The following is a 70507-nucleotide window of genomic DNA, read 5'->3' on the forward strand; positions in this document are numbered from 1 at the left end:
ACATTTTTTGAAAACTTATATAATATTTTAAAGCGTTTGAAAACTATGTAATATATAGTTTTGGAAATTTTTTTTAAGTATAATATATAGTTTTCTAAACATATTTTTGAAATATATATATTATATAGTTATATCATATTTTATTTTATTTTATTTTATTTTATTAATTTAATTTAATTTCATATATTTTTTTTTCTTTTCAGGTCCAAAAACGGGTCCAGAAACGGGTCCAAATCCAGTCAGACGGGCCTGATCCAGCCCAGAGGTCAAATTAGGGTTTCAGTCACAGCACGCACACAACAGGGGACCGTTGGATCAACAAAGAGATCAACGTTCAACATAGCAAGGGAATTAGGGTTTGTTTAACCCACAAAGAGCTATCAGCAGCGGCCGATCTTGGACCGTTGGATCTGACCCAATCCAACGGTCAAGATCAAATCAAGGTTACCAGAAGCCTGAACGCCACCACACACCGGTCACCGAGATTTCCACCGAGGGGATCGGGACTGACCCATCCCGAAATCCCCCAACCAACCACGATCCCGAGATCGTCGGGACTCCCAACGGCCGGTGGGGGTTATAAAAACCCACGACCAACACAGTACAGAGGAGGCTAACGGTGGAGGAACACACAGAACCCACGACAGTACTCACGGGGGAGACAGAAACGAGCATCTAGAACTCACAAGACAGAGAGAACCACAGAGAATCACCGAGGGATCAACAGAAACCCATCGCAAAGAGGGTACGAATAGTATACCGAGAACACATCATCGGAGAGAACACAGTGAATAGATAACCATCACAGTGAGCCAACCACAACGAACCGAAAGCCAACGAGAACAGAAACAACAAACCAAACGGCCAGAAGCCGAAACACAAACAATCCAAAAACATAGCCAACACAAACAACAACCATAGCCAAAACCAAAAAAAAACCATAGTATACCACAATAGACAAGCAAAGCAAAGCAAAGCACGAGAACAAATACACCGGGAGCCGAAGAGTCATCGTTGGTGAGGTAAAAACCGAAACTAAAAAACGTAGATCTACTTTTTTGGGGTCGTTTTATGGGATTTGGTTTATGGATTAGTGTTGAGGAGGTAGAGGAGGTTATTTGGAGAGGTTTGGGTTTTTCGGCCGTCGACGGTGGCGGCCGGCGCGGTAGGTGGCCACCGGAGTGGTGGTCGAATTTTGGCCGTTTTCTGGGAGAGTTGAGAGCATTCTCTCGGCTGAGGGAGAAGCCATTTGAGAAAAATGTGAAAGTGAAATGAAATAAGGTGTTTAGCTTATTTATATACCAAGGACTATTCCGCAAATACAAGATTATTAAATTCCTTCTGCAGTCCCTGATACTTTGAGTCGTAGTTCATTTTGGTCACCATCTGTAAATTTGCCTCCATATTCCTAATTTAATCAATTTGTCCATGTTTATATTTTTTATATTTGTGAATTGGTCCCCTAACTTTTTATTTGCTCTTTTGCAGCTCATTTTCTAATCCATTAAACTCAATTTGTTCCAATTTGGTCCTAATTTTTTTTACTTTTAAATAAATTTTTTTTAAACTTAACCTTTTGTTATTATTTTTTATTTGTTTTTTGTTTTAAATATTTTTCTTTCATCTCTATTATCTTTTTATCTATCTTTTATTATCATATTAACATTTTGTTTTCTTGTTTATTTTTTTTCTTATCTAACATATTTTGTTTCAGTCGTAATTTCAATCGATCAAAGGGTAAGTGATTCGGATCGAATAATTTAAATTTTAATTTAAATTCCAATTTTCGCAATTAAAGACAATCGACAAATTAATTGGTACCGAAAGGGCGATTCAAGGGTGCTAATCCTTCATTGATCGTAACCGACTCCCGAACCCGACACGTTTCTAGTACAACGCAGATCAGGTAAGATGGTGTCTGACCCACCTAAATTCGTTTTTAAAATGGTCGGTGGCGATTCCAATCCACATTTCAAGTCGAAGCCCAATTCCGGGCCCAACCGAAATACGGTTGCGACACTTGTAAAATCTAAAAATATTGAGTGTTTTACTATTTTATAAGATTTCACCTTTCAAGTCATTTAGAGGGTTGTTGTGGCGCAGTATATACCATGTTGCGGCATTACTTACCATTTTCGACTGGGAAAGCTTTGACGGGACTGCTTGCACTTCCAATGCGCCTACTAAAACCTCTGTTTTCCCTCAGAAGAACTAGGGTGGTGTTTTTGGTGGACTTCCCCCCCACCCCCACCCCCACCCCCACCCCCAGAAATGAAAGCGATATACGTACAATAGATATAACTGATCAAACTCAAAATCTTTAAAAAGAAATACTCTTTTTACTATTAAAATCAGTAGTACATCTAAAATATTTTTGAAGGTGTGCAACATATGTCAATAACACAATTTTAGAACGGGTAGTCACGAATAAAATTTCATGTGAGCACCATCAGTAAAATAGATAATTAACCAAAAAAAATTCGGATTTCAGGACGAGCACACATCCATCCTCAGATACATGTAGATCCGTCACTGACTGAGATTACTTGACGGAGATCCGTCCTGGACTAAGGTTACTTGATGGATTCGTGTAAAACATCTCATCTATATAACTATATTGATTGCGCAATTAACTCATATATTTGAAGTAGATATTGGTTTATGATGCCAGTAAGCGGCAGCCTGGCTGGCAGGTTGATATTTGGTAGGAAGAATCATTCAACAGTTTATGTTTTGAATTTATTCTCTTGTCCCTTTAAACATTTAATTATCAACAATGGAAACCTCAATTAACATGTTGATTTTTCTTGTCTGGTGAATTCTGTAAGGAGAGAAGAAAAAAGAAAGTTACTCTGTGTGTGTATATATATCAACATTCCATGCAACAGCTCTTTGACAGAAACTACTTACTGTGCTTGTTTATTTTCTGCTGGTGATTGAATATCATGAATCGGATCACTATTTGTTTACCCTTTTTAACAGTTCCATAGTTGATCGACTTTTAATGTATGAGCTTGACATAAGATTTTATGTTAAGAATACGGTTTTAAAAGGTGAAATTGTAAAATTTTAAGATCAAAAATAGATTATTAATAATTTTTTTTTTTAAATATCTAAAATTAAAAAAAAAATTATATGTGACGGTTCTAACTAACCCCTCGGTCTATTCCTTCTTATGATATTAGTCCAGTTTAGGGTGTTAAAATTTAATATTTAATTATTAATAATGCCAATAGACAAACAATAAGGACGAACCCTAAAGAAAGCTAAGCATGCAAATCTATGACAAAAAGGCTAACAAAACCGAGTGCACACGCCCGATTTGGAAAACAACATCATGTGATTTATGGTTGGGGTTTTTGTCCTCTTTGAATCTAGTAATAACTTTAACATATCTATTAATAGGCTTCATGGTGGAACATTTGTTGCTCTCCACCTTGATTAATCAATGTGGGTCAAGCCTAGAAATGGATTGATTTGAAAACCCATGAATACCCAGAGGTCTAATTCCGGTTTTAGCCCCGCTACCATGTTAAAATTTGAATTTTGATCCCTCTATTATAGTGTCTTTTTTATTTGTATAATATCATTAATCAGTTTAAATTGATATCACTATCAATTGTTATAGTTGAAGTGCTCACTATCAATTGTTATAGTTGAAGTGATCATATGATATGCTTATATGAATATGTGTAAGACATCAAACCAAGGTCATGTTGTAAGATTAAGATGATAATTTAATTCGGATTCGATGAATTTTGATTCAACCTGATTCAATAGAGCTAGTTTTTTTTTTTTTTTTTTTTTAAAATTCTGGTTCGGATTGGGTTGGGTGTTTTAAAGAATAAGGCCGGTTCAAATTCGGGTTTAAGATAATAAATCTTCAAGTCGACATGAGATAATAATATATTGTTCTTCTATATTTTTAGAGATGATATACTACTCTTTTTGTATTTTTTTTAATTAAATTCTTGTTTTTTTTAATAAAGATAAGATATATATATATATATATTTGTATCGGACCAGATCAGATGGAATGCATATTTTTATTCTAAAATTCGAATAGAGTTTTAAATCAAATCGAATTCGACTGGAAGAGATATAGTTATTATATGAGATCGGGTTGATCGAAAACATATTCAACCCTTTCCGTTGTATCTCTATGTAAGATCTTACATAAACAGAGCATGATATACGATACTTCATTGTTTTTCAAAGGGAAAAAGAAGATACACAACGTACTAAGATGGTGCTTAATAACTTCATCGAACTTACCACTAAAAACATAACCTAAACTACACATAGTTGAACATAGCAACTGATATATATATATATTCAGTTTTCAATGAGAAGTAGCAGAAAGACGATTTGATCTAGGCAAAGAAGCAGAAGAGTTGATAAATTGGATACAGTCTTCAACGGCAGCGTTTCTATGAGAATCAACAACCGGAGGCTTAGGTCTTGTTGAAGAAGAAGAAGAGATAACCTTAGGAAGAGAAGGCCTGAAAATTCTGATTAAACCCTTTGCTACTTTACGACCAAAATGCTTGAGAAGCCTTACCGGCGAAAATTCAGATGTTGTGCATCTCAAGAACCCGATGTTGCTGCAATTAGCTTTCTCCACGGCCTTCTTGTTTTCCTTTTTCTGACAGGCTTTGCTCTCTTTAGTTAACATCTTTGAGAGACAAAAGGCGGATGCTAAGAGTTTGGTCAAATATAAAAAGGAGAGGAGAATGCAGAAACAGTTGAGCTCAACCAAGGTTAAAGAGATATGAAAGTTGGAATAAATTAACATCAACAACATAGTACACATAATTTATGTTGGGAACGAACTTATAAAATTTTAAAAGAGTGTGTATTTATAAAATTTTAAGGGACGAAAGTAAATTTTCAATAAAAATACAAAAAATATCTAAAATATATAGGATTTGAAATTTTCAAGAATCGATCTCCCCATCAACCCCTCAGTCCATCCCATCCCTGACTATGACCCAACATTGCCTAACTTTAAGAGAGTGAGGGGTAAATTATACAATTTTAAAGTATTAAAATATATATTTTTATTTATTACTATTTTAGAAGACCAAAGAACCTATCAATTCCTAACATTGTGCAATCATATGTCTTTAAATTATAACTCTTATTTTAAATTAGTTTTTAAATTTTTAAATATTTTAATTTCATCCTTATATTATAATATTCAATATAAATTAGTACTTAATTTTTTTGAATATTCTAATTTTATCCCTAAATTATGGCCCTCTTTCTAAATTGGACCCAAACTTTTGAATATTTCAATTTCATCCAAATATGTAGTTAGTTTCAACCATAGTTTAACCTATTTTTTTTCAAACATATATAAATACATAACGAGTTTATTAACAAGGGTATTTATAGTTTTGAGATGAAATTGGAATGTTTAAAAAGTTTAGGGACAAATTTAGAAGAATATCATAGTTTGGGGATGAAATTGAAATGTTCAAAAGTTTAAGGACTAATTTAAAATGATAATCATAGTTTTGGGATGAAATTAAAACATGTAAAAGTTGAAGAACTAATTTAAAATAAATGCCATATTTTGAAGACATCTAATGCAATTAACTCTAACTTCTCTTATAAAGGGATACCGTCTAACTTTTCTTTATTTATTTTTAATAGATCATGTATAGGATCATATCCAAACAATTATACTTGTGAAAGATCTCATGTTCGAGTCATTGTGTATGTAGAAAATCTTTGTTGACAGACTCATCTACCAAAACTAGATATGCAACCCGAGTCGATCCAGATTAATTAGGTAAAACCTCGGAACCAAAAAATAAAAAGGTAGGATAAATGCCCATATTCGCTGCACCATTAACGTCGTTGCTCATGGTCCTGCGCATTGGGCTTCCTCTACTGGTTTACCTTTTCGTTTTTCTTATAATTGCCCGGTTCGTATTGATGACATTGTGACTTCGGATGCTATTTTCGGGTAATTTATTTATGTTGTACCCTTCAAAAAAAAATACGGCTCATCGATTTCAATTCTTTTACTGTCTATGTCTATGTCTATTTATGTTGTACCCTTCAAAGCTTAATATGCAGTGCTGGTGTATTTAAATAATTGATTGTTTACGTTTATGTTTTTGATTTGCCTTTATTAAGCTTTGTTTGAATCTATGTTTGGTGGTGGTAAAGTGGAAAGCACTTGATATCGCTTAAACTAAGTCTCGAGTTTACGGTGTCTTTTTCATCTAGAGCGGTTACCGGATTTACAGATTTATTGCTCATCGATTTAGATTATTTGTTGACTTTTTTTTTTTTCTGCAACACAGCAGGTAAATTGCAGTTAAGGTGTTTCATTGCTGCATTGTGTTTATTGAGTCGTCGTCATATAATAGCACGTACCACTGCTTCATTGTTCGAGTAGAGTTATTTGAGTCAAACTTGAATTTTATAATTTAAAAAATAAAGTATTAGTTAATTTGTGTAAAAGAGTAAATAATTGTATCCATGGAATCAGGTGGAATCAGATATCATGGCCCATTTGTAGTTTATTCAATGCTAATCAAAGAAAAAAAGGTGTTGGAAAAATCTGTTATACCTTGTAAGCTTTGATGAGGGGAGGCCCGTCCCTTAGCACGGGCAAAAGGGGCGCTCGCTAAGGTCTGCTCTTATTTAAACTCAAAATTTTAAATTCACATATAATTAAAATATCATAAATTATTTATTTAATCACTCATTTAGTATTTTATTTTTGTTTTGGTTATCCAATTTTTTTTCTTTAAAATCATACTTAATGTTACATTTTTTTTCTTTTTTTATTACTATCCACCATTTTAAAAAATTAATGACAAAGTTGATGTAACATTTTTAAATTATTTTTTTACTTTTCACTTGATTATTCTTTTGTTATTTTTTTTACAAGATGAATAAGGTTACAACCTAACATGTACCCTTTTAAAAGAGGATTATACTTGTTTTGTGTGACTAATTGGGTGTTTAATAAATTTTTTTGATCTTTTCTATTTAAAATTTAATGTATTTATTAAATAGTTTATTAAATGTAATATAAAAACAATTTACAAGTAAATTTATTTAATTTTGTTTGTTCTTATAGTTCAATTTTTCTATACTTGTTATTAGGGGCCTAATTTCTATTTTCGCCCCAGGCCTGTAACACCCCAACCCGTACCCGACCCAGATACGAGTCTAAGATGTCACATTGACATTTCAAAACCTTTACTTTTACAAAATAGCTGATCAATTGGACTTATATTAAGAAAATATGATAATATATTGTTGAATTATGCTCGTTATAGCCAATTTAAGAAAATATACATTTTTATGAATAGTATTATACTGTATGAACAGTACCATGAACATTAATAAACAGTACCATGACAGTACCCGAATGTTAAAATTTTCCAGAATGCTGGAGGGGTATCGATACCCTGCTACAGGGTACCGATACCTTGCTACAGTACCTCAACAAAACATGTATAAAACTCATAAAATTTAAAACGCTCATCATTATACATTTACCATTTACATATATACATTTAAAACATTCCAAAACTTGATCAGAGTGTATCCAATACAAATCATTTTTATTACATGCTAACTAAATTCTATCTAACAAAATACATGTAATTCGATCTACATTTATGATCTTATCTTCGGTAAGGAGAACTGACCTGTCTTGTTCCTCTTTACTTCTCTTATCGCTTTTCAAACCTACGTGTGAAACAATCACACGCTAAGTCGATGACTTAGTGAGGCATATAAAATATATAATATAACCATATAACATTTCATATAAACAAAGGGAATACATATGCAAATACTATCATTAATCCCTTTTACTTACCATATACTCATCATATAACACATATATCACTACACCAAGGAATAAACATATCATCATGTAATTTCTATAACATATTTCATATTGCCAAATATTCATATCACATATAGTGTATTTATTATTATCTCTTATTAACTCATGTACACATGTCACTAATTCTTTTTATCATATAAACATATACTAAACATTTCTATACACATCATGGAACACCTATATCATTTCGCAGTAGAACACACATCGTATCATATCAATTGATTTATTTACTCTCTTTAAAGTCTATGTATTATCCTATGTATACTTTTGAGAACTTAAGGTATGTGAGTACATTGAGGTTGTGCACCACAGCTCGTATAAATGTCCCGAAGGACCTATCCAGAGGTCATACAGAACCTCGGCAACTATCCATAGGTCCCGAAGAACCTAGGTAAATTGTTCATATGTTCCTTAGAACATAGGTATATTGTCCGTATGTCTCGAAAGACATAGGTAATTTTGTTCATATGTTTCGTATAACATAGGTAAACCCTCGACTCTTGGCATGCCAACTATACCCCTAGTTCTCATATCACATAACATGGGCATTATCATTTATAACATTTTATATCACTTGTTCTTTCTCTTCTGTCACATACCACATGTATATGTAACCATATATCTCATATCATATAACATGTATCATGTAACTACCAATTTAGGGGTTAAATTTAAGAAATTATAAAGTGGTGGATTTAATTGGTATTTTTGAAAGAAACGATGGATTAAATTGTAAAATTTCAAAGATGGCAGACCATTTTAAGAAGTGTAGGAAGTTCAGTGACTAAACTCTTGGTTTACCCATTTTTATATAGGCTGAATTATAAAACCCCCGTGCGCAGGTTTTTGCAGGAGGTTTTTTCCAGTTTTTCTCTTCCGTTAACCCAACTTCCAACTCCGATCTACTCGCCGTCTGACCTCCGATCGACGAGCCAAAACCACCATCGTGTTCATTGTCAACCAAAGAACAAAACCCCTCAAACCTTTCGTCATGAATCGTCGCCGTTCGTCTTTAATTTCAGTCGGAAGTATCATCGGTAATAACTCGGTTTTAATTGGTTTTTCATCGATTCACGATGATCTGGTCATCCTTTTACGACACCTCTCGCACCATCGTGTTCCTTGCATCGTTCCGAGTCTGTCGGTGTCATCCTTGGTCTCCGTCGACGGCGGCGCGTGAGGAGGTGAAGCGGTCAAAGTTTCCGATTTGTTGAAATCGAGCTCTCCGCCGTTCAAAATTGTGAACCGAGTTTTATAAGTATCTCAAAATCGCTCAAAATAATTTTTAGAAATTTTTCCAGGAATTTAGCACTGTTAACGCACCCCTACGCGCCGCCACTGCGCGTGAGGAAGAAAACAAATGACCGGTTTGACCGGTTTTGCTCCTATTTTGACCGGTTTGACCGGTCATAACCCGACCCGACCCGTTCACCGTTGACCGACGTTGACCAAAACTTTGACTAGTTTTGACCGGGCATTAAACGACCTTTGACTTTGACCGAGTATACCTATCCTGACATTTTTCAACGTTCCAAATCCGATTCTGCTGTCCGTTTTTTGAAATTCGAACCCGAAGGCCTCGAAATTACCGGTCAAACCCGTTGACTTTGATTTTGGCCCAAAATTTCAAATTTATGAAAAGTCATATTTTTATGTTTTCGACGTCCTGAATCCGAATCCGAAGTCCGTTTCGCCAAATTCGAACCCGGTAAGCTATTTTTCACTGATTTATCATCCGATTCTATCCGTTTATCTCAATTAAGCTCCATTTCTGATATAATCTTTGTTGATATGTATTTGAGGAATTATTGGAAGTTGAATTAAAGATCAAAGGCGTTCGAATGGAATTTTTATGGTCGATCAGTATTGCACGGAAATCGAGGTAATAATGTACTACCTCTTTATGCTTTATGGAACATGTGAATATTGGTAAATGCATGATTAAGATAATGTTGGTCTCATTTGTGCAGTTAATTAGTTTCTACACTCGATATGAATGTGGTAGAAATTCGGTATCTGAATACGAATCGAATGATTAATATAAGAGATTGAAGGGTTGTTAGAATTAAATTACAAGTTCTTTGCTCAGTGATAAAGAAATCAACCTGGATCTGAAATTTATAATTTATTTCATCAAAGGTTATATGTTAAAGGTAGTTGGATGGGAAATTATGAGAATATTCCGGTAGGGTAAAATTATGAAAATACCCTTATGTTATAAAAAGACAAGATTTGACTATGTAAGTTGGATAAGAGGTTTTTAAAGACATATTGATATGATAAAACTACTGATGTGCATAAGAAATGCTAGTTTTGCTTAGAAAATATAGATAACCGATTTTTAACCCAAGAGGAGTTGAGCAAGATGCTAGAAGTCTGTTAAGGAATCTTTTCAAGATCAGAGAATGTTAGAGAAAGCAATTAATCATAGGATCTTTAAATTATAATTATTTTCATTAAGAGCTAATATCGAAATTACCTGGTTAAGAAATTACGAAAATGCCCTTGAGAGATAAAATAGTCTGAATTGACCTTGAATGAGAAAGTACTTTGAGGATTTGTACTTAACTCGATTAAGTACAAATTTAATTGTTAAGATCTTGTCTTTGTACAGAAAAATTCATGATATTCCGTTTGTAAAATCTGAGAAGACACTTGACCCGAAAATATTCGAATAATGAGTAAATACTTTAAGAGTAATTTATCAGGGGTATTCTGCTGTCAGAATTGTTCAAAAGGACTAAAGTAAATAATAAGATTGAATTAAATAATAAGACCGGATGAAGGAAAGATTGAAATACCATAGATCTATAAAATGACCAAAATACCCCTGTAATGAAAATGACTCAAGAATATCACCAAGCTCAGGAATGATTGGATATCCTTGAGCTCTGAAAAAAATGGAATGAAACTGAGCACCAGAATGACCAAAATACCCTTATGACCTAAACTTAGTAGAAGTGTTGGATTAATTAAGGAATCCAAATAAATATGGATGTGGTACTGCTCTTAAAAGTTATGGATCATATATTAAGCCGAGCAATCAATGCTAGTGTTATATGTCAGTACCTGAACGGCATAGATGTTACTTGAATGCGTGTTCGTCTTCTCAAGTGTGGTTCGATGATAATTTTGAAAGTACTCAGCTCAATTCAACTCTAGGTCGCATTCGGTAATAAGAAATGGATATTCGTTAGACAAATCAACCACGAAGACCAAATTAAATTGAACAGAAGTACAATATGTATATGATATTCAGAAACGTCTGTATTACTCTGAAAAATCCCAAAGTAACTGGAATGGACTTGAATGCTAAATGAGCTAAGTAATCTCAAGGACTGAGGATTTAAATAATTGATTTGGATGAGTCTGGGAATACTAATGAACTTATATGATGTATTGTACTTCTGGGTCATGAACTACAAATCAAGCATGTCAGCATTTCATGATATTGTGGAAGCATGAAAATGAAATAAAGACACTGGAAGATCTATTCAACAATGATTCTGAATATGATCTATAGACAAGAATTTATGGTATTAAAGAGTAAATATCCTGGAAGAACAATAAATTGACCAATCGACAAGCATTAGTTCTAGGAACTATTCATCTAAGAGTTGTTCGATAATCAAATCAAACGACATATTTTGTATAAAGGTTTCTGAACACTTTCCTGATGCATATGAATCATAGCGAAATTCTAAAGTATCAACCTTAAATAACGGATTAGATTGGTTAGCAATTGATTCCCTTCAATAGGACCTCATTTTTGGAATCTAATCAAATTACATCAGTTTCATGTTATCCATTCTGATAACTACTAAGTGTATCTGAGAAATACTTGGATATCCTAATGTGTTCCACATGTACCACATGACGATTTTATATGTTTTAAAATGTATTTCATCGAAATTATTGATTTACTGGTTTATGAACCATGGCAACATGTTATCTGTTTTCCAATTACGGGTTTTACCGAAAAATATGAATTATTCATGATTTATGACATCATGGAATCTACTGGTTTTATGAACTATGTTTACTTGAAATGTGTTATTGGGTTTCCTATTTTCATTGGAAAATATGATATTGATAAATCACATACTGAATATTTTTATGAGACAATACCCGATGTTCTGAATATAGTTTATTTTGATATCTGATTTACCACATATTTTGATATGGTTTATGGTTACGGTATTTTTGTACATGATTTCTAAATATGAAACATTTTCATATTTTAATGGATTAATTACCGTTACAGCAGGTTCTTTTGCTGTGTGCAAGTGTAAGCCTTACAGTTTCACAGGTCCCTTTGCTGTGTGCAAGGGTAAGCCTTACAGTTTCCCCAGGTCCCTTTACTGTGTGCAATGGTAAGCCTTACAGTTTCCCCAGGTCCCTTTGTTGTGTGCAATGGTAAGCCTTACAGTTTCCCCAGGCTCTTTTGCTATGTGCAAGGATAAGACCTTATCGTTTTTGCATGTTCCTCTGCTTTGTGCACAGGGTAAATATGTTTTAAACTGCTATTGTTTTAAAAAGATCGGTATCTTTCCATTGGTTTTGAGGGAACACACTAGATAACCTATTCTGATCTCCTGAACTCAGTAATTCGAAATATTTATCTAAACTGAAAGCTCATTTTCCGTTACCATAAGAATTGAAATATCAGTAGGATCTCCGATCAGCCAAAGAAATCAGTAGATGTTTGGAAACAATAAGAAAACATATATTTATATGTATCTGTACGTTCTTCAGCATCATCTGGTAGTTCTGTATTACTGAGCTTTCCGAAGCTCACTCTATTACTTAACATTGCAGGTTAAAAGAATTGTACAAGTGCAGCTATCGACATCAGTAAGGGAGTTCTTCCGGCGTTGTTTGCAAAGTACGGTACATGTGATTAGGGGGCATGTAATTGTATTTTGTTTTATATACGAGTTCGAAAATCTGTTTTATTTTTAAATTGTGACAACTGATTTTATAAGTTACATGTTCTGATAAAAAGTTTTAAATTTCCGCTATTTTTACAGTGGGTCGCTCCGGTGGCCCAAATGTGACACCCCGGATCAGATCTGGTTATACGCATCGGTCTGGGGGGTTTCATATCACATAGGTTCACATCATGTAACATATATCACATGTGCATGTAATCACATAGATCGTATAATATAACATATATCATTTCTCATGTTTTTATGTAAGCGCATATGTCATGTCTTATTCCCATATATTCATAAATACATCACATAGCACATAGAATAACATATAAACTTATACATAAATCATTTCCATGTGATTCACATGCCACCTATCTCATTGCTTATATCTCTTAAACACTTAATCACTTGTCTTAGAATTTCATATAGTCAGATATCACTTATCACATGATTTATATCTTATGATCATGTAATCATACCAAACATATTCACACATACATGTATTCACATAAATCACATGTATAAATGCACTTACTCTATGGACATATGCATGTATTCATTTTATTGCTCTTATGATCACATATAATAACATATACCTATTTTCATGTACTCATGCACATATAAGAATTCCATTAATTATATAACATTTTAGGAGTCACTTCTTACCATAGTAACTCTATCACTGGCTCATCGCAAGCCAATGTATGTTCAATAACATAAGTACAATTAATTTGCACTCACCTTAGCCTTGCTTGCTTTGAATAAATCCTAATCCTGCGATTGTTCCGGAATTCGTTTAGGCTCTGTATCTACATAAATATAATTTCCGAGATGATTATCAGAAGCCTAAACCTTATAACTTGATGTTAATAACTTAAGCTAGTTTAATGAACCCAAAATTCCATTTTTCCTTTAGGGGTATCGATACCTCCCCCTAGGGTATCGACACCCTTATAGAAATCTATAAATTTTGCTCAGAAATCACTATTCATGCACGAAAATTCACTATTCAAACCCGGAAATCATCAACTCTTCACTAAATTCTTCTATTTTAAACCCCTATCATGTTATTAAACCAAAATACCATTACATAAACCAAATTATATCCATATAAACCATCTTTAACCACACAATTCCTTTCTCCATATAGAATCAAGAATCCATACCCAAATTTTCAATATATTCTAATTTCAATTCTATCACTTCATATCTCTTAATTCCACTTATGAAAAGTCAAATTTGACTTCCACTTCTAATTATGAACTCTATTCCAAGATTTCATTCAAGAACTCAAGATCTTTAATCTTCTCTAACTCCTTTATCTTTTGATTTTAAGATAACTTATGCTTTCCTTAAGCTTATTTATCATCTAATGATCAAAACTCAAACCTTAAATCAACAAATAATCAATTAATTAGAAAACTTACCTTTGAGCTTGGAAATACGGGAGGAGGAAAAAGAAGAAGAAGAAGAAGAAGAAGAAGGGAGAAGAGTTTGTAGATAATTCCCCCCACCCCACGTGAATCATTCATATAAAAGGGGGAAATATCTTTCTTGTCAAATGACCATTTTGCGCTTTAATTCATTTGATAATTACTAACAACTTTCAAGAAATATTTTGAAATAAATCATTGATCTATTCAACTATTCTACTTTTATCACAAAATTCTGAAATTTTACAATTTAATCACTAACCCGGTATAGAAGATGTTACAAGGCCGCTAAAATTTCAGAAACGGGCCTGATGAGGGGAACATCGATGATCGAAGGGTTGTTGGCTTGGATCCCGATGATGAATTCAACAAAACGGAGTCGTTGAAACGATTATTTAACGGTGAGGGATGCCAACGAGGCATTGGTGACCAGAAAGACTTGATATACCTAACGCAGTTGAACCCTATTGATACAATCCGTTTGGTGATGTATCCATAGGCTATTTACTGAATCCTTCGGCAAGCATGTGTTCTGAGTGAGACGACCAGTTCATACATGTAAGCTTCACACGTCGTCCTCCCTCGTCAACGATCCATTGACACTAGGATGTCTAAGAATTGAAAGAGGAGGAGAATAAAAGAAGAAACGAAACTTGTCATGCTTTATAGTGGTGCACGTATAAAGCATCGTGCATGACAAAAGCAGAGTCCTATTCTAAATACATTTGTTAATTATATCTTAATCCTAAAATATTTATTTATTTATTTATTAAGATTTATTATTTGCAATTATATAGTGATGTACGTACAATGTTTTTTTTTATTCTACATATCCTAAGCTCTTCAAAAGGATGGATAATACAAGCATGTTAGAAGTCATATTATTTGGATAATACAAGCATGTTAGAAGTCATTATTTGGATATTATAACAATAATAATATCAATCGAGCTAAGATTTAATCGGTGTACAAATATATTTATTTGAATTTTATTAATTTTATATTAATAAAAATGTGAAAACATATAAGATAACGAAGTCCAGGATTTAATTTAACCATTGCTCCGAGTTTTGGAACTATGGTAATAATACATGCTTGTTGTGGGTAGAAATTGAAGGGTCTTATGACTAAAATAGACGTGCAATAATATTAACTGTCACTTCTTCTTTTACCTGTTTTCTATTTTGTCTTATCGTCCCATGAATCAAGGGAAACAAGTGAGAAGAAGAAATGGCTGAGAAATTGAAGGATCTGAGATCTCTATCCACCAAAAAGAAATTTTCTAAAAGCAATTGTAAACCCCATATCCAAAACCATTCCCTGACCTCTCTTTTACACGTTTCTGTTTTCTTTTTTCTACAAAAGAATTTGATTTTCATTATGTATGAAGTTGAATTCTTCAGTCATTTCCTTCAGTCGGTATAATGGATTATTAACACCCAATTTGGTTGTTTTTATTGTTTTGTTTTCTGAAGATTAATTAAAAAGTTTTTTTTTTTAGAAAATGAGTATTGATGCAAAGGGCGTTCAACTTTTTCTCTGGAGAATTATTAGATTTTCTGGAAGTTGTTCCTATAGATTTGTTAGAAAATTTCCAGACTTTTCTGGGTTTTTTTATATCTGTTCTTTTTTTGTACATATTTTTCCCTCACGTTTTCTTATATTATATTTACTCTTCCCCTATAATTGTCTTCTCTATCATTTATATCCGCTTTTATTTGAAAACCAAATATCCTGAATCCCAGAAGTTAAAGAAAGAAGGCAGTGGTGAAAGATTATCTGCAAATGGGAAGCTTGTAAATAAATCAAACAATCCTTTTTTACGACACCAGAAAAGTGTTCGACGAAATGCTCGAAAGGAGGTCGTAGAATGGGATGGAAAAAATAGAGAGGAAAAAGACGTGTTTTCTAGTAAAACTGATTTCTTGGAAGAAGATTCAGAGCTTATATTCGATAGGCTAGGAATTTCTAGCGTGGAACATGGAGACTGTTCCCACTATGATGGAATTGGTACTGATCGAGCACTCGGTGATCCGTATACGGTCTTTGTTAACAAGACATCGAAACCTCGTAGCGCGTGGGGTGATACTTTTCAAGGGTCATTAGGAACAGGTCCCGGAGATGGTGGGGTTGATGGTAAGCTAGTGGTAAAAAAACCGGAAGAAGCTTGTGAAGCAAGTAATAGGGCTAAGCAGGGTGATCAGAAGAATTATATGGATCTTGGGTTAACTGAGTTTGAACGAGAAAAAAGACTGCAAAATTTAATTACCAAACGTAGAACAAAAAGGTTGTTTAGAATGGCAATTGAGAAAAGCTTGATGGGCATCCATAATGCTCCTCCTGCTCAACTTGCTGCTATTCGAATTGATAAACACAACAATAGTGGGGTTTCGAGTAATCTCGATGAAGATGAATCGCCAATGCCTGGTTCGGCCCCTCCCGTATTTTTGCCTAAACGGAATTCATTTGACCTACGGTATGATCCACAAGAAGAAAAACCAAACCTTACGGCAGATACTTTTCAACAAGAATTCATGACTGCCAACCAAAAGGAAATGTTCTTCTGCAGGCACGAAAGCTTCCATCGCGGACCTTGGTTTCCATATCCAACCACTCAAAATCCAAATGATGCCGAGTTTAACCTGTATTATAGTGATGAGAAAAGGCTTGTTGAAGGAAAGTCAGGTAAGCTCAAGAGATCCTTGTTTTATATTTTCCTGTTAACTTAGACTGTAGAAATGCTTTTCTATTCATAGTTTCTTATGAAAGATTGTTTCAAAGCTTTGAGGTACATAATCAACCTATTTAATCCGTTACTCTGTGGAAACCATTTGTAAATGGAAGAAAGAATTTCCTCAATGCCCTACCTATAGTGTGTAAGAAAAAAAATACATAAGAAAAACTTTTAAGACTGGACATAAGGGGAATAAACATATTCAAGACGATAATTTGGTCTTCCAGTTGAACTCTATAGCCTTTGAAACAATAATGTCTTTCAGTATGTAGTCATTTAATCAATGGAATTACTCCAAATTTAATAAAGAAGTTTTATTATCCTTATTTTACTATTATTTTCTTAAGTCTTCTGTTATATAATGGAATAATTTAACACTTTGCCTTTTTATCCGATAAAGTAGGTCACCACCGGCTTAGTTCCTCTGGTGTAGAAAATGACATTGCTATTGTTGAGCAAGAAGAACGAAATCACAATGAGGCAATAAACTTATCCAAAGAGAGAAAGGAACAGATTATAGAAAGCCTAAACAATAGAACTGAAATAGAAGAGAAGATAGAGAAGCCTCATGAGCTGGAGCCAGGATTAGATAGTGGAAGTGAAGTCAGAATGGAGACAGATTCAATTAGAAACAATGATTCTTGCTACTCATCTTCATCCGAAAACACAGAACCGGTCTTGGATCAAACAATTAAAACTTCCAGGATACGTAATGATCATGTGCAAAGGACTCTTAAACTTGCAATTCCTCCCAAGGGAAGAGCTATGAACAGACTTTCCTTTGATTCCAGCCCGTCGCCATCTGAAAGGCGCAAGAAAGACTTTAATTCATTTTACATTAGGCGACAGTGCCATACCCCAACCTTTTCCATAGCTTCTGATTTGCAAGTTGAAGTCTCAGAAGTTGGTTCACCTCCTTTAACAACTGATGGAACAGTTTCATCCGGTGATGGTGATTCAGTTATGTATGATGAAGATGTTGACAGGGATATCAATTCCGAAAATGAAGAACCGTGGGGAGGTCGATTTAACCTATCAAAAGAAGAGGTGAATCGAGAAAGACTGGGAGAATTAAATGACATTATTGAAGAGGAATCTGTTGAAGTTGCTTCAATCTCTCCATCAGACCATGAAGCCAAGAAAAGTTTGAATGGCACAAGTTCACCATCTTCGGGAATAGATATAACCGAGAATGGTGCATCCCATCCAACATACATAAACTGTGAAGCTCATCAATGTTCTGGCAAATGTAGGCATGGCAATCTAGAAACATCGTATGAGGCTACAAGTACCAAAGAATCTGGAAAGGAAGTAGAGGAAAGCCAACCTTCAAAGTATATTGAAGAAGATACTCGAACCTTGACTGAGCATAACACTAGAGATACACCCAGTACAGTTCGCAGCAGAGGCAACTTAAAATCTGTTCCAGATACTAAAGTTGATCAAGATGCTGCAGAGAACAATATACTGGAACGAAGATTACGTGATTCTATTGCAAGGGCTCTAAATCGAAGATTGATGCTTGAAAAAGTTTCCGTTAGCTCATCTTCATCTCCAAGGTCTGTATTACAAAAGAATATCCTAGCAAGCCCAGTTCCCATATCAGGAGGTGGGCGACAAATGCAACGAAGTCTGTCACATTATGTTAGGGAAGATAGAGTAAGAAGCAATTTGGCTTATGAACAAGCACATGAAAACTTAACGGCCAACATGCCCTGCGTTGCTCATGAATTGGTTGAGAATTCAATGAATCAGTTAACCCGTAATCGCAGTCTTGGAACATTGGAGGTCAGTATGAAAGTGTCAACATTTCATCTTCGTCTTTTAATGCATATAATGAATCTTGAAATCATATTTAATGTTTAAGGCACATGAATTCAAGTATAGAAACAAGTTCATTGGAATGGAAAACATGTTGCTTCACTTTCTGAGTACCTTTGCAATTTTCTTTTGTGCATTGTCACCCCTTGGGCCCGGGTTTGTGTGATAATCATAAGCACTTCTTCCAGCATGTTTTGACTAGCAGATTTACTTAATCTTAGATGCTAAAGACCTGCCTAAACATCCAGGGAAAGTAATCTTAGTTCTACTGAGAATCTCGAAGGAAGATTAGAGAAAATTTACTATGACATTAGAATCGAGCCATCGAAATCAGATTATCCTAAAGTAATGGTAACAGGAGAAATTCCAGTCCTTAAATTTTGGAAAGAGACCTGCATACTTGCTTTACTCTGTTGGCACTGAATTACAACAATATGATACCTTTTTTTTTCCTCATTTGGTAGTAATTTATGTTTCTAAATTATTGACTTATTGTTTCTAATTTATATTTCTCATTCATGAAATGTCCTTGCAGCGTATTTTTGTTACAAATGAAAATTTCACATCAACTATCTAGGCTGTAAACTGATGAAGTAATAACTGCATTCCTTGTTAAACTGTAGATGGGTCCATGGAACATCATCGAGGAAAGCAACACTGTCATAAATATCAATAATTCAGAAGGCATTGGGAAGGAAAAAGGGGGGGAGTTGACAGCTAATGAAGGTGAATCCCTATTCTTAATCAGACCGGAAGATATCAGCGGCTCTGAAAAATCAAATGAACAAGAAGTTGATATGAACGAAACAGAAACAATTGAAAGTGACTATACTAGAATCGTTGGAAGTGAAAAAGAAAGTGAATCCATACTCTTAGTCAAACCAAAAGACATCAGCGAACCTGAAAAATCAAATGAACAAGAAGCTGATATGAACGAAACAGAAACAATTGAATATACAAGCATTGTTGAAAGTGCAAAAGAACGAGAGGTAATACATTAGTATAAAGTGAAACATTCATATTTTTACTTAATCTAGGGTTCTTAGAAGACAAAACACAAGAAAGAAGAATACCAATTTAAAAATACCAAATAGCTGCGAACTATTGAATCTTTTTCCCTCTGAAAGACCAAACAAAGAATGAGAAATAGAAATTCTCCTATTGGCTAATTTGTTGAAGAGTTGCTTTCTTAATAACATGTATGCTTAAAAGTGAGTGACAAATACAAGTATGCATGCTCAAATGTTTTGCATAAATTTGGAGGTTAATGCTCCTATGCTCATATCTGACTATAAGTCAGGCATCAAATACAGGTACCTTAGAAAAAAAAATGAAAATCTCGGGTAGCATAGATTCTAATTATATATTGTGTAAAAATTAATTTCTAGCATATATGCTTCCTTCTGTTGTCCTAGATGCTTAGAAATTCCCCTAGCTACTGCATTTACAATAGTCTCAAACATGTTATTGAGCTGAAGTCAATGTTCAACAAGTATTTTACTGATCCATCCTTTTCTGACTTTGAGCTGGAACCTTCCACAGAATTCTGCAGCTAAAGTTGATCGTATTTGCAAGGCTAATGAGCCCGTAGTTGATAATGTAACCAACAAAGAGATAAAGAATGAAGTTCTTGAACGTGAAGGTGCACTCCAAATATTAGGTAAACTAGAGGCTGTCATTGAAACATCAAATACCACCGAAGAAACTAGTGCAGGATCTGTTGAAGATATTGAGCAAGAATCCAAAAGATTAGCCAAAGCTGAAGCCAATGCAGGCCAATCAACTTCAGCAGGAGAAACTAATAGCTTAAATAACATTAATAATGATGCAAAGATGCAAAATTTGACCGGTCAAGAAGGTTTCATGGATACATCAGAATCTGGGGAGGATGATCTCAAGGTCATTGAAAGCGTCCTAAGAGTTGATAGCATTACAAAGGGTGTATCTATTGACCATGACATTTCCGTCAAAGTATCAAAACTAATGGAATCTGAAGTTAAGGCTGCCAAAATGATTAAACATGACACTCGAATTGATCCATCAGAATCAGAAAAGGATAATGCTAAATCAGATGATACTGAAACTATGGTAAGAGAAGAGGCAATCTCAATGCTTAATTTTGTCAAAATATCCTCATACTTGTTGTTTACCTCAGTTGGCACTGAATTACAACAACAAAACAGAATCTTTTCACTTTTTGGTTTAGCAGTAATTTTAAACATAGGGCATTGACTTATATAGTTAATCGTCTATGTTTCTGATTCATGAAATATCCCTACCATATCCCTTTTTTTTAACAAATGAATTTTTTTAACCGATTAGTTATGCTGTAAACTGGTGAAGTACTAATCGCATTGCTTGTTAAATTGTACAGGAACTGACAAATTATCTAAGGAAGATCATAAAAGAAGGCAACATTTTCACAACTATCAGTGATTTAGAAGTCATTGATAAAGAGGGGGAGAAGTTTACGGCTAATAAAGGCGGATCTCGATTCTCAATCAGACAGGAGGGCATTGAGGGATTTGAAAGATTAAATGAAATGGAAGCTGATGTCAAAAAACCAGAAGCAATTGAAAATGATTATACAAGCATTGTTGAAACAGCGATAGAAAGACAGGTAATGCATTTTTGAGAAAAAATAAACAAAAGAAAATAAGATGTTATCCTGTTTGTTCCTTCACTGAAGATCTGTTTCTTTAATGCTTAATCAATAATAATCAGACTCGGAACTAAATATCAGATACAAGTATATGCTTATGTATGTTCCCCTGTATCCATGTTTGAATATGACGTGAAATGAAGAGTTTGGATAACATATCTTCTAATTATGTTGGTTATTGAATTTCTCACATCTGCTTCCTTTTGCTGTTTTGAAAATTTTCATACTGGCCTCATTTATATTAGTTTCAAACATGTTATTTAGCCGCGCACAACTGCCAGCAAGTTATGTTACGGATCCATCCTTTACTGACATTGAGTTAGAACCTTTCTCAGAATTCTGCAGCTGAAGTTGATCGTATTTGCAAGGCTAACGAGTCAGTAGCTGATAATGTAACCAACAAAGAGATCAAGGAAGATGTTCTCGAACGTGAAGGTGCACTCCGAATATTAGGTAGACTAGAGTCTTTCATTGAACCATCGAACATCACTGGGGAAACTAGTGAAGGATCTGTTGAAGATACTGAACACAAATCCAAAAGATTAGCTGAAGCTGAAGCCAATTCCAGCCTATCAACTTCAGCAGGAGAAACGAACAGCTCGAACAACATTAAAAATGGTCAAGAGATACAAAATATGACTCTTCAAGAAGGTATGGAGGATGCATCACAATCCATGGAAGGTAATCTCAATTCCATTGATAACATCCCAATTGTTGATAACATTACGCATGGTACATCCATTTGACCAAAACTAATGAAAAGGATAGCAATGCAGTGGCAGAATAAGGCAGTTCACACAATATCAGCACATATAGAAACTGTCAGGGGAGACGAACCGGCTATGCCGAGCAACTTTTCACCATAAGCTTAAGACTTTTATCTTTGAAGCAATCCATCAATCATCTACGGTAAACATTGAACATCTCCATTTGATCCATATACTAGGAATAGGATACATAAGATAGAAACGCTAAATAGTCAAATTAAAATGGCCCTATATTTTATCTTGACTGGAGAGCTTGAAAATTAGTTATTTTTTGCTGAAGTTGTACTTTTTGTAGCAGTTTAACTGCTTCTTGGATAATAAATACAAAGTTATCCAAAAAAAAAGAAAATTATATATTTTAGTCCTATGTTCTTGTAGGTCTTCCATTTTCTCCTTGAACTGTGAATTTTGATGATCTTTTTGTATATATTGATGACTAGTTAATGTAGGTAACAATATGGTTTATTTTTTACGATTACCATCTGATGTAAGTTATTACAATTCGTTAACATTAGGGTAAAACAAAGCTTAATTATGTATAAACGATTCGTGAGCATGGTTAATTATGGCAAGAAAACATTGTAAGGTTTGATATTGTGGTTAATCCAAATAGGAATAAAGGTGCAAAGTGCTTTTTGTGTCCAATTATGCTCAGTCCCTGTACTTAAATGATATTTGATATTTGGCCCCTATACTTAAAAAGTTGAAGAATAAATACTCTTACCCGTTGAGACACCCATTGCATTTTTCATCGAAGTTGGCCATTAGTACATCCATGCAATCACATCGACTTTGAAACGAATTGTTATAAACTCAATAAGCATGTATACCTGATAATTCGAAGATAATTGATGTTGGATTGGTCTATATACCATTTGCCGGTATTTTGGAATGCAAACGAATAATCAAATTAAAGAGCTGCATGATCTTGCAGTAATGCCCTTGCAATTAGATATGATGAATAATAAAGAGATAATTGATATTTCGTATTTATATTTATGGTGTTGATGTAATATTTTTACATATGATTAATTGTTAATATGACACATGTTATATTATTATCTTGAGTGATGTGGTATATGTCACGTCATCATCTTAAGTGATATAACACATATCACATTATCATCTTATGAGACATGACACAAGCTATATCATTATCTAGAATGATGTGGTACATATCACATCATCGTTTTAAATGACATGACATATGATGTATAATTAATTTAATATATGTCACGTCAACAATGTATTGATAGTTTTCATCCAACATAAGTTATTTTGATTAAAAATTAAAACGTTGAGGGCTTAAGAGATCCAAAAAGAAATAAAGATGGTTAATGGTTGTCCCTTTTTTCCCATATGTATGGGATGAGGGGAGGTAAGATAGTAGGCTGGCTCCCAACACCAGGTTGGGGGCAGCTTCCGTAAAAGACCTCCGAATTATGAAATGTCCTCCGTGGGACTCGATCCTACGACCTCAAGGTTAAGAACCTTGTGCTCTACCAACTGAGCTGGATGGTCATTTCTCAAAAAGAAATAAAGATGAAAAATATTATTCAAACAAACATTGGAGGCTAACTTTTACACAATACTAAAAAGAAAATGGTTAACAGAAACAGATGGTAAAGAACACAATACTTTATTTTCATTTCAAACAGAGTAATTGTGACTACAATGAAGATTTGGGACCTCTACAATAGAAACACATTCAGAGCTTTACAGCTCAAATTTGTAGGCCATATATTACAAAAAACCAAATTTAAGAGAACAATAATAACAAAAAAAACAAAACAAATTCAGCCAACTTTTATTGAATATAGAGCACATTCATTGGTTGCTCCAAATGAACTCTTCTTCTTTAGTCATTTAGCTTTCAGTCGTATAAAATCTCCATTTCTTTTTGTATCTTTTTCATGTATTTCATTTTGATTTTCAGTTTCAGCACTTGGGGAAATCACTTGGAGGTGGCAGAAGTGATTCATTGGGTCCTTTTCCATTGTCCACAACAAAAGCCATTTTAAGCCCCCATGTCGTATGCACTTCCAAATGACAATGCATGAACCAAACCCCTACATAACAACACAAATAAACCAAGCAATTATCAATCAGTCATCTCGGATTTGAATCATTTTGAGTTCTGAACACTTCGGGTCGAATTAATTGATGGTGGCCTTACCTGGATTATCTGCCCTGAACCTTATAGCAGTCCATCCACCAGATGGCACTCCAATGGTGTTCCTCTCAACAGGGTCAACAAGATTGAAGTTTTTAGGGTCCGTTTGGGGGTTGAAATTTCCCAATCCCCTCCCAACTTCAAAGAAGTTGAATCCATGCAAATGAACAGGGTGATTCTCTGGGGTAATCATCCCAGTATCTTGCAAGACTAGCTGAACGGTGTCGTTGTACGCAAGTCTATACAGCCTTGTTCCTTTTTTGGTGGCGAAATTCGTTACTTGCGTGCTGGTGAAGTTAAACGGAACCGGCGGATTTCCGGGGAAATCGCTGGTGAAAACTCCACTTATGTTGAAGAAATGGGCTTGGAGTAGAGAGATTTTCGGCATAACGAAGGTGACATTGTTGATGGAAGCCACGACACGGCTCCCATTAACGCATGTAGGACAAGGGTTGACGCCAAGACCGACGGTGAAAAGAAGGGAATGATCGATCTTTAAAGGGACTTTAGCAGGGTATTGTTTGGAATTCAAACTTCGTAGCGCGCTGATAAATTTGGTTGCCACCGAGGTGGCGTTTTTTGGAGGGGTTGATGTGACGGTGGCGGCAGAACTTGTTAGAGAGCCGGAGCCGGAGTAATGTAAGAAGGCGGTGGCGGTCACATTGTCGATCGCAATCGGCGCGTCCATGAAAGTTGAGGCTGCCACCATGTACTTTCCGCCTCCGCGGTTGGTTGCGACGAGGACATTCGTCGTCTGTCCCGGGGTTATAACAATGGTGTCGGTTTTGAAGGGCTTCACGTACGTGGCATCAACTTCCACAACAGTGAGTTGGTGGCCGGCGATTTTAAAGAACAGTTCTTCATTAAGTGCAGAATTGATGATTCGAAGCATGTATGTCATCCCTGCTTTAACCGGCAACGTATATCCTAAGATAGATTAAAAAAAAATTAAATGTCAACATTTTAATTGAAATATCTAATGATGTTAAATAGTAGTAAATTAGAATGTTGTTTTCTTTTTTAGAGGATTCGAGTTCGAGCAGCTGCATTTTAAGGATGTGTATGCATTGTTAATATATCCAAGGTGTTTTAGGTACCATTCGAAGGGCAGCCGGAGACAGGTCCCGGGTGGCCATTGATGGTGTGAGCATCGGAGACATTAGGGGCCAACCCAGATTTCAAAGCTTCATTAATGACGGCTTCAACATCCGATTTCCACCATTCACCCAGTATAACAATTTCTTCCTTGTGGGGTTTGGGGAAAGGATAAGGCACATCGCGTTTAGGCAATATAACTATAGCACCATGCACGGTTGCCCTTAGCCACAGTATATGCGCGTGCCACCAAAGGGTGCCCCGTTGGCCGGTGATGGTGAAGTTGTACACGTAGCTCTGCCCTGGTTGAATCGGACATTGGGTTATATACGCCGGTCCATCTGCCCAACCCGTGCGTATTTGCCTAATCCCATGCCTTCAAAAAAAAAGTCACGTACATAAAAAAACGTCAGTAATAATCTCTCGTTTCGCAGTAAAATATTTTGGTAATAATCTGGAGTCTCACCAGTGGATGGAGACGTTGTATTTGACATGGTTCACCACCTTGATAAGAATTGTGTCGTCCTCTCTAGCAACTAAAGTGGGTCCAGGGTAGAGTCCGTTCACTGTGACAATAGGCTTGGTTGAGCACATTCTTGTTGTATTTTTCAGAACCACCTGCAAAACATTTCCATTGTTTTATACGGTTATTAATTAGTCCCCAAATTTAGAGCAATTTAATTTGGTCCATCGATGAAACATAAATGCTTTTATTGGTAGCTTTTCTGTGTGAAAATCAAAGTCGTCTGCAACAAGATCACATATATGATTGGTGTGTCGGTCATCTCAGCAATTAAGTACACAAAATGTAGTTTGAAAATTTACGATTAGCAAGTCAAGCCCGTCATATAAAAAAAAAGCCAAAAATAAAATGACCATTGCAAAACATTACGTGCATGAACATGCAATGAACGTAGGATAACAACTGAAAATGAGTGAAGAATTTAAAATATATCTGCCAATTTACTTCTCAATGTATATATACATACACATATATACTTGAACAAGTAAAACTATTTTTTCCCATTTCTTCTTGCAATAAGAAAGTTGAAACTTTTGGTTAACCAATTTGTTTATATATATATATATCACCGGTGGCGGATCCACAACTTGGTGAAGGTAGACACGTGTCCATCTTGAAATCCGAATTTTCTTCGATTAGTTACTTATTTTACTGATGGTGTACATCATAAAATTTTTAGTGTCCACTCTGAAATATGAGTTTTCTTTAATTAGTTACTTATTTTACGAACAGTGTCCACCCTAAAATTTTATTTGTATCCATCATATTTAAAAGTTTTATATTATTAACTTATCCCTAAAAAATACTTTTAGATCCGTCATTGTATATCACAAGAGACAAACACAAAATTTTATGTCAATATCATAAACTAAGAAATTTATATTATAAATTTAGGGGTGTGATCACACCCGATAACCATTTGAGCAAAATATAACTTACATTGAACTTGTAGTGGCGAACCATGCACTCCACTGAAGCTGGAAACCATAAGCAAGCTAAAAGCATCAGGACTGGAATCCATGGCTTCATCTCCATCAATTGCCTCTAGCTCTATCGCTCAATGCCAACCCCAAATGAATGGGTTTTTTCCCCTCCTAGAATTTGGTTTGGCTGTTTCTTGTTGTACTGATCAGGTTTGTGAAGACCAAAACTAATTTATAAAGAGGCAAAAAAGAAACTGTGTTTGGCATCTGCTGCCAAGTCGTTTTTGCTTAGTTTGGTGGAACGTAAGAATTCTTCATAGGGAAGGGGGATGGGGGCAAAGTCAAAGGAGGAATTACAGAAATAGAGGAGAAGGTCAAATTCTGTAGAACGCCCTTGTACTATGTGGTTATGGTTGATTTAGTACCTCTACCGTAACTTAATCATTTCTAATCTTTTTTTTTTTTTGAAATGTGTATTTTTAGTATAGAGCTCAATTGTTTTTCATTATTTCAGTCAAATAATTTCACATGAATTGTATTTTTAAAACAAATAATAATATGACCTATATACCTTGGCATATCTTTACAATTAGATAAATTGTTTCCACATTTAAAAAGTGTAAGGTCCAAGCATATGTGTTTGCAGGGTGTGTAATTGCCAACGATCAAGAAAGATTCTGAATAAATAATATCTTATAATCATCTCAGACTATTAAAAAACTAAAAAGATTACGATAATTATCCGATTATATAAAAAATGTACATGCCACACCATCGCATGTTTTAAATGATAAGTGGTGTCTAGTTATTTGACCAAAGAGTAGAGGGGCTGAAATGATGATACTACAGTAGAGGGACTAAATAAGCCGAAAGGGGATATTATAGGGACCGTTTACAAATTTGAGCAAGAGATAGATTTCTTGTGTAGGAAACAAAAGTAGTTATCTATCAAAGAAAGACACATTTGGAAGCTAAGCTAGTTGATATGGTGATGACATATATTCAATGGAGCATGAGGTTGGTTGGCCCAACCGTATTGGGGTAAAGTACACCCGATCTCAACCACAATGCTGCTACATTTCCAACCCCTCTATCAAGTCAAGCACATGACATTAGCAACTCCAAATAAAGCTAGCTGCTACCTATTTTCATCATTTTCCTTTAAATAAATGAAGAATTATTGTCAAATAACATATAAAGAATTATTATTCGATATGCTGCAGCTAAAGTTAACTTTGTCATTTGTTAATTAAAACGGTTTATAAAAAAAATTAATAGATATCAAAAAATTATTTATATATATCTCTAGACAAATGGTAACTTCAAAATGACAACAAGCAATATCTTTACAAAAGGGTTTTATTTTATGCTTCATGTTAAAATTAGGCTTATATCACAAATAAGTACCTAAAGTATATCACCTTTTTCATTTAAGTACTTAAAGTATTTTTTGGTCAAAATAAATATCTAAACTTATATTTTTTTTATCAAAACATGTACCTAAAGTATTCAATTTTATCATCTAAGTACATAAAGTATTCTTTAATAAATGTCACATGTTAACTCTTTTTTAGAACTTAGATGAAAAAAATTTGAATACTTTAAGTACATATTTTGACCGAAAAGATAAATTTAGGTACTCATTTTGGCAAAAAAAAAAATACTTTAGATATTGAAATAAAAAAGAGAGTATACTCTAAGTACATTGATAAAAAAAAAGTATATATTATATCTTAAAATTATAGCTAGTTCTTTTTCACTTTTGTGCTTTCTCTTTTAGCCATTTGTGGGCATTAGTCGTTGAGTTGAGTTAATTGGCAATTATTAAGGTTATGTTTGAGCATTTGATTGGTAGATTAGTACAACTGAGATCTCCCCCAGAAGTAGCGGGATTGGCTATACTTCAGCCATTATGATGAAAGCTTCTATTAAAGGAGAACATTAATATGGGGAGTTCTACTTATATAATATCATTATTTTACTTATTTAAATTAATAGATGACATCTAAAATATATTAATTATAAAAATAATACACAATGTCACATAGGATAAAAGCGCATTACATGACACCTTGTTGTGTCAGAAAAACTATTTTTAATTAAATTCAACGGAAATATATATATGACAAAATATGTATTTTCAGAAATTTTTTTATTTAGTTTATATTGTTAAAATTAGTGTAACTAGTATTTTTATTCTTCACATATTTTGATGAATTCTTTTATTTCATAATACTAATTTATTTAAATGACTAGTGTTTGCATGAGTCGTGTTTAAATAATTAGTGTTTAAATACTTGATAATAAAATAATTCATGTTAATAAGTATTAAAATGTATGGTTTGATAAATACGTGACACAAATGACCTCTATTTAAAATTTATAATTTAATCCTTAATTTAAAATGTAAACTTTAATTTTTATTTAATTTAATCATAATTTCAGTAATCTAAATTTTTTAAATTTTATAATTTTATTTTAATTATATTTAATTTAGTCATTTTAGGATAAGTTGTGCGACATTTAAAAAAATTTTATGATCGCGACACACGTAATAACCACAATGACATCCGTTATGTTCGTAACCGTGATAAGCACGACACGACTGAAAACGTAACTGCGAACACTATTTAAATATATGCTCATGAATCTTAGGTGTAGTTCTCTTTGTTTTTATAACTGCCCTTGGAACATATTATTTGCTGCTGTTATTTGGCAGGCGTGGAGGTGGCGTAATCTCGCCATTTTTCAAAAGCTGCAAATCGACTCTCATCAACTCATCCATTTTCCAAAAAGCTGCAAATCGCCATTTTTGTTTTTATATTCGATTCGACTTGACTGAATTCTAAAAAATTAACTCAAAATTTTTTAAATAAAATTTAAATAATAAAATAATAATAGTAAAGTCGACTAACTTAATTTTTTCACTCGATTCAACTTAATCATACTCCTACCAGACCCAAGCCTTTATCAAATATGATGTGAAGTATGAATAACATGATGCTTTAGGTCACAAAATTGATAGATCAATTGGATTTTGTTTTTTTATGGTTTGGTTTTCTTGGCGGCGATGCTAAATAATTAGAACAAGAGATATGTAGGCAAAAGTTTACTCTAAAAGGACAACACTGTATACCTTTATGTCCTTTTTCCCTTTGCAATGAATGAAACCGAGGAATCCGTTTTTCATGTTAAAATTATTGTATCACCCAAGTCATAGGGCATGATTTTTGTAATATGCATCGTGATTAAGAATGAAGTCCAAAAAATAAATTATCATTAAAATTTATAAAATTTTATAAAGTAAATTTTAAGTAGATACAGTTAATGGTGATTGTCGATTTTTTAAAAAAAAAACTAATATTAATATTTTTAAAATGGTATCAAATTTAATTTTAGTATTTTATATGAAATTCATAAGAGATTTATTTATAAAAAAAAAAAAGAACTTTTGAGATGTAACATTAAAATGAAACTACCCATGATCAGCTGCAGGTCAACAAGATGATCAGTTGCATGTTCATAACTTGTTGTAGGTGTTTAATTGTCTACCTTGAAATTCAAATTTCTTCAACAAATTATGTTTACTTTTAAAGTTAATTTATATTCGTATCGTACAAATAATATATGTATTTCTATCCTTAAAAATATTTATGAATTTATCATTTTTGGTGATTAAATTTTTACATGCTTATTTTGGGGGTGGGGGTGGGGGAACATTCGCTATTAGATAAGCTGAAAGGTAGAGGAGATTTAGACTAAGACATAAGTCACCTCAATGACTAAAAAATATAGATAAACGTGTATTATATTGATTAATATGTTGAATATGGGATGATTGTCACTTCACTTTCTTTTTCTTAATTTTTTTTTAAAAAAAAAGGTGATGCAGGGGTAATTATTTTCCAGGAAATTGATGAAAGCCTTCGAGAAGGGAAGTGGGTGGAAATGGTGGGTAGAAGATAGATGCAAAGAATGGTTAACCCAACAAAATACTTTTAGTTGGGAGATACTTTTCATGGATATGCCCTAAACACATGGTGAAGTTTGTTTGTGAAAGCTAAAGCTTCGATAGGGTTAGGGCTCGACCGGTAACAACAGCTCAACCAACTTTTTGTTTACTTCAAAATACATCCCACGAGGAGAACCTTAATTATACTGTCCATGCTAAGACATTTAAACAAGTTAAAAGATTATATTGTTCTGCTCAGACATTCAAGGGAAAAGTCCAAATTCCTCTTCTTCTTTCAATGTTAATAAACAAGGGAGTTTCGGATTTAATTATGCGTTAAGCAACAATCAAAATTGGCGGCTAGTTAATGCTTGGTTTTTAGTGGTGCTTATCAGTATAAGCCCTAAATATATTTGTGTTGCTTTTTTTTAGAAACATTCTACAATAATTTAATTGCTGTTATGATCATAGTGTGTCCACTTTGATAATTGACAAGAAAGTGGAAGTTAAAAATGAAGAGTGGCTGATTAAACTAACGTGAGGCTATTGGGCTTCACACTTAATTAATGTTGGTCGCATGACTCTTTGATTAAAATGAGAGAGATGAATATACTTGAAGAGGTATATCACATGTTTGAAACGTATTCTCATATTATATTTTAGCTACATTTATTTATTATGAATTTGATTAGATAATGTATGATGTCTCTTTGTATTCCACATTATTAATATATCACTTTGATAAGGCCTTTAAGAGAAAGTGAGACAGAAAAGGTAAGCCGTAAACATTGTTTAATGAGACCACAAAAAATCTAAGACAGGATGCTATAACACTGTTTAATGAATGAAAAGACTGCAAATTGAACAAGGTTTAGCCTCACAATTAGAGTGGAGAATTGCAGAAAATGTAAGAAATGTGCGAGGAATGAGAACCACAAAAAATCTAAGACAGGAGGCTATAACAAGTCTGGTTATCAAACTAGATCTCGTTCTAAAATTATTTGTTACTATTTGGGACAACTCGATCACAATAAATCGTAGTCTCAAAATCTCATAAGAGATCAAAAATGGGGGTAATTAAGTTCAAATAAAGTGATTCTAAGAAAAAAAAAGTACAATTATTATAACCACGATCATAATGATTGCTTATGGATTGCTGAGTCAAGAGCTTCATTTCACGTAACTCCACATATCACACCAGGGGCGGATGCATATGGCCACAATGGGGTTAAATGCACGCCCATTATTTTAGATTAGATATTCAATATATTAAAAGTTTAAGAAAAAAAAAAGAAATTTTGCATACCCATTATATTGAAAGGAAGAGTATTAAAATTTTTGGACCCTCATTTTTAAATTTTTGGATCCGTCACTGTATCACACCCCAAAATTCAAGCTAGATGTAATACCCTTAGTCTGTATATATATCTCGTAATACGAGTTAAAGATGTCACATCAATTCAGCTAACATTTGTTGAACTTAAATGTTTTAAAATTTTGTTTTATTTAATAATTTTCTTTTTAACTTTAATTTTTTCCCTAATCATATAAATTTATAAAATATTGTCTGGTTATTAAAATTAATCCGATTTCAGTCAGTAATTAGGTAGTTCAGTGTTGTTTCATATCCAAATACAACTACATAATATCGCTTGATTTTAAACAATTTAAAATATAACATTTATATTATTCACTCATAAATATGATTAATACTAAAATTAGACAAAACTAAAGAAAATAATATCTAATTACTACTACAAACCCTTTTAAAATAAATGACAGATATAATGTACATGTCATTAATAAGTCAAAGTTAGGATGTCTTACTGGTACTGTCGGTAGGTTTGATTTTCCATAATATGATGACAAACTCCTCACTTCATGTCCACTACTTTATTCGAACATACGCATAAAAATCATCACGAGCTAAGTAAAACTTAGTGAGACAGAAATATAGCTAAAACATAAAATCCATAAAATATAAACAATAAATTGAAAATTTAAACAAAAATATAGTTAAACTTCAAACCATGCTAGTTAGGATGTTTTCCTTTTGAAAACCAAAACATCATCATCTCATGATTTTATCAAAAATCATGTAAGTCATCATTAAATATTATAAATAACTTTTGTTCTTTTCATCGAACATATTTCATAACTTTCTTTTTAATTCTATGTTCTTTTCTTTTATATTCTGTCATAACTTTCACACTTACTATTATAGCCCAATGTACATGTAAGAGAATATAATGTACGTGAGTATAAGGTGCACACTAGGCACAACACGGTGCCGAATCATAACTGAAACTGAGATATGATGCACTTCAGTGCAATCATAACCTGAGTACCAACAGTGCCGAACATTAGTACACGAATGTACCAAAATTGAAATGATAACTGATAACTAATAACTGATAAGCACTCACTTAATAGCATGTCAAATGTACGTACGAATCTCAATGCAACATACAATGAGCTTATATTTATCATCATATAATCATTTATTAATCTACGTCTGATAACTGTAAAACATCTGATAACTGAAAATCGTCTGATAACTGTAAATATCTGATAACTGAAAATCATCTGATAACTGTAAACATTTAGAATTCATCATCATAAATATCATACTTGGGTAGTTCGTACCCAAAATCATTCACAAAACTTTATAAAAAAAATATTATAGAAATATTTCATACTAAAAATTTATAAATCATACTGGAAAATAAAATGAGGTTGACTTATCGCAAGTCGTCATCGATCAGAGTAATTAAATAAATAAATTAGACTCACTTGAATAATTTACTTATAAATCAAATATAAGCCTCACTAAGCTTTAAAAATTGCTTCCACTACACAATTTATTGAAATTTCATATTCTGGCAATTTACACTACCTTCAAAAAATTATTATTATGTATTAATCTATATACTGAAAAATTATTTCATTTGCACCATTAAAAACTATAATCAAACAAAAATCTAACCATATAAGACACTCCGTCTAGTTACACTTTTACAATTTATAACGAATTTTTAAAGTTGACTGACAGAAGTTGCTTTCGACAGAATCTGTTGTATTATTTTCTGGCATATCACTGATTAAAAATTCATATCTTTTTTTATACTCCTAGAAATCAGTTGTCGTTTGATCAAAACGAAAATATACTAATAGAAGAATCCAATGGTATAGAATTCATCCTCTAATCATTTTTGTAGAATTTCTGATAATTTTCTAAACTTACTATTCAAAACATAATTTCTAGGCATATTTTATCAACTAGTGTCCTTGAATTAATCACTAATTCTATTAGCTTATTAAATAAACATATAAACTTGAATCACATTCCACATAATACTAGGAGTCACTTCTTAACATAACTCGGACACTGGCTTATTGCAAGCCAATGTTTGGTCGAAACATATATACAAATGAAATGCACTCACATTTGAAATATTCAAAATATATACATTCTTTTTACTATTCAAACTTAAACAAATATTATTTTAATTTGAAATATTCAAAAGTATATAATTATCTTTTAATATTCAAATTAAATAGATAAAAAATATCTTTTTAATTTGACATATTTAAATAATAATTATCCTACTAATATTCAAATTAAATAATATCTTTTAATTTACAATATTTAAAAGAAATATAAATTTAATATAAATTCACCAATTAAATTCACCTTTTTTTTCCAACGGGTCTCTCCGACTTAGGTCGATAAACACATACATACTCGTGTCACGTCTCTATCAGCTCGATCGCATCGTATCCCCCTATCTTCTTGCACACAGCCTCTGAACAGGTCTTGGTTCAATCCATATCACTAGCTTCTGCCTGCTCCTGATCAGATAGATACCCTGTTAGTTGCATCCCCCAAGCTACACTTCCTTCCCCACTCAGCACACATGTGCCTTTACACCTCAAACTAGTCTACTTTGCCCCCTGGCCCTCAGTACCTAAAATTATGGGTGGCCCATCCTTCTTTCTTACTAAAAGTATATGAGAAGAATATGAACCCACACTTGGCCAGCATATCCTTCACTATCCTTTCAATCTTTATCTTCTGAAAGTGAGGATATTTGAACATTTGTTGCTGCACTTCCCAACACAACTCCATAATCATCCAATGGTAGTAGGAAGAAATCTACAAATAACTCATGACCTTGCATAAGAAACTTCACTTTTGGGCACTTGTTATCACAAGTGGCAACTCTTCTTTTGGCTACCTTCACCTCAAACTATTAATAATGCTTAACTCAATAACCTAATCGGTCATCAATCTTATTACTGTCCATAAAATTATTGGTGATATAGGCATCAATCAAAATACTAACTAATTAATGCTCTAAGTAAATTCTTATTGAAAACCTCAAGCAATTCTCATATTTATAGGATGATACTTCAAACCGTTGCCGAAAGGCTTTTTGTTATACTTTATCGCCTGAGAAAAAAATAACCACATGACATTACATATTTATAGGATTTATAATCTTTGTGACCAAAATTAGGATTATTGAATAAGGAAATAAAAAAATAAGAAAAATAAATATTCTAATATAAATTCATAAGATTAAAGAATCAATATTTAAATTAGTAAATTCCCAAAATCAAGTATCAAACTTCTTGCTTTGCATCTCCTTCCTATAAGTAAATGAATCTTCATCCGTTCCAATAATCCCTTTTGGACTGATCGTAGTTCCAATCATGCCTCCCTTAGCAACAAAGCTTTCCATTGCATCAACAGGATAAGGGAATTCTCTCCGCTCGCATAAAAGGACTTGCTCTCTTTCTTCCTTTGGCCTAGGCTTCAACGTCCACCACCCCAGTGGGGATGTTCCGTAGTAAAGCCAAGCCAAGCCACGCTACGCCATAGAGTGTGTACGTTAACGGTCGACCGGAGCCTTTGGCTTTTGCAATTAAGTTATTTGAAGTAACCATGATTCTTTGGTGCCATTTAGAGTCATCAATACTCTGAATTATAACGACAAGTAGGGTAAATAATGAAACACGTTATAGACAGGTTCTTTATAGAGTCATAAATCACATAATGTGCTTCCATGAAAGCAGTTCAGTAAAATAGTAGTAGTAAACAACCACTGATGATTTGGGAAGTATTTTCTTACAGAATTTTGGAGTGGAACTAGAGTTTGCTGGATTTTTCACCAAACAACGAATGCCGACCTTCAGCAATGAACTCCCCTGTTGCTTTGTTTCTAAAAAGAACAATTGTTCCAGCATAACCTCCTCTTTGTCCTGAAGCCTTTGAGGTAATCTCTAACTCATCCTGCAAATGGCCTCCTATCGTATTAAAAGCAGTATAACCAAACTCTCTTACAAACAGATTAACTAATATGAAAGAAGAAAGACCAGTGGGATTATAATCTGCAATGGATCATAAGACACAACTGAAGAGAACTAACTACAGAAAAACCAGTAGGATTATAGAAAGATATTCTATCAATTCTTCCTTCAGCTTCAAAACAAAAGGCGTGATATAAGTTTAGACCTGCAAATTCCGACTCGAAACCAAAAAAAAACTACGAAACTCAACTCGATTTGACCATAGAAATCAACAATTTAAAGCCCCTTAACTCAAATCCAAGGAAGATTTGAAACACAGAATGAATCAAACTGAAACACCTAATTGGTAAACACATTACCCGATCTCACGTCCTTTGTTACAATTTTCAACTAGCATATCTTTCTATTGATCCAAATTTAGATGGTGAAAAACTCAGGCTACTTTAATTCATGATCAAATCGGCTAACCGATTCAAGCAGTATAAAATACGCCCAAAATCAAGAAATAATTAACAGGTGTGAATGACTTTCTGAAACCACTCGATGCATCGTAAGATATGATCAGTACTAAATTAAAAGCAACTCACTACAGCAAAGAAGCTAGAAATTCATAATTGAACTCGTGCAAAAAAGTCGGCTTACATCGAGCTTAGCAGTTCCCAGAAACGAAATGGACATATCAACCGAAACTTTCATAGGAAGACTACAACAAAGATTGCTGCCCCTGCTGCTAAATTCCCATTTTTATCCTACCAAAGTTAATTTATTCAACAAAACGAAATGAAGCCAGATCTGATAGAATTCTAATTCCAGGGAATTTGAGCTAGGGTTTTATTGGGGACAGTTTACGGTAAGGCGAGGAGGGACTTTGAAAGTGCAGGAAACGAAACCAGGCTCGACCCAGTCGACACATAGGCCGCTTAAGCTGAACTCATTGTAGAAGATGCGCTCGTAACCGAATCGGTGGGGGTGAACGGTGAGTCGTGACACGGTGTCTTCTGCTTCTTGGTCATGTTGGAGGAATCCTTTGACTTCTTCCATGTTCGTTCTATAGCTGAGATTGTGAAAACTGGAAATCATGAGATTAAATAAAGACGGTTAAAATGTCGGTTCCCAGTTACCTGCAATCCAATTAGAGCTCGGTTTGGGATATGATAATGTGCGGCACAGTTTTGTTATTATTTAAATAATAAAATCGATAAAAAATAAAGAAAATATTATTATTTTTATTAATTTTGTTATTATTAGACGTTTTACCGATTTTGTTATTTTTTCTATCGATTTTGTTATTGTTGGGCACTTTACCGAAAATGTTAAAAAATATTGATGTTTTAGGTAGAAATAATAATTTTTTAGATATTTTTTTAACGATTTTGTTATTTAAATAATAACAAAACCAATAACGCCTTTTTTAGTTGTATATTAAGGATGTCGCACTGTAGAACTTCCTGTCGGGTTGTATTAGACATTGGATTCAAAAACAGATCAATCTTGGGCTTCATTTTTGTTTTCGGCTACTTTTTTTAAAACTTAATTATTGATTTAAATATATGTTTTAGATCTACATAGTATTTCAAAATTTAATTTTTATACTTTATTTTTATGAAATTGAGTTTTTTTATTTGAAAATTTAAAAAGTCATAATATTTTTTTAATAACACCATCTTTGAATAAGAATTAAAAGATATTAAGGATTAGTGAATGTTGAATGTTGCTGTGCATGGTGCATGATGAACACACGTGTAGTTGAGCAAGTGCAGTTGGAGTAGTTTTCATTCTGTTGAGTTAGTTACAGCTAGTTTAGTTGAGTTGTTCACTGCTGTAATTTAAGCTATAAATGTTCCCCTTGAGTCTTGTGTAAATTACGCTTGGAAGATAATCAAAGTTCAGAAGTTTTCCTATTCTAATTTCTTTTGGTTATATGTTTTGGATAGTTTGTTGTATAACTTTACATGGTATCAGTTGCCAAAATCAATCATGCGGTTTTCGTTTCGTTTTCGTTCTTTCTTACTTATATAAGGTGAAGCGTTGTATGGTTGTTTTCTTGGTTTGAGAAACGTTCTGGTTCGTTTTTCTTGGTTTGAAGGTGGTCCTGTTGGTTGGTTGTTTCTTGAGGGTTCTTGAGGATTCTTTCTGATATTTCTTTGCAAAATGGTGGATCTACATCAAACTGATGTTGCGTCTCCGATGAATGCCACAGTAAACTCGTTGTGTGGTTCTTCAGTTTTGTCTAGTGTACAACACATACCTAAGCATGATGTTATAAAACTTACTGAGTTGACATATCTTCTCTGGAAGCATCAGGTGACTCTTATAATCGATGGTTATGGTTTGTTGGGTTATATCTTGGGTTGCAGCCCTGTTCCATCTCAATTTATTATGAATGAGGCATGCCAGCTTAAGGAAAATTCAGTGTTTACTGTGCATAGGCAACAAGACAAATTACTTGCTTCGTGGTTGTTAATAACGGTTAGCATGGAGGTTTTGCCATATCTTACGGGGCTTACATCGTTTCGTACAATCTGGAATATGGTGTCATGGCTGTTTGGAGTATGTTCTAGTACCAATATTTCTTCTCTACGATGTAGCTTTCACTCTCAGAGGAAAGCTGGCTTGACTGTGATTGATTACCTAGCTAAAGTCAAGACAATATGTGACTTGTTGAATGTTGATGGTTGTATTGTTTCTGAACAAGAACAAGTAAGTGTAATTCTTATTGGGTTGTCAATGGAATTCGAGTCCATCATAGCTATAGCGTCTCGGGAGATATTATCTCTGGATAATCTCACTGAGATGCTCTTGGACTGTGAGGCAAGGCAGAAAGATTTTCTTAGTGATGGTATTGTTGCGAATATGATATTTCGATCAAGAGATGAGATTGGATCGAGAGATCAGGATGTTACTGGAACAGATTTGACTGAAAAACAGTTTTATCCCATGAGAGGTTAACAAGGAGGCTATCGTGGTCGAGGATGATGGAGGTTTAATAACTCAAACCAACAAAAATGTCAATTATGTGAAAAGTTTGGGCACATTGTTCAGAGGTGCTATCGTCATTTTGATAGAGATTTCACTGAAGTTGTCAGTGAAGATTAGTCTGCTGAACATTGGAAGAAGCCAGCTGAACAGGTTGTTCCTATGAATGGGCATGCATATAATCACACGTTGACCTCTCATGTTTTCAATCAATATTCATCCAATTCTATGCATGTTGCGCCATATGCATCGACTCGTCAAGGACTGCCCTATTCCTTGAATCAAATGATGTACACCTTTCCTGTGGATCATGTAGCTCATGCTTCATCAATAGAGGGACAAGAATCATTTTTCCAAGCTGCACCTACAGCTTTTGTGTCCATTGTGCCTAGTATGACAACAGTTCATAATGCACCAAAATACTCCAGTGCATTGTGGTACCTAGACACGGGTGCTACTCACCATGTATCAAATGACCTTGTGCCATTTAATTCAAGTATGGTATACAAATGTAATAATACACTCTTGATGGGAAATGGTGAAGAGGTTAAGATTGATCATGTCGGTCAAGGTTATTTATCTTATAGTCTCAAACCTCTGATATTGCAAAACATGCTTCATGCTCCACATATTAAGAATAAGTTATTATCGGTGTCTCAGTTTACTCGTGATAACAATGTGTTTATTGAGTTTCACTAGTTTGAATGCCTTGTGAGGATGCACAGACTCGGACCGTTTTACTGAAAGGGAAGCTCACATATGAAAGGTTGTACTAGTTGATGTCGTATGAAAGGAAAAAGTCGAGTTATGTGGTGAACAGTATGTCCAAGTCTTAAAATAACTTGGAATTGTGGCATAGGTGTTTAGGTCATTCTTGTGTGAAGTTGTCAAATATGTTATGAAATCTTATAATGCTTATTCTAGTGAAAGCAAGTTGAATAATGTGTGCTCTGCATGTTTACAAGGCAAGGCAAGACTCATAAGCTGTCATTCTGTAAATATTTGACTAAATATAAGGAAACTTTTCAATTAGTTGTCTCAGATGTATGGGGCATGCGCCCGTGATCTCAACTGAAGGTTATTTGTATTACATTTCATTTATTGATGTTTTTAGTAGACATACATGGTGTATTCGATTAAAAAGAAGTCAGAAGTCAGTCAATGTTTTCTAAATTTGGTTAAATTGGTTGAAGTTCAGTTTGGGAAAAAGATTAAGGCCCTGTAAAGTAATGGTGGGGGTGAATATCAAGCTCTAAAGAGTTGGTTTTTGACTAATGGGGTTCAACATCAAAATTTATGTCCTAGTATATCAGAGCAAAATGGGAAGGCTGAGCACAAGCATCGACACGTTGTTGAAATCGAACTAGCTATGATGGCTCAAGCATCGTTACCAACAAAGTTCTGGAGTCATGCATTTACTATGGCAGTATATATCATTAATCGGCTACCAACCGAGACTATGTCAGGCAAATTTGGTTAAATTGGTTGAAGTTCAGTTTGAGAAAAAGATTAAGGCCCTGCAAAGTAATGGTGGGGGTGAATATCAAGCTCTAAAGAATTGGTTTTTGACTAATGGGGTTCAACATCAAAATTTTTGTCCTAGTATATCAGAGCAAAATGGGAAGGCTGAGCACAAGCATCGACACGTTGTTGAAATCGGACTAGCTATGATGGCTCAAGCATCGTTACCAACAAAGTTCTAGAGTCATGCATTTACTATGGCAGTATATATCATTAATAGGCTACCAACCGAGACTATGTCAGGAAAATATCCATTTGAGGTTCTATATCAAAATGCTCCTGACTACTCGGGTATAAGGGTGTTCAGGTGTGCATATTTTCCTTTCTTACGACCATTTAATCAACATAAATTTGATTTTCGATCCAGACAGTGTATTTTTCTTGGCTATAGCACTTCACATCATGGCTATAAATGCTTAGATGGTGATGGTAGAGTGTTTGTATCTCGTCATGTGATATTTGATGAGAAATATTTTCCTTATAACAGTGATAAACCTCTGTGTAGATGCCATAATGAGAAACCTTTTTCGACTGGACAATTGTATGTTGTTCACATCACGACGAGTCCTTCCAGAAACATGGAGGGTGTTGGAAATACTGGTCGAACTGAGGAGTTGCACCGAGTGGTGAATACGAACACTGAAGATAGTAGCTCAAATGAAGTACGTGAAGAAGGTCATGATGACAGCAGTCAAATGAAAAATAAGAATGACAACAGGTTGCTTGAAAATGAGCAGCAAGGTGTAGTGGGCAGTGAGTTGCCAAATTTTTTGAATGATCCAACTGAGGTGGTTTCTTCTCAAGGGGTGCAAAAAATTAAGAATGAGTTGGTCTCTCCTGATGCAATGGAGACACGTGATGAGGTTCAACACAATGTGGATGATGGTGTATTAGAGGTGGGTTCTAATGTTCCTCCTATGATGACTATGAGCAAACATGGGATTTGAAAGCCAAAATTTACAATGTTAAAATTTCTGATCGAGAATCAACAAACATCACATAAGCGTTTATGAGTCCTCATTGGAATGAGGTTGCACAAGCTAAGTTTTATGCCCTGGTAAGGAATGGTACTTGGACGTTAGTTCCTCTTTCAAAAGATATAAATATAGTCAGTTGTAAGTGATTTTTCGAATCAAACGAAATGTTGATGGCTCGATATCAAGGTACAAGTCACGTTTAGTGGCAAAGGGATTTTTTCAGCAACCAGGAATTGATTTTGATGAAGTTTTTAGCCCGATGGTCAAGCCTACAATGATTAGGGTGATTATTTCTTTAGCCTTGTCACGAGGATGGAAGCTGAGACAGATTGATGTCAATAATGTATTTTTAAATGGATTGCTTACTGAAGAGGTGTATATGACTCAACCACCAGGATATGAGCAAGGTAATAGTGAGCTGGTATGTAAGCTACATAAGGCGATTTATGGGCTAAAACAAGCACCGAGGGCCTGGTTTGAACGGTTGAAGTCATACTTAGAGTCTGTTGGTTTCTGTTTAGCCAAGTCGGATGCTTCACTTTATGTTCGAACGACCTCGAATAGTTTGGTATATTTGTTGGTGTACGTTGATGATATTATTTTAACAGGAGATAGTGAGGTTGTTGTTCAATGAGTTATAGACAAGCTGAATACTCAGTTTTCATTAAAAGATATTAGACCTTTAAAAAATTTTCTTAGGAGTGGAAGTATGTTATGAAGGTGGTGGCATTGTCTTGAGCCAACAGAAGTACATTAAGGATCTTTTACAGAAGTATGGTTTTGGTGAAGTAAAAAACCTTCCTACACCCATGGTATCCAATATCAAGTTGTCTGCTAAGGAAGGGACTTCACTTGAGGATGTTGCACAATACAGAAGCATCGTAGGCGATTTGCAATACATTGTGATTACTCGGCCTGATGTGGCATTTGCTATAAATAGGATGGCCTTTGGTTTTTGTATATAGTTTTGTGGAAATTTGGTATCGTGTAGCTCTTGAAAGCAACAAGTTGTTGCACGGTCAACTGCTGAGGTCGAGTACAAGAGCGTGGCGTATGCGGTTGATGAAATGGTATGGCTTCGATCGCTGTTGGGGGAGTTATATGTAGTTTCACATGGCAAGGCTATATTATGGTGTGACAATACGAGTGCGGTTGCAGTATGTGCTAACCCTGTACTTCACTCTAAGTTCAAACATGTCGAGTTAGATTTGCTTTTGTTTGAGAAATGGTAGCCATGGGGAAGTTACAAGTGCATGAAGTTCCTGCAGTTGAGCAAGTTGTTGATGTGCTGACCAAGCCTTTGTCGGCACCTTTATTTTTTAAACATAGACAAAGGTTGCTGGTGGTGCAACTTAAAAGCATATCAGGGGAGTATTGAAGTAGTTTTTGAAGTTGAAGTTTGCAAAGTTTTTGAGATTGAAGTTTGCAAGGAGGATGTTAAGGATCAGTGAATGTTGGTGATAACCATCGTTTTGCTATCAAAATAATTTCTGGCTTCTTAATAAATAAAAATAAAAATATAGTATAGAGAAACAGGGTTGATCCACAGGGACTGTGATGTTTCTGATTTAATAAAACTCTTTCTTGATTTTAGAAAAAGATAGAATTCCAGATGAAGTTGAAAAGATATATTAAAATAAAATAAATAAAAAAAGAAAAATAATATAATAATAAATATTAATAGTAATAAATATAAAAAGGGTTTTTTTAAAAGTTGTGGTTAAAATAAAAAATAAGAATTAAATAAAAGAAAAAAATAATTAAATAAACAAACAAATTAAATATATTAAGATAAAGAGAAACTTATTGTGAAAGTAGCCTCAGACTTCAGCTTCGCCTCAAATTTCCCGGATCATCTAAACAAATTTTTACTTCAAGATTCACGTAAGCTTACAAGAACAATTCTTCGTTGCCAACTCGGATTGTGTCGTTTTAACAATAACTGATTTCGATCTCAGTTTCCTCTTAGCAAACATTTTTGCTAAGTGTGTTCTCGGGAAGTTGAATATGCTTCAATAAGCAAATCCTTCTTCAAACATTAACCATAACAATATCCGGACCAATGTCGAAATAGTTTTAATTTGAAAAACAAGCTTCAGAAAACAAAGAGAAAATCTGAAGCGATTTAAGTACCTTACAATTCTCACGTTTGGAATTGAGCCTTCGCTTTAGTCTTCGGCTTGAAAGAAAATTAGCTAAGCATAACCAAAGTCATACTTAGCATAATAGAAAAGTATGCGAAAAATAGAGAGAAAACTAGAGAGAAAAAGAAGATTTTATTCTCAAATAAGAGAGATATGTTTCTAGGCTCACCCTTAGAGGGTATTTATAGCCTTCAAAATCCTAAAAACAAGCTAAAACATCTTAAATCCTAATTAAAACACTTAAAACTATTTAAACTAAAATACCTAAAAAAATAATATAATATTCTAAATCCTAATTAAAATACTAAAACCTATTTAAACTAAAATAAAAAGATAAAGATAAAATATAAAAATAATATCCTAAAACTTAATTAAAATACTAAAAACCTATTTAAACTAAAATACAAAGATAAAATATAATGTTTAAAATATTATCCTAAAATTTGAGTTTAATCCAAATCCGAATTCCAGCCAGCTTTGATTTCAAAAATAAAAAATTTGCAGAATTGTGTCCTTTTTGTGCAATTTCCATAATCTTACGTCCTGTACAGAAAATGAATTAAAATGCATAAATAAACACAAAAATCAATGATTAAAGAGTAATTTAAAAGTAAAATATTAACTAAATTAAACACTTATCAGTTGGTTGTTGGTGGTGTAACTTAAAAGCAAATCAGGCGAGAATTAAAGCATCTTATGAAGTTAAAGTTTGCAAGGAGAATGTTAAGGATTAATGAATGTTGAATGTTGTTGTGCATGGTGCATGATGAACACACGTGCAGTTAGAGTAGTTTTCATTCTGTTGAGTTAGTTACAGTTGGTTTAGTTGAGTTGTTCGCTGCTGTAATTCAAGCTATAAATATCCTCCTTGAGTCTTGTGTAAATTACGCTTGGAAGATAATCAAAGTTTAGAAGTTTTCCTATTCTACTTTCTTTTGGTTATATGTTTTTGGATAGTTTGTTGTATAACTTTACAAAAGATATATTAATTTTAATATTATTTGTATCGCTCGATATCATATGATATAGAACTATCATTGTTAACTCGATTGGACACTATTTTAGAGTTATCGTTGATCACATAAAGATGGATTTGTTCTTACATGTAGAAAGCATGTATTTGCACTCACATGTAACATTATTTTTCACTTTGTTTGTTTCTCTAAAAAAAAATTGAACATAGCAAATAGGACATAAGAAAGTTGCCTTTATGATTTACCTTTTTGCAATCAAAGTATTTGGAAATTTAAAAAAAAAACATACATTTTATAAAATTATGGTATTATTATATATGAAAAAGTATTTGATGTACAGAATGTAAAAAATTAATTTATAAAATATTATTTTTTTAAAAAAATATATAACCATTTTTTTCTTTCACATTTGTAATAATCACGCTTTTGTGAGGGATAAAGTCTCACTCATTAAAATACTTTCACATATTTGAAAACTGCAGAATATCTCGACTTTTTTTACTCAAATATCACTTAAAAATAATTAATTATTAAAACAGCACTCATTACTGATTAATTCTTTATCTAGCATCTATTTACACCTCATAGACAAAGACGTATTTTGCATAAAACGTCTTCTGTTGATATAGCAAAAATCGTGTTTTGTAAAATGTGTCTTTTGCTGATTTCGATCAAATTAGACTGAAATAAAAAATATATATGATCAAAAATATAAAAAATATATGTGAATTTTGTAATAAAAAAACAAACAAACTTGCTGTGCATATTGAGGGCAGGTAATTACACAAGTATAAAAATGAGTACAATTCAAATTAGATGACGACCGCGTTGTGTATTAATCTTACATTTAATCATTTAATAAATAAATACTTAAAATATTATATTTAAATTTTTAAAAGTTCATATATCTAAATAATGAGGACTAATATATGTGTCTTACTTTATATATACATGCATATTAAGGATTAACTTTATGAGTTTTTAATGGACAATTTTGGTATTGGTATGTTTTCAATCTTTTTTATCGATTGTTCAACTATTTTTTTCGTTTATTTTTTAAGGTTAAATTTGGTATTGCATCGAGTGATCAACATGATACTTATTTGTTATCCTATTGATTTTTCCTACTTTGGATCTTCGTATTGAATCTGGATATACGATTTTCATTCGTGAATAGTTTTCTCGCATCAATCAGCTCTAATTTGTGATTTGTTGGTGGTATTTCATTAGTTTAATTCCTTTTTTTTATTTACTGATGTTAGATTTATTGTATCTATTTTTTTCAAAAAAATACTTTTGTGTTTTTAACATTTTTCTTTTATGATCCTTTTATGATATTAAGTGATTATTTTGTGTGTCAATGATTACAATAATTTATGCTAATTACATAATTAATTTATAATTCTAGTAGTAACTCTCCATTATAATTTTAATTATTTACTTATTTTAAAACTCTAGTTGTAACTCCTCATTATAATTTTAATTATTTCCTTGTTTTAAAACTATAATTATGTTTATAAGAATTTGTACTAATTACATGGTTAATGTATAAGAATTTCCTTCATTGTAATTTTATCAAGTTTTATTTTCTCGGCCCTGAAAATCAACAAATAAATCTTCCATAGTTCACGGGAAATGTTAGGGACATTTAAGTCATTTTGAAGGATTACCATTATTAAATAGGCATCTACGGCTTGGCAGGCCAGCATTCGGCGGTCATTTCAACGATGAACTCAACACTGGGCTTAATTCGACCGGTTCGCAATTTTACTCTTAGCAGCTATAAAAACCCTAAAATTACCCACGATAAGCACTGTAGACTTCAATTACGTTATCCTTGTATTGAGTTTTCGAATCTTAAATGCTTCGGAGATGTAAATTCGAGGCACGATGTGAGTGTTCAACAGCTGTTGCGAGATGGCTCGGGTGGGTCGAGAAGGATTCTGTCTCGTCGAATTAGGGTTTCATCCAACGATGCTCAGTTCGGTTCGTTGCCGGAAAAAGGCGAGGCTGAGTCGTCGACGACGAGTTTTGCCGAGTTCATCACTTCCGAGCGTGTTAAAGTAGTGGCGATGCTGGCTTTAGCTTTGGCGCTTTGTAATGCGGATAGAGTCGTGATGTCTGTGGCGATTGTACCGTTGTCAGCTGCTCATGGGTGGAGCCGGTCGTTTGGCGGCATTGTTCAGGTCGATTTGTTTTGCTTCTCTTGATTCTACATTCGGTTTTTGGTACTTTGCCATTCAACTATGAAGATACAGAATTTGTTTGTGATTGGGAATGAGTTGAATTTTGTGTCAAAACGTAATTTTTTTAGCAAAAAAATGTATCAAGTGTTTGATTCTCACTCGTTTGTGTAAAATTTGTTGCAGTCATCCTTTCTATGGGGATACTTAATTTCACCAATAGCTGGAGGGACATTAGTGGACTATTATGGTGGTAAGGCCGTAATGGCATGCGGTGTGGCATTGTGGTCATTAGCTACATTTCTTACACCTTGGGCTGCTGAAAACTCTTTATTGGCATTACTTTTTGCAAGAGCTATGCTTGGTGTTGCAGAAGGTGTAGCTCTTCCTTGCATGAACAACATGATAGCTAGGTATTGATGATCTGATTATATTTACTGTTTGATGATGATCACCATAACTTGATGATTTAAATCATGTGCCTTCGAGCAAGTTCAGCTTTGTAGTAACAATATGCAAGCCCAATTGTTGAAGTAGTGTGCGAACTTTTTCTTTTAGATGGTTTCCTTCAACAGAACGCGCAAGGGCTGTTGCAATGGCAATGGCTGGATTTCAGCTTGGAAATGCAATAGGACTCACATTGTCCCCAATTCTCATGTCCCAAGGTGGTATATTTGGACCTTTTGTGATATTTGGACTATGCGGATTTCTCTGGGTTTTAGTATGGTTATCTGCAACCTCAAGTACTCCTGCCCGAAGTCCCCAGATATCAAAATACGAACTAGAATACATAATGAACAAGAGACAAAAATCTCATGCAGTGGAAAGCAAACCTAAAACCACAATGATCCCGCCATTCAGAAAATTGCTTTCTAAAATGCCAACATGGTCTCTAATTGTTGCAAATGCCATGCATAGCTGGGTAATGCTCGTTCCTTCCCCTGTAGCTTATTACATGATCATGTTAAAAATATTCAAAACTTACTAGAATTATGCAGCTTGTGGATACACTCTGAACATTCTGCTGTATTCTTCTTACCAAGTTCAAGCAGTGCACTGCTGCCTTGTATTGCCCGCCAACGTAACCATGCTACCTCCCTACAACACACACGAATTTAATAGTTTTTGGTATTCCTTCCAGTGAATGCACACATTTTTAGAATTTGGATGCATCGTGCATTAATTTACAGGGGGAAGTTGTTCAACTCAGGAAATTCTCGTTACAACATCTATTTTCAGGCTTTCTGTGAGGTGGTTTCATGTATCTTCAATTACTCTAACCTTTTACCAAACCTTCCAGGGCTTTTTTGTTATTCTCTCATGGATGCCTATCTACTTTAACTCGGTAAGGGAAAAACTTAACCATGTGCTGTTCGTTCTGTGATGTGTGCAAGAATATAATCTTGTTTTAAGTTGCAAATAAGGACCATTGTGGCACAGGTCCATCATGTTGATCTCAGACAAGCAGCATGGTTTAGTGCCGTTCCATGGTGCATGATGGCATGTACAGGATACCTAGCTGGTTTATGGTCAGACACATTGATAAGGACTGGTACCAGTATCACTTTGACTCGCAAGATCATGCAGGTAATGTTCAAAGATAACTATGCTATTAACTTAAAAAATGAGTCTTAAATGGTGCCTCTTATATTAGCTTATTTTCTATTGATTGTTATATGCTCGTCTTCATTTGGTTCTAACTTCTTTTCTGCTTAATATGCATCCAATCTGTTTCTTATTTGCAGTCCATTGGTTTTTTGGTCCTGCGATTGCTCTGATTGGTTTAACTGCAGCAAAAACTCCATCAATTGCATCCGCTTGGCTTAGTTTAGCCGTTGGACTTAAAGCCTTCAGTCATTGCGGTTTCCTTGTCAACCTTCAGGTCAGATTGCTGAGTATTCTTCAAACGTTAAGTTATAAGATTGAATGAATTTTTCTCTTTCTTCTAACTCTCTCCTTTTTGTTTCCGTTACCAGAGATTGCTCCACATTATTCTGGTGTTTTACATGGTATGATATTATGTTCAAATCATGTGTATGTTATTTCATTTATTTCTTCAACTGAAAAGTTGGAAAGCAAACTGCCTTAAGCATTAAACTTCATGCTGCAAATTAAATGGTTTAACTAATGATCTCTTTATTTCTGACCATAGGGTTGTCAAATACTGCTGGAACATTTGCTGCTATTGTGGGAACGGTTGGAGCCGGTTTTTTTGTTGAGCTGGTTGGATCATTCCAAGGATTTCTGTTACTGACATCACTCTTATACTTTCTTGCGGCACTTTTCTACAATAAATTTTCTACGGGAGAGAGAGTCGACTTTGAAGAATCTGGTATGAATTGAATGCTTAGTCTCTACAATGCATTGGATGTGAATGACTGGTGATTTTGTGATAACAGGATGCTTAGACTATAAGCTATATAAGCTTATGAAATAGTTTTATAACCTGTATAAAATGTGTAGTTATGAACTGACTGGTAGCTTTGCTAATTTAGCCATGTACCTGTAATTTTCTAATCGGTTGCATGCATAATTTGTTGTCAGAAGATTCATGAACAAGTCTCGTGACTTGTCGTCGTAAACCTTAGTCGAAAATGGAATGTGGAGTGTGAAGTATCAACGGCAACAGGAGAGGGGAGTAGTGAATCCTGTAAAAAGAAAGAACGATCCCCGACACCTTCCTGTATAAAGCCAAAGAAATGTAATGTATTCTGCATCATGTTTACTATGCACATAATCTGATTATCTGAAATTAATAAAAAAATATTGAAAGGAAATTATGAATGTTGGAAGCTTTCATGGACCTATCTCCATCGCTTTCTGGTTTATATGTGGGGTCTGAAAAATGAATTGCTACAGAAGGGAAGCACCACCAATGTCAGTCATTTCACATTTGTAGGGAATCCGTGAGGCATATTGGTTTGGAATAAATACCCTCGAAGTTTCGGGAGTAATTTAGTCTCTCTCAAGTCAAGAAGCTTTTGTAGGCTTAATGTAAAAAAATAAGTGCATAAACTGTCTCGAAAAACGAATTAGCATCTAAAAAATTTTCATCAAAAATATGTGTCTAATGTTTTCTCTGTTATATTTTTAGGTTCATACCGTTATATTTTTTATTTTTTATAAATAAAAATATTTTAAAAAAAACTAAAATTATTCTGAAAACCCCTAAAGTTTTTTAAAATTATAAAATAACTCCAAAATCCTTAAAATCTATAATTTCAAAATCATTTTCGACCGTTGTCGTTCATTTATGGCCACCATCTCCGTTGTTGAAAGGCCACTTACCTATTGCCGCCACCCATTAACTTATAATTACTTTTGATATTACCTAAAATCCCTAAATACCTAAACCCTTACATACATAATCATAACAAGTTGACCCTATTCTCATATGTAATGTGATAAGGGGGAGGTAGAGTAATAGGTTGCCCCCAACGCCAAGTTGAGAGCAGCTTCCGTAGAAGACCTCCAATTATGAATTACCCACCATGAGACTCGATCACACGACCACAAGGTTAAGAGCCTTGCGCTCTACCAACTGAGTTGGACGGGCAATACATACTTAACCATAACCCTACCCTAAATTTAATTGTAACCCTAATTTATGACAACAAAATGATTCTAACACAAATTGTCATTACTCCAACCTTGAAAACAACTAATCGCTTAATGAAAGTAGCATTGAATGGTAATACGAAGTAACGAAATGAGGTGGAGCGAACATACGAAAGAGATAGACATGATAGCATTGAAGGTGGAGAGGTGGAGCGAAAAGTCGGATGAACAGTTGGAGAGGTGGAGCAAAATTAGGTGGTGGTAGAGCTTAGAGTTGTCGCAAACAGTGAAGCAGAGAAAGGAGAAGGGATCTTTGTTGTGGAAGAGGAAAGTAAAAGGGGAGGGGGCGTTTTCCCGAAAAATCACCGGTGACCGGTATATTTACCGATCTAACATCGGACAGACTATATTTCTCAATCTAACACCCGTAGCAGTAAAGCGCGCCCCCTGCACCGCGTTATATGCTGATTTGGCGCCACGTTGGGTAAGCCCCCCCTGAAGCTCGCCTTATGCTGACATGGATACACGTGGGTATAGCGCGACCCCTGGGGCGCGCGTCTTACGCCACGTAGAGGTATAGCGCGGGGCAGGGGTCGCGCCATACCTTTATATAATTATATAAGGCGCGGTGCAGGTACCGCGCCTTGTATAGCGACTTCGGCTATAAATACCCTTCTCCCCCGTTAAGTTCCTCACATCTCCTCACATCTCTCCTCTCAACTTATAAATTAATACAATAATTCCGTCAACGAGTCAATAATTCTGGCAATCTTCTCATATTTGATTTAGAAGTTCGTGTGATTTTTCGTTATAAGGTAATTTTGTTATAATTTTTTTTATTATACTTATTGTTTATTATGATTATTTGAAAAAATATTATACTAATTATTTTCAATTAATTTTTGTGTTTGTAAAATTAGAAAGCGGGAGCATACGTCGAAATAGTTTTGCGGTGCAGGTAATAATATAAAATTATATTATTTAAATTATTTACATTGATGTGTAAAAATTTTATTGTGTTATATTTTTGTTCATATATTATTTATTTAATCAGGTTTGTTTCAGTTATTGTTTTTACAGATATAATATTGTCGAACTTTTAAACTCAAAGAATGACGCGACTTTCAGCTATTGTTTATTATGATGGTGAAATTCGAGAAGATGAAATCGGCGTTGTTTTCGTATCAAATGAGCGTGTTAAAATATCATTCAAGAGAAACATAACTCTTGAGGAGCTGATAACGAAGATTTCGAGGAAGATTCATGTTGGAAGTAGTAGAAGAATATCGTCGTTGCAGTACAGATTTCCAACGTCATTGTTTCCATTAACTTATACAGCGTTCGAACTTTCGAACAATGATGATGTTGAAATGATGGTTGAAGTTCAAAGTAATTATTCAGACGCCGATATTGAGATCTATGCATATTTTGTTCAAGTGCGTGCTGTTCAGGGTCAATCATTAAGCTCCCACTATGGGCTGGCTGAACAAGTTGATCAAGTTGACAGCACGACTACAGTAATGTGTAATGATTTTAATGTTATAATGGGGAGACATTCATCCGCAACTCCTTACGATATATACCGAGGTGGGTCCACAAACAATCCGTATGGCAACACCGCATCCAGTTCAAGGGGAAAGCATTCATCTGCAAATTTCTTTGACCATATGGAGATTTCATCGACACAATCATCTGTGCAGTTTCCATTTGACACGATGGCTTCAAGCTCCAGGGGAGGCATTCGACTGCGAACTTTTTCAATCTCAATGTCGATATGCCTTCTAGTTCAAGGGGAATGCGTGAAAGTAGTAGGTTCTTCAACCTAAATGTGGAGCACATGGAGGTGGCGACATCATATATGGTTGCGGTGGCTGCTGTAAAGGTCCTGCTGGTGCAGCTGAGGATGAACCGGAAGCACCTGCTCTCCGTCCACGAGTCGGGTGACGATGGTGATGTGTCGGTGAACGTCTTTGTCGACGTCGCGGAAAGGTTTACCCTTGTGCATCCTCGGGAAGCAGAAACAATTTCCTGTTACTGTTAACCACTCATAATAACCGTCAGCAACCATCAAGAGGTCAAGTAAAATGGGCTCTCTACGGGGAAGGCTCCGATGTCGATCCTCCCACAACACGACCCACTCATGATGCCTCACCAGCCAATCTGTATCTGTCTTTTCGCGTCTATCTGTGTTATGCAACTCGTCCATATTGCGAGGTGCTTCCGGAATTGGTTGAAATAACCAAATTGCTGGAGCACGCGATCAGTGGAGTGCCACTTGACGATCGCATAACAGATCAAGGGGACCATCGCCATCCAAACATCTAATGGTCCCCTCAACTCAGGTGGGATCACCGTCCTCACATCATCAGTAGAATATGGCACCCATTCAAACTAAAACAAATATATAATTTTTATCAAATAATAATCTAATTATATAACTATAATCTAAAATCGATTTTTAAACATTAAAATTCATACCTGTGTGCCAGCCTTCTGATCGAGGAGCACCCAAATTTTTTCTAAATCATCAGGTAGCTCCTAATGATTTTTCCTATCAGTATACCACCTATTCGAGGAAAAAAAATATTATACGTTGTATAAAATGATTAATATATGAAATCAGTTTTACAATTACCTCAATAATAGTGGAAATACGAATGGGTTCTTGACAACGGGACATAAAAAGGACAATCGATACCATGCCCAAGACTGTAGCAGCAGGAGACATCTGTCGATAGCATTACGCCTGTAGTTAGTGGCTCAACACATCTCTCTGTACAAGAAAGCCAAAATTGTCGAGCCCCAACTGAGTGATCCGGCCAGATGAAAGTCTCCAAGGTGTCGCAACCACGTGCAGTGAACTTGGTTGCGCGATTTGTCCGGCATCAACAACCCTCCTATCAGCTGTAGTATGCATGCCCGTGCATACATTTTAGCTTCATCCTCAGACGCGTCCTCGCTCAAATCACGAAAATTGGCATCTAACCAATTTAACGGTATCTGACCACCGTTAAAATTTTCCGGGACACGTCCTAGATTATCCTGACACAAAGTAGTCCATGAACCCTACGCGATCCCCGATATCATATCTCCATCCACCGGAAGCCCCAGGTGCATAGAAACATCCTTAAGTGTAATCGTGCACTCTCCGCACGGAAGATGGAATGTGTGAGTCTCTGGCCTCCACCGCTCTACTAAGGCAGATATCAGGTCTGGCTCTATCTTACAGTGACTCTGATATCTACCTATGTAACCGAATCCAGCATCTACTAAATACGGCAAGACACAGCTAGGTATCACTAACTTAAGATTCCTAATAAAAGGATCTAATACACGATCCTTCTCCTAAAATTAATAATTACAAAAATTAATTTTAATCTAATAAGCATGCATTAAATAATTAACAAATTATTACTAATATTAAATTAAAACGTTAAAATGTTACCGTATCGTGTCGAGATATGATTTGCATCCAAGCGAAGTAGACCATCTGCCATTTTATATCTGTAAAAAAATTAAATAAGTAAAATATTAAATAAATTAAATACTTAAATAAATTAAATACAAAATATTAAAAATATAATAAAATATACCTTAGAAGAGATTATAAGAGTATTTGAGAGAAATTGAGAGAATTTGGTGTGATAAAAGTAATTGAGGATGGGGGTATTTATAGGGAGGATTGGGGTGTGAAGCGTCGGGGGTATGGGGGTAATTATGGGTATAGCGCGGGGCAGGGGGCGCGCCTTCCTGACGTGTGTCAGATTCAAAGGTAAGGCGCGACCCCTGCCCCGCGTGTAATTACACACCTACCCCTCGCTTTAGACACGTGAATCTATGTCAGTATAAGGAGCGTTTCAGGGGGCGCCTTACCCCACGTGATGCCAAATCAGCATATAACGCGGTGCAGGGGGCGTGCTTTACTGCTAAGGGTGTTAGATCGGGAAATATAGTCTGACCGGTGTTAGATCGGTAAATATATCGGTCACCGGTGATTTTTTGGGAAAAACGCCGGACGGGGGACGATGGAAGGGAAAAAGTTTTTTTTACATAATATATTTATTTATAATAAAAAATATTTTTATTTTTAAAATTTTTAAATAAATTCTTAAAATTATCAGAACGTGACATGTATCACTTAAAGGAGATTTTTAATGACGGTTAACATTTGGATATCTAAAAGTATAACGTTAAAATATTATGTACCTAATTTTAGTGAAAAAAATGACACAAACATTTTTCGAGACGTAATTTAGACATTTATTTTTGTATTAAGACGATTTTGTATTATAAGTATGTGTGAAGCTAAAAGTAAATTATGGATTTTTAAAGGTTTAAATTTAATTCAATCATTGTTTTAACTTAGAACTTTATAATTTTTGTTTAAATTGATTTTTCTCATATAGTGAGTTGAAATGTAATTTTTTTATTTGAACTTAAAAATATCAAATTTAAAAGAACTAAACTTGAATATTATCATTTAAGGGAGATCATAGCTCATACTAATATCTTTGCTCTGTCTCTATCAGGAGTAATTTAATCTGTTACAGAATAAATGAGATAATTATATTTTTCATATTGGTTTAAAATAAATACTCTGAAGCATAGCAGTTGAAATAAATACTCGAGAGGTCCCTATGTTATACGGAACTATCTATCATGCGTCAACGAGTGACGGAAGAGTTAAGTCGCTCTAGATGGAACCAGGTACGGAAAGCTCAAACTACTTCTAAAGTTTATGAATTCTCTCCGGCAACAGCCTGCTTGAAAGTTAAAAGGTCATAAATTTGATCCATTGATCAGGCTCGAGAGCTTCTAGTGCTCTAAGTACTCACTCTCCTTGAAGAGATGGGGTTTCACCACGTGTTTCAGAAAATGATGGGGGAGACTACACATCTATGAGTCGGGTCGGGTTTTTGGTCCAGCCGATCAGAGACCAAGCGATACTCCACCCGAGACCCGACCAGACCAAAATAAGATTTCACCCGACCCAAATCCGACTTGATATATACTTAGAAACCCAACCGACCCGACCCGAAATAATAAAAAAATTATTTTTATTCAATAAAAACAATGACTTAATTAGAAAAAATTATATATAAATAAGTATTATAATTATTCTTAAATATATAAAGTTTGGGGTATGGTATTTTTACCCTAAATCCAAACCCGACCCAAACTCAATTTTTAAAAAAAAAAAACCGATTCGATCGGATCGGGTCAGAACCCGTTAAATTCAGGCCCATCCCCATCCCTAATCCATATACTTGATGGTGATCCTTGTTTACGTTATACAACCCATCATGAATAGAAGCTCGAATGCTATACGCACTGGATCATGGCTTACAATACCTATACTTGCACCACCCTTCCCGCAAGGAGTGGACATGTCTCAAGAACTCGGGGTACTTAAGTCATCAAATAAAACACAATAGAGAGAGAGAGCAAATTTCTACTACAATTTGATTTGAGTTCTCAAGATCCAAGTTTCACAAACCTAATAATAAAATCCCTGAAAATAACACGCCATATTTAAAGACACGTTCTCTTCCAATCACGTATCAACGATAGTGGAGCATATGTAATCCTTCACTATCCTTTAGGACGAAGAGTCGGACCTCGGAGTCACTGATCTTGAAAAAGATCTGGATGACGGGCTTGCACTTCTACTTCTTGAACGACTGCGATGAGACCCTCACTCCGGATCCTTGGTAAGTTTCTTACGTGATGGAGAAATGCTTCGTGAGATGTCCCTCGACCTCTCTACAGGGAATTTGATGCGTGAGTAACTCTGCCTTGAGCTACTCCTTCGCTTAGGGCTCCCAATACGTGAGCACCTCCTAGAACTTTTCCTTGACGCAGGTGGTGCAGGACTCCCAGAAACAGAATGGTCTCCATAACTTCTACAATCTACAGAATCATAAGACTTGTACCGTCTCCTGTTGTACCGATCTTCTGGTGAGCATGAACAATCCCACCTTCTGTAGTACCGATCTTCTGGTGAGCAGGAACAATCCCTCCTTCTATAGTACCAATCTTCTGGTGAGTAGGAAAGATCCCTCCTCCTGTAGTACCATCATCAGGTGAGTAGGAACGATCCCACCTTCTATAGTATCGATCATCTCGTGAATAGGAACGATCTTGTCTTCTATAGTATCGATCATCAGGTGAGTAGGAACGGTCTTGCCTACGATAGTAATGTTCATCGGGAGTGTAAGACCCATAATGTCTTCTATAGTATCTGTCATCAAGAGAGTAGGAACGGTCAAGCTTCTGTAGTAGCGGTCATCTAAGGATACACTATGAGGAACAAGAACGTGAATACGACCTCTGTCGAGGGGAGTATGATCTACTACTACTATTGTCAGATGAATAACGATGAGATCGACTGCGGCTCCTCGAGTAAGACCTACAAGATGAATAGCTTCGAGAACGTTGACAAGCTGCATACAGAGAAGAAATTTAAAAAAAATCATAATCTGGCATCCTCAGATACCAAGTAATCTAGACAAACAGAATAATCATCAATTAGAAAATACCACGAGCGTTCTCATCCCAAATACCTTCCAGGAGTAGGAGTTCTCCCCTGTTATGAACCGAAGTAATAGAAAAGGAAATATCGAAGAAGAAAGGTTTTAGAAGAAGAAAATAAGAGAGATTACAGAAAAATGATTCTCATTCATTCATCAGGTATCTTTCTCATTCCTTAGTACATAGTATTTATTTGATTACAATGTACTATAGCAAATAAAAAGAGGACAGTTGTATAACTGATTTTCTAACAGACTCCTTGCAGCTGGATATTTTCCTCCTTTGGGTTGTTGACTGGATCCACGTCTGAGCCCATCTCTTCTGACCAACTCTTCCTCTGCTGCAACTCCAGGTAAATCCCTTCAACCCTCTCATTAGAGATTAAAATTCCTAATTCCCTTATCTATTTTCTCTCAATCCCTAATTCCTCGTCTATTTCGCCCAATTCTCTCGCTTCAATTCTAATCTCCTTGTCCTGGTCTTCTCTTGCAACCGTGACAATACCTCCTCCATCAACAGATCCTTTTCCCTAATGATCGAATTCAGGAAACTGGGCACGCAAGATTGTATAATCTTCCCAGGTATTGTTTTCAGCACTCAAATTCGTCCATCAAACCAGTAATTGAGTAACAGCACGGTTATCTCGTTTTACAATTCTTCTGCTTAAAATTTTCTCAGGAAATACTTTCAGTCGTCCATCATCTATTACCTGAGGAGATTCGGATGAAGCCACTGTCTTCTCTCCCAATTTTCTCTTCAAAAGGCTGACATGGAAAACAAGGTGTATTTAAATAGTGTCTGGTAAGTCCAATTTATAAGCAACATCACCAATCTTTTCTAGAATTTTGTAAGGGCCATAAAAACGAGCTGCTAACTTCAAGTTTTTTTCTGATTGCCAGGGAAGTCTGCCTATATGGTTGCAGTTTCAGGTACACCTCCTCACCCACATCAAATTTTCTTTCACTACGTTTTTTATCAGCTTGTTGTTTCATACGATTCTAGGCTTACTGTAACCGATCTCTCACAATCTGCCTGATCTGCTCTCTATCTTGTAATAATGTCTAAACACTGTTGACATTAGATTCAGAACACCATAACATTGTAGGAGGTTTATATACATAGAGTGTCTCAAAAGGGGTAGTTTTAAGTGATGTATGATAGTTTGTATTATACCACCACTCAGCATGAGGTAACCATCTTGCCCATTGAGTAGGTTTTAGGAAACATAAACCCCTTAAGTATTGTTCAAGACATTGATTCACTCTCTCAGTTTGACCATCTGTCTCAGGATGGTAAGCTGTGCTAGAGAGTGTGCTGGTTCCCAACTGCTTCATTAGTTCTTTCCAAAAAAACTAGTGAAGGTCTTATCACGATCTGAAATGGCCATCTTAGGTTGACCATGAAGCTTATAAACATGATCTAAATATAATTTAGCTACTTCCATCACAGTGTAGGGATAAGAAAGTGCTAAAAATGAGCATATTTAGTCAGTTTATCTAACACCACCAAAATGCAATTCTTATGCAAAGAATTAGGTAACCCTCCAATAAAATCCATAGTTATCACCTCTCATGCTTGTTGAGGAATTGGAATTGGTTGTAGTAGTCTAGGTTTAGCCACATGCTCCACCTTAGTGCATTGGCAGACTTCACATTGTTGTATATAAGTAGAGACCATGCTTTTAAGTTTAGGCCAATAAAAATAAGATTTCACCCACTGGTACGTAGCGTGAATACCCGAATAGCCTCCATGAGGAGAGTCATGTAAAATCTGTAATATCTTCAAACGTAAAGCACCAGACTGTCCCACATAAACTCTATTTTTGTTGAATACTTCCAATTTGGAACACTAACATGTTAATAGTTACTGCTCGAATGTACTCTTTAGCATCATCATCATTTTCATAGCTTTGTTCAATATCTGTCACCCAAGTCGGAATTATAATCATGGCCCCCATCTGTTGACACTCACCCTCCTGCACAAATTGTCTTGACAAGCATCAGCCACAACATTAGTACGCCTTTTTCTATATTGAATTGTGTAGTCCAAACCCAACAATTTAGTCAATCCTTTGTTCTGAATTGTTGTTGTGAGTTTCTGCTCTAATAAATACTTCAAAGGCTCGTGGTCTATTTTAATGACAAACGGACCACATTCAAGATAATGTCGCCATTTCGAAACTGCCAAAAGAATAGCCAAATATTCATTCTCATAGTTAGAAAGGTCCATGTTTTTAGTGCTTAAAGCTTTGCTAAGGTATGCCAAAGGACGACCTCCTTGGGATAAAATAGCCCCTATACCTTCTGAGCTCGTATCAATTTCTAAGCAAAATTCTTTAGTGAAATCAGGAAGAGCCAAAACTGGAGCCTTACACATTATTTCCTTCAATTGATTAAAGGCTGTCAATACTGTAGGATTCCATGTAAAACCATCATTTTTTAACATCAGTGTAAGTGGCCGACTAATAGCACCATAGCCTTTGATGAACCTTCTATAATAGCCTGTTAGCCCCAAAAATCCTCGAAGAGATTTTAAGTTTTGAGGAAGTGGCCAATTTTTCATGGCAGCAATTTTTAATGGATCAGTGGAAACCCATTGAGCAGTAATAATATGGCCTAAATATTCTACTTGTGTTTGGCCAAAGAAACATTTACTCCTCTTAGCATATAGCTGATGTGTGTCAATATTTCCAAAACTTTTCTCAAGTGTAGTGTTGTACACTAATATATCATCAAAAAATACCAGAACAAACTTTCTCAAATAGGGAGTAAATAGATCATTCATAAGAGATTGAAATGTAGCAGGTGCATTAGTGAGACCAAAGGGCATTACCTTGAATTCAAAATGTCCATGATGAGTGCGAAAGGCTGTTTTGTAGATGTCTGTAGGCTGAATTCTAATCTGCCAGTAGCCAGACCTTAAGTCTAACTTAGAAAAATAGGATGCTCCATGTAATTCATCTAATAAGGCTTCCACCACTGGTATTGGAAATTTATTTTTTTCTGTTTGAGAGTTTAGTTATCTATAATCGACGTAAAATCTCCAAGAACCATCTTTTTTCTTCACAAGTAAGAAGGTGAGGCAAAAGGGCTCTTGCTTGCTTGAATGACAGAGGCTGCTAGTATATCAGAAATTTGTCTTTCCACCTCTGTTTGTTGATGATGTGGAAATCTGTATGGCCGCAAATTGACCGGGGTTGCACCCGGTTTAAGTGTAATTGAATGGTCATGTACTCGTGCAGGAGGTAATCCTTTAGGTTCCTCAAAAACTCCTGCAAACTCTGCTAATAATGGTTGTAGCTCATAAGGTACATGTTGCTCATCAGTTTCCATAGTTAGGAAATAGATTTCTCCCAATAAATCTGGATCCTTAGTAGTAATCTTGTGCATTTTGTCATTTGAAACTGTTTTCATAAGGAATGGTGCTTGATGTCCTTGAATAGATAATTGTTGTCCCTTCTTCTCAAAAGTAATAGTCATGGAATTAAAATCCATAAGGATTGGACTATATTTGCGCATCCAATCAACTCCAAGAACCATATCGTTGCCGCCTAGATTAAGCACCCGAAAATCATGAAAAAACTGATGGTCTTGCATGATCCAACATAATTGATTACTCGTAGCTGAACTAAATAATTTCTCACCATTAGCAGTGGTTGAGTTGAAACTAACTCAGTACCAGCTTTAGCCCACTTAGGAGTGATAAAGTTGTGTGTGCTGCCACTGTCAATAAGAATATTGAGAGGTTTGCTCTTGATCAAGCCTTGAATTCTAATTGTAGTATACCCAATGCTACTTGTGAGAGCATTGACTGAAATTTCCAGATTCTCATCTTTATCACTTGACTCTCCCAAAACTTCCTCTATTATGACTGTTTCTTCCTGGTTATCCAATTCCTCCATGGCATTCAACTGTCGTAACTTGCATTGGTGGCCTGGTTGAAATCGTTCACCATATTTGTAACACAAATTATTCAATCTGCGATACTCCAACAAATTATTCTTGTTAGAAGGATTTGGTAGAACCTTCTGTGTTGTTGGACTAGCAGCAGGTTTGTTAAAAGTTTTTTTTTGAAGATGGTTTGTTAAAAGTTGTTTGGGTGGGATAGGGTGGGAATCTTGAATTTTATTTTTGTCTTTTGCTTTCAAACTCCATTGAAATCTCATATAATTTTGCCTGCCTACAAGCTTCAGTTAACTCTTTAGGGTTGAGAGCTTTGACTCTATGTTTCAACTCCTCCTTCAGTCTACTTATGAAAATGAACACAAAAAATTCCTCCCCCAAGGTTGGATTCTGCATTAAAATGAAAGGTTTAAGCTCTTCAAACCTCACTTGGTATTCTTCCACTGTTCCTTTCTGAATTAGCTTACTAAATTCTTCTATGACATCTGTATATTGCATATCACTAAATCGATGACATAAGTCTGCTTCAAACTCATGCCAATGTACTCGTTTTTTTTTTCATGATATAACCATCGAACCAGGATTCAGCTTTTCCCTCTAAATATATTGTAGCTAACTCAACTCTTTGCTCTTCAGGAATTCCAAAGAGATGAAAGAACTTATGACATTTTTATACCAAGCCCCTTGGATTAGTTCCATCAAAATTTGTTAGCTCTACTTTAGGCCTAGGAATTATAAATCCAGTGTTTCCTACTGTCCCTCCCTGAACCATTTTTGCCCCATTATTATCTTGTTTGATTTTCCATTTGCGACTCATAGGGTTTAGATTTGAGGATACATGGTTCATTCATATTGTACGAGAATCTAGACTTATCATTAATCACTGTCACTATCACCGATTTCTTTCCCTCAACCTTAGTTAGAGTAGGCGTAACAGTCTGCTCCTTCTCTGAGCTTGCCATGTCCTGCTCATCGTTCCTCTCCGTTAATATTCGTAGGACTTGTTCTATATAAGCTTGATTGGTGTTCATCTTCGATTCCAGATTATTTAGACGATTGTTTTGCTCCTCCCACCATTTTGAGGTTTCGTTTCATCACTGACTTATTCTACTCTTTTGATAAATTTTCAATCTGCTGCTGAATGACAGTAAGTTCAGCCGACTCTGCCATAACTTGATTCTTTTTTTGTTTTCCCAATTTGCTAATGCCAAGAAACGAGGCTCTGAATATCAATTTGTTATGAACCGAAATAATAGAAAAAGAAATATCGAAGAAGAATGGTTTTAGAAGAAGAAAGAAGATTACAGGAAAAAATTCATTCATTCATCAGGTATCTTTCTCATTTCTTAGTACATAGTATTTATTTGATTACAATGTACTATAGCAAATAAAAAGATGACAACTTTATAACTGATTTTCTAATAGACTCCTTGCAACTAGATATTTTCCTCCTTCGGGCTGTTGATTGGATCCACGTTAGAGCCCATCACTTCTGGCCAACTCTTCCTCTAATGCAACTCAAGGTAAATACCTTCAGCCGTCTCATTAGAGATTGAAATTCCTAATTCCCTTCTCTTTTCTCTCAATCCCTAATTCCTCGCCCATTTCCCCCAATTCCCTCGCTTCAATTCTAATCTCCTCGTCTTGATCTTCTCTTGTAACCGTGACATCCCCTCCGCCTCTTAGCCTGCAGAAAACACGACTCAGAATGAGAAAGTGAAATTACAAAAAGTCCACAAACAATAAGTGCTGGATGAGAGTACAACTGCTTTCCATTTTTCCATTTCTTTTATCAGAAAGAGGTAATATAAATTTGAATCCATATGCAGAATAATTGAAACAAAAGACATAACAGTTGAATACAGAGAGAAATTCAGGGCATACAACCCTAACAGTCTGATTCTTGTTGTTGTGTTTGATTTGTTTGGTTAGGTGTTACACTTTTGGAATTTGGTGAAGAGCTGCAACACACAGCTAACCTGCTGCCACAATAACTTACAAGTGGAAACCATCCATAATTCTTATGCAATTTAAGCAAGGATCAATTACCTAACTGTCAAAGCGGCCACTAATCAAGATAAACTAAATTCAGGATCTTTTACCTTTTCTACCGTAATGACACGCCCTTCCAGAACAGAGCGGTTCAAATACTTGATGCATCGTTCAGCTTCCTCTATAGTCGACATTGTAACAAATCCAAAACCACGGGATTCCCTTGTCCACGGATCAACCACAAGATGAACATCAACAACCTATAAATTGAGCTTGGAAAGCAAATATAGATATTTCTTAACCATGTCAAAAATGTTGATCCGCGTATCATCATTGAAAGGAATGGATTTTCATGCAACCAATATTTACTATTTTGAAATACAAATACAAACTTTGAAAGATGTATTGTGTGATCGTATGGACAAGGTCAAATGATATACCATCAAAAAAATGGATAGAGATGAGCAAAACTCGACTCGACTCTAAATATCGAAAAAAAAATCAATTATTAGAGTCAACTCGAATTATCAATTTGGTTTTCAAGTTCGAGTTGAAATTTCAAAAACCCAATTAACTTGAAAAACCGAAAATTTAGATGAGTATTTTGACAAATTTGCGATTTGATCCCTGATTTACCATTCCTTCAATTTCTCCTTTTATTTTAAATTATTTTTTACCAAATTTGAACCACATGCTCTTAAACCATCATAAAATACATATCAACTTTCAATTCCACTTTTGATAACAAATCTTCTAATTTTTAAATTTAATCTCTCAATTTCGCATTATTTTCAAGTTTCTTCAATTCATCCTAAATAAAGTACATTTTCGATCAAATTTAAATTGCATGCTACTATACCACTGTAAAATACCTATGTAACTTCAATTGTTATTTTATTTATTAAAAATGTACTTTTTTTTAATTTAGTCCTTTAGCTTTGCATTTTACTCAATTTAATCTTTTGACTACGATTGTTTACAAATTCTTTCTTCATATCAATTCTTTGGCTCCTTTGTACTCTCATCAATCTTTTATCCTCAAAATACCTTCTTTAAAATATAATATTGTAAATATTTTATAATTTTAGATTGTAAGTGATATATATTAAATAACATTATAATGTGAAAAGAATATATATATATCATATGGTTAGAGAAAATCGAAAAATTGGAACCAATCCGTACCTTAACACTATAAATAATTATAATTAAATTTTTATAGAAACTCGAACATCTCAACTCAACTCTAATTTCTTAAACTCGACTCGGAAAAATTTCCAGTTAAGTCCGAGTCATAAGCTATGACTAGTCAACTCGAATTTTTTTTTACTCAAATTGACTCGATCGAATGCTTACCCCTAGAATGAAATGGATTTTTTTTATAATTGATATTCACAAATTCAAAATTAACAATGCACACTTAGAAAGTTATGCCAATCCATACCTTTCCCTCACTTGCAAAATGCTTCTCCAGCTCTTTCTTGGTGATCCGATGTAACAAGCCTGTCACATACAAATTGTTCCCAGGATTTTCAACATCACTTTCAGCACTCCTACCAATCCAATAAAAAAATGTCAAACTGGAAAGCACATCAAAATTTAGAGACAAAAGATACAATAAGCAGCAGTAAGGCAGAAATAGATGACTAAATAATGCCTCGAACGACTCTTTGACCTTGACTGGGATCTTGAGATGGACCTCCTGTACCTCTTGTATGGAGATGGAGAAGGGGAATAGCTTGATCCTCTAGAGTAGGAAATCTGAAAAAGTGACCATAATAAACAGCTCAGTATTTGATAAATTCCCAAACATTTAATTACAGTTTTTACTCTGCAATATTCAGGGCCGGTTTTGGGTCTGTGCGGGCTGTCCAACCGCACAGGGCCCAATTTTTGTAAGGACCTTCAAAATTTTTTAAGCCTTTTGTATGTATGTGTATTTAGAATATTTGACCCAAGAATTTTCAAGTCCAAGGCTTATTTTACTGTTATGGTATAGATCACCAAATTTTAAAATATTAGTGAACTTATTTATATATCTAATATTTTAGTTTTAAAAGGTCTATTTTATTGTTATGGCACAAGGTCACCAAAATTTACAAGACGGTCCTGGCAATATTCCACTGGATAAAGAAGAAACTCATTTTCATAAAACAAAAGAACAAACTTCATCACATCCAGAAACAATTGTCCACAATCAAATTTTCAATTCAATCTATATAACCGATTGATGTGAAATTTTAGAACTTCAATTTCACCTACCAGATTAAATTCCAAAAATAGTAACATATAAGACATAAATTGAAATATTATAAACATTTCCATATGTTATCACGCCAATATAGAGACGGATTACAAATTAGGCAGCTGTTTCTACGTATTATATTAAACATTCAAGAGCAATTTTCATTATAAAAATTTAACCAATTCATAAAACAAGATTCCAAAATTCAAAATAACTTCCAATTTTGCAAGTAATAATAAATAATTTAATTCAAGGACGACCTATCTCTTATCATAAAACGAAGGTAAATCCCATTCAACAAACAAATAATAATTACAAACAATTCCCTACCAAAATTAAAAATCGATTTCCAAAAAATAATAATAATAATAATAATAAATTTATGAATCAATTGCAATCGGTAAGTTACCTTAAACAAAAAAACAGCTAAAGGCGGACGATGATCGAGTCTTTTTGATCTCTCTTTTATATATATGATGATTTCATATGTTACGCATAAAAAGGTTTAAAAGATTTTATATGTGCAAAAGGTATTCTGAAGGTTCTAGAGATGCGGACGTGAGGAGTGCACTAAAATTCGGTTGAATCCTTCCTGTTTAAGATCCGTGCACAAAAAGGATAAACCACATTATGCCCCCTAAATTTTGTATCTCTTTTTATTGACCCTGAATTCTTTTTCTAGTTCGTATTGGTCTTGGAATTTGGTAACTTCTTCGATTTGGTCTCAAAATTTGAATCTTTATCCGTTTATAATATTTTATATTTAAATTAATCCATCAATAAATTTTATATAAATAATTATACTATTATAATTACTATTATCAGTAATTATTTAAAAAAATATCCAACCTGCGAAGTTATTTTTGTTCAATAAATGAAGATAAATCAAATAAGATAATAAAATTATAAAAAGAATTATTACCTTTGATAATAGTATTTTTCTTAAACCAAAACGTTTTCATATTAAAATAATAATATTTTTCAAAAAAATCAAAATAAAAAATAATTAACACGTATTCATATAATTTAATACAAGAAGAAAATCATTTGAGATGGTATAAGCACCAAACAAGGAAAATATTAAAAATTCATTCAAAAAATTTGACCGAAAAATAGATACGAACATATCTAATTACATCTACAAATAAACTACAACAGGAGATGAAATTTTTGAAAGACCATTGACAATCACAAATTAGAGTCAAGCGTAATAAAAGACTATTTATGAACGCAAACAATGTATCGAAATCTAATATAAGAGTCCAAAACAGAGAAGACCAATTAGATACTAATAAGCGTATCTTAATCAATCGAGACGACGCTAAATTTAACTCTAAGAATGCTAAACGAAAAAAAAGGTCAAACAATCGAGAAAAAATACTAAAAAATATGACAAAAGGTAGAGAAAAACATATCATAATAGTAAAGTTGTTAGAAATTAAAAAATAAAAAACATGTTATAAAAAAATAAGGAATATCTTATTTAAAATATTAAAAATTTAAATAATATGATTTAAATATTAAATTAATATATGTTGTGCTCGAAACGATCAACCGAAATGTGCCAAGAGTGGGTGAATTGGCCTTTGAAAGAATTGTGGTGGATGCAATTGAAAATTAAAAACTTTGCACAATAATTTAGAGTGATTTGACTTCTAAATCAAGTCTACATCCACTACCTTATTTATCCACACTAAGGATTTCTCAAATCCACTAGATTTGCAAACCTTCAAAGATAAAGTATAATCTTACAAAGACACACAAGGTTTATACCCAAAAACTTGCTTACACATTCTCCCAAAGAGAAATTACAAAATTAGCTAACTAAAGAAAAACCTCACAAAGGCAAATAAGTTTTGTAACACCCTAGACCAGTACGACACACAGTCAACCGATTTAAAGTGCTACACGGAACCATCGAAGTGGCTAACAAACTAAACTTATTTCCTCTTGTTTTAAAATGACCATAAAATAAACTAAAATATAATAAAAATCTTTTCACTGATGAGCTCCAAAATAAAATATGTACACTTCAAAAATATTACAGACCAACTTGACTGATTCTATGACTCAACTGGACAATAATGTTTACAAATATACATGCCCAAATAAACACGCTGAGACGTACATCTGATATGCACTGGTTTGGTCTGGACTTTGGTCTATCTATTGCTTCTCAACTGCTTATTCCACTAACTTGCCCACGGAAACATCCGAATGCTAAGCTAACTAATTCAATGTCACACTATCGGCTAAAACATACTAAATGTATTTCACTAAAAGGCTTAAACATTCAAGTTTACTGGTATAAGGTCTAATGCTATCTGTTCTACTGATTGTTATGTTATATTAGCTCACTCCTTGAGTGTTTGACGTCGCGCCCAAGCTAGTCTACTTTAAAATTGCTTTAGTGAGTATTCTCAAATACTCACTCTCTACGCTATGGCAGACATCATGGTGCGGTTGAGGATTTTGCATCTCGGAGCTCACACACCCCTCTAGTCTACCCTGATATGGCCCTCGAAATTCTTTACATCAGAAACCATACCCCTGACTAACCTACCTTTTCTTCTAAGAGGCCCTACCTAAGGATATCCTGACTGAATCTATATTGTAGACTCTGCTAGCTTTTCTAAAGGAATTCAAGTGTCCTGGTCGTTTTCCTGAACATTCCAACAAGGCTAGTTTTATTTCTTCTAACTTTAACTTGTTTATATGTTGAAATTAACATTAATGTTCTCACTTGTAGTCTTATCTGAAGAATTACTAAAGTGTTTGGTACCTCGAGTCTAAAACGCTCAAAAACTGCCATTACTGCTCAAAACAGACTGAAAGTATCGATACTATCCTTGGAGTATCTATACTCCTGCTAAAGTTTTGATACTTTTAAACATTATGTTCTGTCCAGTTTCGAAACTTTCTGAGAGTTTCGAAACTCTTGGTCATAAACTCACGAATATGTCCAAAACGAAGAACAAGTATCGAGACTATCCCTATGGTATATATGATGGGGTATGCTAATACAGAACAAATAGCTTAAGGGATTCACTTTAGGCTGCGTGCTCGATCGTTTATTGTGGCTCAGCTGCAGGGAAAACTAGTGTTTGTTAATCTCGATGCCCTCAAAGCATCACAATTAGTGACCATTAAAGTTCTTGAGAGATTGAAAGCGAGGTAATTATTTATCGCGGCAAGTTTATGCTATTATCTATTTGAAATATCATATGCATCATGATCTTTTGGTTTTTTAGGAAAAAATGAAGCAATAACATAGAGTAAGATTGAACCAAAGCCTTTGAAATAGATGAAATGGGATACTTGTTCAAATGCTTGTTAGTTTGATAAATATTTGGTGTTAATATTTTAGCTTTTGTCTTGAATACCCTCATTTAGCTGCTTCTTATACCTGCAGATATGGGAACTTATATACCGAACAGAATGTTGCTATCAGCGGTATTCATACCCGTGCAGGCCCTGGTGGTTATCTCCAATATGTGGTGTACATTGTTACGTCCCTTGGGTTTGTTCGTCAGTCATTTGACTTCCTGGTAGATGGCATCGAGAAAAGTATTGTACAAGCTTACGGAAATCTCCAACCTGGATCAATTTTTGTGAACAAGGGTAAGGAACATGAAATTTGCAGCCTTATTGGTTCTGGCAATGTATGCTTTCATGTTGAAGTTCTCTGAAATTGTTTGGTGTTTTCTTGCTGTGAGTTCCACTTTGTTCTGCATACCAGAGGTGTATGCATTTATTATGCTTAAAGATTATTGGTTGTCAACAGGAGAGCTATTAGATGCTGGAGTAAACCGTAGTCCGAGTGCCTATCTCAATAACCCTGCATCAGAGCGCACCAAGTATAAATATGATGTTGATAAAGAAATGACCCTTATAAAGTTTGTAGATGACCACTGGGGCTCAGTGGGCAGCTTCAACTGGTTTGCGACTCATGGAACATCAATGAGTCGTACAAACTCACTGATCAGTGGGGTAACAAGGGTGCAGCAGCACGATTTATGGAAGATTGGTTTGAGCAGAATGATATTAAGAGTACTGATTTGGATACTGATGGAATATCTCGGCTAGTCTCGAACATCATTTCCAGCACTCATCATAATCGTAAGTTTTTAGCTTTCGATTTCAATTACTTGAAAAATTATTATTCAGATCCATTAATTGTAGCTCGAACTCCTTGATGTGCTGGCTGGTTCTGTACAATATTTCTTTAACGTCTTTTGATGTTGACCATGAGTTGCTGGAGCTTTCTGCATCTTTCCAGTCTTCTCCTGGTAAGCCTGCAACCAGGACTTTAAGCACTGCTAGACGTGTCAGGAATGCTCTTAGACAGGCTGATAAACCATGATTTGTGTCTGCATTTTGCCAAACAAATTGTGGTGATGTTAGTCCCAATGTACTTGGAACATTTTGTGTTGGCATTGGTCTTCCTTGTGACTTCAATCATAGTACATGTGGCGGAAATAATGAACTATGCTGTGGCTGAGGACCGGGGTACTATACCTTGCCTGCTGTGCTTGCTTATATCATGCCATATATATTGTGCCTGAAATCTGAAATTGAATTTTTTTTTTCATTTTACTTGGCAGCTATCCCGATGAATTTGAAAGTACTCGCATTATTGGGGAGAGACAATTCAATAAAGCTGTGGATCTGTTTAACCAAGCATCTGAGCAACTAAAAGGAAAGGTTGACTATCGCCACCCATATCTTGCTTCTCCCAACTTGAAGTTACGATTCCTAAAGCAGGAGGAGGTTCTGAGGTAGTTAAAACATGTCCGGCTGCAATGGGATTTGCTTTTGCAGCAGGAACAACTGATGGCCCGGGGCATTTGATTTTAAGCAAGGAGATGACAAGGTGATCTAAGACTGCACTGAATATAAGTGCAGCTTTTCATTTTTCCATGCCTTATGTTTACCTACTCTGTACATTAATGTTGTTGGAATGTTATGTCAGGGAAATCCTTTTTGGAGGCTCGTGCGCAACTTACTTAAAACTCCAGACAAAAAACAAGTTGATTGTCAGCATCCAAAGCCCATCTTGCTAGATACTGGTGAAATGAAGAAACCGTATGATTGGGTGGTAAGTTGCAATGATATGGTAGGGGAAATACATGTCCAACCAAGTCTCTGTAACGTGATTCCGTGAAATCAATATGCTATAAAACTATCTTTACTTAGATGCCTGATGAAGTATTTGAACCATTTGACTCTTGGACTTCTCTGATGTCTCTCTTTACGTCTAAAAGAATGCTTGCAGTTCTTTTTCCACTA

The 70507-nt window shown here is 34.6% G+C and overlaps 3 protein-coding genes and 3 pseudogenes across 3 annotated transcripts; 3 read left to right on the plus strand and 3 right to left on the minus strand.

Moving 5' to 3' along the window:
- Positions 1-15766: 15766 nt before the first annotated feature.
- On the plus strand, positions 15767-22237 carry LOC120124548. The gene is made up of 6 exons (XM_039143199.1): positions 15767-16937; positions 17390-18774; positions 19431-19796; positions 20350-20895; positions 21182-21427; positions 21805-22237. The coding sequence occupies exons 1-6, from the start codon at positions 15767-15769 to the stop codon at positions 22213-22215; spliced, it is 4125 nt and encodes a 1374-aa protein (XP_038999130.1). The 3' UTR covers positions 22216-22237.
- A 1683-nt stretch (positions 22238-23920) lies between these two features.
- LOC120124530 (laccase-4-like) lies at positions 23921-27141 on the minus strand. Its single transcript, XM_039143188.1, has 5 exons — positions 26967-27141; positions 25971-26122; positions 25507-25880; positions 24413-25336; positions 23921-24305 (listed from the first exon to the last, which is right to left on the minus strand). Exons 1-5 carry the CDS (start codon positions 27060-27062, stop codon positions 24175-24177), a joined length of 1677 nt encoding a protein of 558 aa, XP_038999119.1. The 5' UTR covers positions 27063-27141; the 3' UTR covers positions 23921-24174.
- An 8887-nt stretch (positions 27142-36028) lies between these two features.
- Positions 36029-37272, minus strand: LOC120124565 (annotated as a pseudogene).
- Positions 37273-46491: 9219 nt separating this feature from the next.
- LOC120124598 lies at positions 46492-49645 on the plus strand (annotated as a pseudogene).
- A 7453-nt stretch (positions 49646-57098) lies between these two features.
- Positions 57099-65708, minus strand: LOC120124549 (serine/arginine-rich splicing factor SR45a-like; the record flags this gene model as incomplete). Its single annotated transcript, XM_039143201.1, has 6 exons — positions 57099-57134; positions 62654-62668; positions 63084-63233; positions 64418-64526; positions 64682-64734; positions 65628-65708. Coding segments are annotated over 6 exons (444 nt in total), but the record flags the coding sequence as incomplete, so codon positions are not given.
- A 2872-nt stretch (positions 65709-68580) lies between these two features.
- Positions 68581-70507, plus strand: part of LOC120124550 — a 3397-nt pseudogene continuing 1470 nt past the window's right edge.

Source organism: Hibiscus syriacus, unplaced genomic scaffold, assembly GCF_006381635.1.
Source record: "Hibiscus syriacus cultivar Baekdansim isolate YM2019G1 unplaced genomic scaffold, ASM638163v2 tig00110419_pilon, whole genome shotgun sequence".
Taxonomy (NCBI): domain Eukaryota; kingdom Viridiplantae; phylum Streptophyta; class Magnoliopsida; order Malvales; family Malvaceae; genus Hibiscus; species Hibiscus syriacus.

Coding starts and splice junctions, on each gene's coding strand:
- LOC120124548 (XM_039143199.1), top strand. CDS start 15,767: ATGCAAAGGGCGTTCAACTTTTTCTCTGGAGAATTATTAGATTTTCTG. Junction 16,938..17,389: donor GCTTGTTGAAGGAAAGTCAG/GTAAGCTCAAGA, acceptor CCGATAAAGTAG/GTCACCACCGGCTTAGTTCC. Junction 21,428..21,804: donor AAACAGCGATAGAAAGACAG/GTAATGCATTTT, acceptor AACCTTTCTCAG/AATTCTGCAGCTGAAGTTGA.
- LOC120124530 (XM_039143188.1), bottom strand. CDS start 27,062: ATGGAGATGAAGCCATGGATTCCAGTCCTGATGCTTTTAGCTTGCTTA. Junction 25,881..25,970: donor TACAACGTCTCCATCCACTG/GTGAGACTCCAG, acceptor TTTTTTTTGAAG/GCATGGGATTAGGCAAATAC. Junction 24,306..24,412: donor GTTCAGGGCAGATAATCCAG/GTAAGGCCACCA, acceptor GTTGTTATGTAG/GGGTTTGGTTCATGCATTGT.